The sequence below is a fragment of the Microtus oregoni genome, unplaced genomic scaffold (genome assembly GCF_018167655.1).
Source record: "Microtus oregoni isolate MIOR12 unplaced genomic scaffold, Mior012 000015F_ref0000493, whole genome shotgun sequence".
Classification (NCBI taxonomy): Eukaryota; Metazoa; Chordata; class Mammalia; order Rodentia; family Cricetidae; genus Microtus; species Microtus oregoni.
Window position 1 is genome coordinate 48,296,579 of NW_024543074.1, and position 71,617 is coordinate 48,368,195.

A 71,617-nucleotide genomic window follows, 5' to 3' on the forward strand; every position below is an offset into this window, starting at 1 on the left:
ACAAGCCCCAGGAAGCTCACTAGCCTCTTCCACAGTGAGAAGGTACATGGATGTTCTGGTAGGAAGCAAGAAGCAGACTCTCCCACATACCAAAACAGCTAGTGCCTCAATCTTGGACTTCTCAGCCTCCAGGGCAATGATAAAATCCCAATAAAGATTAAACTTGGACACATTCAACTCGTATCCAAACTGTACCACAAATAATAGGAATGTCCCCACCAGACATGGTTCAGACCCTTCGGTGTAAGGAAAATGAGGTTAACCAAACCCAAACAAACAAGAAGGAAGAAAAGTTGCACTGTCTTTATTGTCATAAAATTGCATAGTACATTGATTGTGCACGCTTTTAAACAGAGCACGACAGCCCCCTCGAAACCACCTCTTGCATGGGGCTTTTCAGGCTGGTTTACTATGAGTAGGAAGCAGGGACCAAAGTGCTGCCTGGGCTTAAAAAAGGAACCATGATCTGATTAAGCAGAAGTCAGAGAGCTGAGGGTTTTGAGCCCACCCGAGAATACTGAAATGTTGAAAGAAGGGAAGACTTTAATTGAGCTCAAAGGAGGCATAGGAAGAGAGTAGAGGGGACTCACTGGTGTCAGGGGACAGGAATCAGGAGCAGCTTAAGGAGGGAAGGAAAGGAAAAAGAAGACAAAGGGCTCATGCCTTGTGCCCGGAACTGAGATGAATGACACTCGCCAGGAGTGAGCCCAGACACAGCATGCTGGGTATCCCAGCTGCACAGCCTGGGCATTTCCATGGCTACAGAAATCCACATACTAGAAAAATAACTTAAAAGCTATACAATCATCATTATAAATATTTCATCTTTCAAAACTAGCTAATGTTGGTTAAAAAAGGTTCACAGTTACTCCGAAGAGAGCGGTATCTCTATTGCACAGTAGTGGAAAGTCGGCTCTGGTCCCCGTGTGTAAACAATTCCTTCTCCTCAGTGACTTCAGGACACACAGAAACAGCATTTGCTGTAAGCAAAGCACTTGGGTACAAGGCACGTCAAAGCTGTCAAGCTCTACAGAGAGCACGAGGGACCCACGGAAGGCCCACTTCTTTTCCCATGTGGCACCTCGGCAGTTGGTTCAGGCCTTGAATCAGACTGCAGGTGATGATGGTCTTGTTGTGGAAGTTCAGTTCTCATTCCACAGTGACAGACTTGGCTAGGTTCCTGGGGAAGTCAACCTAAAAAGAAAGATGGAAAGGCAAAGGATGAAGCTCAGTAGATAGAGTCCTTGTTTAGCATGCGCAAAGGTACGGATTTCATCCCCAGCACCTCATAAATCAGACATGGGGGTACGCAGACTTGGAAGGCAGGAGATTTATAAGTTCAAAGCCAGCACCTATCACAAAGCAATTTGTTCAGTATCTCACGGGTGCCAGTAACATGCCGTTTCTTTCCAGTCACCTCTAACCAGAAGCCTGAACACCTCCATTTTGAAAGTGGATTCCTTACTGCAAGAGGCTTCCTTTAACTGTACAGCATTTACTTCACTTAGTAAACATCGGTCATGACTTGACCTGTGTCCTGTTGTGCTATTCAGATCTTTTACAGCAGCTTGGTGGGTGCTGTGAAAATGTCACTTTTCAGTCACAGGTATGGTGGTGCTCTCTTGTGATCCCAGCACTCAGGAGGCTGAGGGAGACAATCCAAGGCCAGCTTGGCCTACACAGCATAGCCTATTGAAATGCAAGCAGGACTGGAGATAGCCCAATGGGTAACACACTGGTCTCCCAGCACCTACGACAGATGGCTCACAACTGCCTGTATCTCCAGCTACAAGAGATCTGGGGCACCCTGCCATCACATAAGTTTATGTACAGGAAACCACACAAACACAGACACACAGACAAACACACTTAAAAACAAAACTTCAGTAAAAAGCAAATAAAATGAACAAACAAAAAATTTAATTTTTAGGATTATGGGGTATAACTCGGAGAGAGAGTGCACAGTCTATGTAAGACTTGATTGGCGCCGGGCGGTGATGGCGCACACCTTTAATCCCAGCACTTGGGAGGCAGAGGCAGGCGGATCTCTGTGAGTTCGAGACCAGCCTGGTCTACAAGAGCTAGTTCCAGGACAGGAACCAAAAGCTACGGAGAAACCCTGTCTCGAAAAATCAAAAAAAAAAAAAAAAAAAAAAAAAAGACTTGATTGGCCAGGCAATGGCGGCACATGCCTTTAATCCCAGCATTCAGGAGGCAGAGGCTGGTGGATCTCTATGAGTTCACAGCCAGCATGGTCTACAGAACAAGTTCTAGGACAACTAGGACTGCTACACTGAGAAACCCTGTCTCAAACAAACAAAGACTTGGTTTGACCACCAGCACTGGAAAATTTAGTTAATGAAAAAAAAAATCACATTTTTGAAAGGATACACATGGATTTCTCAAGACCTGTTACTTTATAGAGACTGAGAAGGAAATATTAATTGAGGATGGGTAAGAAAGTGAGCTTCCACTTGGTCTGCAAAAAGATATTTTATAAAATGTATAGCTCAATAAAAACAATGAAAAAAGAAAAAAAGGGTATTTTTCTCTTTGCCAAGAAAAGAGAAAAAATATACAACAAACAGTTACCAAGTGTCAATTTGATGATATACATTTAGGTGTCTGAGATACTGTTCTTTGTACTGCTACAGTTTCTAAGTCTCTCAAAACTGTAGCTGGGCGATGGTGGCGCACATCTTTAAACCCAGCACTTGAGAGGCAGAGACAGGAGGATCTCTGAATTTTTAGACAGGCCAGCCTGGTCTATATAGCAAGTTCCAGGATAGCCAGAACCACACAGAGAAACCCTGTCTCAAAAAAAATCAAAAACAAAACAAAACAAACCTGTAATACAGCATCTTTTTTTTTTTTTTTAACACAGTGAATTGTGTTCTCACACATTTGCTGGTGAGATCATAAATTGACTCTTTTCTGGGGCGTAATTTCGATGTCAGCTGTCTCAAAATGTCAAATCATTTTCTCCACAATGATAAACCTTAAATGTGGGGCAAAGATGTGCATACAAACATGTTCACTGCGGTGTTATGGATAAAATGAAAAATTGGAAACAGCAGACTAGTTTAGCAATTGTTCAGAAAATCATGTATACAATGGCAGCCACAGAGATGTGTCAGTGGTTCAGAGTGCCTTGTTCCACCAGAGGCTCTGAGTTAGGCTCCCACATCAGTGGCTCACAAGCCCCTGCATGTTAGCTCCAAGGGGATCTGATGCCCTCTTCGGGCTTCTGAGGGCACTGCAAGCCCTCAGAACACACATAGACATATAAATAAAAATTTCAAACTAAAGATTTCAATACAACTAAATGTTGTACATAACAAATTCATAGAGATGAATAAAACTTAATAGAAATAATACAGGGGAGAAACACAATTTTAACTTTGATAACAATATTAAAGTTTTTGTTGCTTTTTCTTTTTGTATTTCAGTCTCTATGCAGCATAGGCTGCTTCAAGTTTGTAATTTCCCTGCTTTAGCCTCCTGAGTGTTGGCCTTCCAAGTATTCTCCATCAGATATGGCTTGAATTTTTTTTTAAATTTGTTTGTACAGGAGAAAGAATTGAATGAGATATTAACTGGATTGAGCAACACTGCCTCTGGATGATGGTTTATTTTTTTGCCGTTCTTGAGGAATCTAAACAACCTTAAAATGAAAGTTACTTTAAATGACATTATGTCTCTGATTACTATTTAATCCCAAAAAGCATTTGAAAAAGCAACTTCACTGTTACATATGTAAGGTACATATCTATGCATTAAAATGGTACCATGTGCCCCATAAATATGAACAAATGTCAATAAGAAATAAAAATGCATCGATATAAAGGAACTTTGCTTCCTGTTCCTCTTTGCTGTGCTTATGCAAATTTTAGACTTACATCATAGCCTCGGAGGACAGCCAGGTGGAAGGACAGAAGCTGGAGCGGAATCACACTCAGGATGCCCTGGAGACAGTCAACCGTGTGGGGCAGTTCAATGGTTTTATATGCGAACTTGGAACTCTCAGTGTCATCCTTGGAACACAGTATGATCGGGCGGCCCTAAAGCAGAGAGAGAGGTTCAAGGTAATGTGTCTCTGAAAGAAGCAAACCCTCTCTGGCATCCCACAGAGTTTCTGGAACTTTCTGGAGTCAGCATTACTGTTGTGATACTATTAATCCTTTGACTTTGCTAGAATTACCGGTGAGGTGGTGGGCATGCGTGCCACATGGAAAGGACAGTGTGTGGTGCTTCTTGGGGGTGCTTCTTCTCCTTCCCTGGTCAGGTGCCTGCACTTGGTACCATCATTCAGGATTCATTTGTGCCTTTTCCTGACCTACTCCTAACTCTAATGGGCCTCATGATCCAGCGATGGAAATAAAATCACAAAGATGAATTGCGGATAAATGCCACAGGGGCAATAAAACATGAGTGAGAGGTATTAGTAAGTTTTGTTGTGTGTTAGCATTGACTGCCTCCAAGCACATTTGTGAGGAGTTATCTAGGTTATGCTAAGTGAGGTGGGATAACAATCCTGAAAGTGGGTGGCACCATTCCCTGGGCAAGGGTCCTGGCCTGTATAGAGCGTAAACTGAAGGCAGGAAAATGCCGCTTGCCTGCCTGCTTCCTCAACCTTTGCTACCATGACAGACCCTTGAGCCATGAGCCCAAATAACTTCTTAAATTGCTTTCATCAAGGTATTTTATCAGAGCAACCAAGAAGTAACTAGGATGTCTGGAAGGACAAAGCCAGGCCAGCTAGGTCTAAATAGTAAGTTCAAGTCAGCCTTGGCTACACAGAAAGAGCTACGTAGCTCTTCGCATTGGACTATGAAGCTATTTACGTTGAAGCCTTTCCCCTACCCGAAAAACAATAGGAAGAGCCTATTGCCAATGCAAAGGCTCAGAGAAAAGAAGGAGCTTGGCATGAGTGGGAATCAGAGCAGGGAGAAGACCTGGAACTCAGTGGGACGTGGTAAGGGGCCGTGTAATGTAGAATGAGAGAGAGGTCACTTCAGTCTTATGGGAAGCTGTGGTGAGAGGGTTTTCAGCAGAAAAGGACACAATTGTGTTTTTATACTAGTATCCTTTTTCTTTCTTCCAGACAAGGTTTCTCTGTGTAACAGCCCTAGCTGTCCTGGGACTCACTTTATTAACCAGGCTGGCCTTGAATTCAGAGATCTGCCTGCCTCTGCCTCCCAAGTGCCAGGATTAAGAGTGTGTACCACCCCCACCTGGCTTAGTTCACTAGTTTTATACTAACTTTATAGGCTAGTTTTTACACTAACAACTATGCTGAGATACGTGTGGCAGTGGCATCTTACCGGATTTCACCTACCTGTACCTTCATGAGTCTGAGTGCTCTCTACCCTCCTGTCCTCCTGTCCCCGTGAGGCCCGTGAAAAATGTATCTGGCTGCTTAGTTCCTGGGAGGGAGCCAATCTACCTTTGGACTTGGAGCAATTAGAAGTGCTACTGCTCACGGTGGACTCCCTGCGCCATGCTTGAGTTTACTGCAATCACGATTACTCATGATAGACCATAAGAGGTTTCAGGATGGGGACTGACCACGCCAGAAAGGTAAACGATGGTTAGAAAGTTGAAATTTGCATCACTAAGAACAGAAGCAGGGCAGGAGAGCACGTTCCACCTATGTCTGCTTATGAAACCACAAGGAAAGTCTTGAAGTCACAAGGCCAAGGGAGCACGCTGGTGACACCCGTCAATGTACCTGAAGGGGGCCTCACTCTAAGACAACAGGAGCTGCCCATCTGCAACCTTCACACTATGGCTTTTTCTTCTGGGGCAGGTCCTAATTTGAATCCTTTATAATAATACTTTAATAATAAATATTGCCCTTTCCTAGGTTCTTTGAGTTGTTCCAGAGAATTACTGAATATGAGGGATTTGGGGAATCCCCAAATTTGCAGCCAGTCTGAGGTTTGAGTCCCCCATAGCTTGTGGGTTTAGATGGGAGGGCAGTCCTACGAAGGACTGTGTACTTACCCTGTGAAGTCTGACTTAACTCCAAAGTTAGCATCAGAATTGCATTAACAGAAACCCTGGAGGGAAGCTCCACCCCTAGAATGCTGCACCTCCTGTCCCAGTCCTAGGATCCAGAGCAGCTCAGTGACAGTCTGGTCACTGGCCCTCCTTAAGGAGCTGGAGAATATGACCTCAGGCTCTCTGGTTCCCTGCTAAATTTGTGTGGTATTCAAAAGGGCGCCCAAAGGGCCAGTGAGATGGCTTAGTGGATATATGCTTCTGCCAACAAGCCTGAAGACCTGAGTTCCTGCCCAGAGCCCACTTGATGGAAGAAGAGAACCAATTCCTACAAGCTGTCTCTGGTTCCCATACATCTGCCACCGCACGTCCATGCCCCTATTCCACATTAAAAGATAAATGAAAACAAAAGGGGACAGGACAGAGTGTGGTCACACCCGCAGCAGCAGTCAGCGAGATAGGCATGTGTGATACAGAACAGGTAAACAGGGACCCTGGTCCGCAGGAGAGGCCTCACCTGGCGGGCAGTGACCTGCTGCAGGGCATTCTGGCATTTGGTAAAGCAAGGATCCTTCATGATGACCATGATGACCGGCATCTGCTTGTCGACGAGGGCCAGGGGTCCGTGCTTCAGCTCTCCAGCCAGGATACCTTCTGAGTGCATGTAGGTTATCTCTTTGATTTTCTATGGAGACACAAGTTGGGATCAGTGTCACACTGGGGAGACAGGGGGCTGCAACAGAGAAGACAGGGACAGAGGGATGCTGGGAGAGGGAGTTACTCTAGGGTAAGAACTAAGGTCAGCTATGCGAATGGGTGCGTAGATGGGCCAACAGCATCATGGGAGAGAGGATGGGCTGCTGTCCGGAGCTTGAACAAGGTTGCCCAGGTAGCATCTCTCAGCCTCCAGGAAGAACAGTGACACCTCTCTTCAGTTTCATGCACAGTCATGTACCCAGACAGAATGTTGGAGTCAGTCTAGCCTGCCTTCACCCCACCCCCACTCCCTTGACAAGCCGCTTGGCCTTCCCAGTTACCACAGATAATGGTGGCATTGTATTCTTAGATATGCTCTTATTCAATTAGACGGCTAACCATTCTCCCAATTTTAGATCCTTAATCACGTCTGAACAGTTGTTTAGACTGACTTATCAAGTAAATTCCCATACCCCTATTATGTGAATTTCCCCCACTTTGTCCAAGTAGATCCATTTCCATTTGCTGTGAGGTTTTCATCATTGCACCAATGAGAATCTTAAGGGAAAGATTCCTCCACTTATCCAGAACTAGTTATTTGGGTCAGGCAAACCCCGTGAGGAACGAGGCTCCTCCTTGGAGACTACAGACAGCTGGCATGCTGGCCTCCCAGGAACCACACAGGGGCCATTGACTTGTGCCAGCAGCAGCCTAGACATGCCTTTCTTCGCTCGGAGACCAACTTGGCGGCACAACTGAATGCATATCTTTCATCAGCAAGGCTGGGCCACCGCAGCTGACCCCCACCGCCGGAGAGCAGAACTATCAAGGGACTGAAAGTGTACCCCACCCGGGCTTTGCCTCTCCTGTGCCCCTGTTCCTTATGGGAGCCGGACTCTTGTAAGTGACCCGAGTTCACAGTGCAGGGACTGACTGACGCTGGGAAATGCACCAGGGGTTAACCTTCATAGCCAACTTGGTGGGATTGAAAATTTCATAAAAGCAAACTTCTGGGAATGTGCGAGAAAGTGTTTAGGTTGGCTTAACGGAGGTGCGGAGACCCGCCCTAAGTGTGGGTGAAATGGGTCCATGGGCTGGGATCCTGGACAGAATAAAAAGGAAGCTGGACGTCAGCATCTGTCTCTCCCTGCTCCTTGAAGACACAGTGTGACCAGCTACCTTCAGCTACCCCCAAACTGAGAGCCAAAAAAACACAAACCCTTCCTTTCTCAAGTTGCTTTTTGCCGGGCAGTTTATCTCAGCCAGGAGAAAAGCAGCTGACATGTTTGGTCTCTGTTCCTTTTAGCATGTAGTCCCTAATCTTTACAGTGTTCATAGTGAGAGGTGACTTTCCTTGCTAATGAGAGCAACAGGACAGGTCTCTCCTATCTAGAGCAGCGCTGGTGTAGAGAATTGGAATTTCCAGCTTTACGGCAATCCATCCTTGTCGGGTAGACACGGGTTGAAGGCTAAGTTCATCACCAGTGGCCGATGACTAAATCAATTAAACCTATGTAAGGAAACCTCCACAAAAACACAAAAGGACATCTGGGAAAGCTTCTAGATCGCTGAATAAGTGGTTCCAGGAGATTGGCCTGATCAGAGATGATGGTGAAACGCCACATCCCTTCCCGGACACCTTGATCTCTTCCTGCATCTGGGGTTCATCAGTACACTTGGTCGTAGTCTTTACAATGAGGGAGTCATATAAGGAAAGAATTAATCTGCAGAAGATGCATGTGCTGGAAGCTGGCACTCAGAGGTCAGTTTACTCCCAGCTACAAACATCTGCAACACTCCATTGACTGGGTACGCTAAGGAGGGGAGCCAATATATCCTCGGCACTCCTGCCCTGGTTCCCTTTAATCTCGTAAGGCATTCCGGTCGATAGACAGCAAACTGATAGTGAGAGATGCGGAAGCCCAGGAGCCAGCTTTGCCAGCCTTCAGCGGCCCTACACTTCCAGCGCCTTGTCTCAGCCCTCCCAGCTTTCTCTCACATCGCTAATTTATAGTCATGGGGCAAAATAGGTAGTCATCATTTTTTTTTTTTTAAAATTCAGGCTTACTGCTGCGGGAATGCAAGCTCTTCCCCCTTTGGAAGTTTGAGATTTACAAGGAAGATCTATAGAGATCTCGCAATTTCCAACTGCCAAAATCCTTCCCACATAGGTTGCTTCTGGTAGTGGACCCGAATTTGATTTTACTTCCTCTATGCAATCTGTGTGTATAGAGGTGTGTGTGTGTGTGTGTGTGTATAGAGGTGTATGTGTGTGTGTGTGTGTGCATACCTTGATGTCATTCCTCAAGATCCACCCACTTTGGTTTCTGATACATGATCTTTTATTGGAACCTGGTGCTCCCCAAGTCAACTAGACTGGCTGATCAATGAACCGCAGAGATCCTCCTGTCTCTATCTCCCCAGTGCAGGGATTACAAGCACATATCAGCTTTTTTTTTTTTTTTTTAACATATAGAGTCTCAGAGGCCAGGCACTTGAGGAAGCTTCACCCAGTGCCCTTTTCCCCTCTCCCCAGGAGACTGAGAACTCCCTGGAGACAGATAACCTACTTCACTTATTTCTGTGACTCCGAGGTAAGAGGCAGCACTCAATGCAGGCCCATTAGGGTGGCTAGTGGGTTTGTAAACCCTTCCCTTCCAACACTGCGCCCTGCCCTCCTTTCCCACTGGCTTCTTACAGCATCTCCTAAACCTGCCTCCTTGTTGCTCTGGGAAACTGTGTTACTGGAAGTAGAGGCTGGGCAGAGAGGGACTCACCAAGGCTCCTTCCAGGCATGTGGCATAGTTATATCCCCGTCCCATCACCAGGAGTGACCTTTGTGTGTAGAGCTCCAGGGCCAGGTCATGGATCTTCTCATCCAGAGACAATACTTCTTTGATCAGCTCTAAGCAATGCAAAGAGACAAGGGCGAGAGCCTGTCATTCTGACTTCCAAACATCCACAAGGAAAATCATTGGCTCTAACAAGGTTTAGAAACTTATCCTGCTCAGGAGACACTGCTTCCATGCATTATTTACAAGGGCTTTAAACTTAGTTCTGCCATAACTTGGGATACTGGCCAGAACCTTGTCAGCCTGGCAGTTCCTGTTTGTGTGAGTATGCTTGTGAATATCTATCTGTAAGGTAGGCTGTAAGCTCTCATTTCCAGCTCCATGTCAACAGGAAGTAAACCAAGAGCCAGAGTAATGAAATCACCCCCTGGGAAGACACCAGGACTGAAATTCCAAATTAACTCCTCAGTTCCTTGCCCTGGGAGGGGGCCCAAGGCAAAGCCAGGGTAAGCCAGACCTGTTGTGCTCAAACTTCCTGGTCCTGGGACTCTATTTATACTCTTGCTAATTACTGTAACCTCAAGAGCCTTTGTTCTTCTGAGTTATAGCTCTCAACAGTTATTGAATTTGAAGATAACACTAATCAGCTAGGCAAGGTGATTTATGCCTTTAATCCCTGCACTCGGGAGGCAGAGGCAGATGGATCTCTGTGAGTTCCAGGATAGCCTGGTCTACAGAGCGAGTTCCAGGACAGCCAGGGCACCCTGCCTTGAAAAACAAACAAACAAACAAACAAAAACTTTAAAAGTACAGCGTCATTCACTGGAAAAAAATCATTGGAAAGTAGTAACAGTAATAAGCCTATAATGATAAATTTTCAAAAAATGAGTGAGAATGATATTGTTGGGCATCTTTTAAAAAAATTGTTACATGTATTTGTGTGTATGTTCATGCACACACACACAATTGTGTGTAGAAATCAGTTCTTATACCATGTGGGTTTGTGGGATCAAAGTGGGGGGGGGGTCTAACTTGGCAGCAAGAGCCTTTACCTATTGAGTGATCTTAGCAGCCCAACAACTTTATGTGGTGTTAGTGTCTGACTTTTTGATAAGAGAGTTGACACCAATCTGCTTCTGCGTTTGAACTGCTGTGATTTTTGTCACTGTTACTGGAGTACAGGAATGCAACCAGGCCTTACAAAGATTGGTCTTTGGAAAAGGGAAAGGTTTTAAACGCCTTCAACTAATTAGGAGTGTTCTTTGATTCTGCATCAGACAAGAAGGAAGTTTCAAGAAATGATGTCATACAAAGGCTCGGAGATAGGCAAATCTAAAAATGGACGAGTTTAGTTACAAACTTTATTTTACAAATCACCTTGTTAAAAGTTGTCAACTTCTTAGTTGGAAGGAAGGAAGGAAGGAAGGAAGGAAGGAAGAAAGAAAGAAAGAAAGAAAGAAAAGGAAAAACTTCAAATCTGGGAATTGGCTAAGTAGAGACAAGCTTTCCAAATTCTAAATGATGGTTGAAAATTTGACCTTTGTTATTGGCAACAAGTACTGTTGTTTGTTTCACTTGCGAAGCCGGGCTAACTAACTTCCTTCATTTTAAGGTAAACATCCGCAAGAATCGCAGCTTTTGCTATTTACTGACGGGCAGTCAGGAGAGAGGGAGGAGGCCCTGGAGTTCTGCTGACAACTGAGGCTTTAAACCTTGGCCTAGGAGGATTTACTGGGCAGTTTGGGGAGGGGGGGAGGGGGGAAGAGTAGGATGTATCATTGGCTAGAAAGATCTAGAAGGAGAGTCATTTACAGCATCCTTTATATGAGAGTAAAGGAAGAGAGAGACCCAAAGGAGCTCGGTGAATTTGAATTTGAAAATATAGAAAGCCACATTCTGGGACTTACCAGGTAAAGATCTGAGACCCCGGATGATCTCTTTCCTCCTGTTCTGTAGAGAAATTCGGTCTTCAGACATCATCAAACCAAACATCACCAGGGAGATAAACTGGCTGGTGTAAGCCTGAGGACGAAGGAGGGGGACCGTGAAGACTTCAGCTCAGAGGTGCTTAGGAGATAGGACAGCTAAACAGCATGGACAAAGACAGGGAAAAGACAGAATGGCAAATCGGAGATGAGGAGAGGAAGGGAGAGAGCGGAGGGGACAAGAGCCAAGGTACCAAGGTGCAAATTGCAAGGGCACCCATCTCTCCAGCTGACACCACCACCCAGATTCTCCCTGGAGAACACAAACATCTCGTACCTTGGTGCTGGCCACCCCAATCTCCGGCCCTGCATTGATGTGGACACCACAGTCAGTCTCTCGGGAGATGGAGCTGCCCACAGTGTTGGTGATGCCCACAGTCAGCGCCCCGCGGTCCTTACAGTATCTCAGAGCCAGAAGTGTGTCTGCAGTCTCTCCTACAACACGGGGATGTTATCAGCCAGTGTCTGCAAGTGCAGGTGCTGCTAGGCCAGCTAGAACCCTCTCCTCGTCTCCTCCCTGCCTCCTCATTCACCCCTCCTCCTTGCCCTGCTTAGACATTCAAAGCCTGGCCAACACTTGAAATGAAAGTAAGGGTTCAACATCCTTCCCGTTGTCTCTTAGATTGAAGATCTCATTACTCTTTATGCAGCAAGCACGTTCTTATTCCATTTCTTTGAATCCTTATGTCAACACCACGGAGGCCTCGGTCCCCACTTCCCTTCGGGATGAGGAGCCCAGAGAAATGAGACTCGTTATCTCCAACCAGGCCTTGCAATTGGCTTGGAATGCCGTTCTGGGACTCTAGGCTGCCTGGGTCGGATTTGCTGAGGTATAACCATTGAAAAGCAAGACTGGCCACATGGTGCTTCTCAAATAGAACTTGCTTGATGGAAACATTTCTTGCAATTTCCCAGTGTAGACTCAAGTAGTTTTTCTAATTAGGCCACCTCAACAGCATACACCGGTACTGACTCCCGATTTGCCAGTTTTAAACGAAAGCAATAAGAGGCCGATATAAAATCGAACCCAGTGAATTCTCAACCTTCTGATTGTGCCATCCACATGGTCCCTGCTCTTGACTGTGTTCAACTTAGCTCCTGACCTGTCCCCCAAAACTGGTGTCACCAAATGCTTCCAGATGGTCTAACTCCCCTCTTCCTTTTTCTCTTTAGACAGCTGGGTTTCCAGCACAGGACTTGAAGAAGTCAGCATCGGTTAGAAAAGGTGGGAAGAAAAGGAAAAAGATGGAACTACCTGCATTAGTCCCAATCTCGGGTTTTGGTAGCTTGCTGTTTGCTTAAATCTCCTTTAAAAACCGAATACTTCCGTCCATAGACCTATGGGCTGCCCCGTACTGTCTTCATGTGGAATCTACCCACTTTTCTGTTACTTTCCCTACCTAGTCATGAACTGCGTTAAGGCTCTGATGGGAAGGTCAACCCAGAGGCAGTCAGTCAGTCAGTGGGATGATGGATATGCCTGCATTAGTTTTTTCTCAGCTTGTCGCGAAAATGGAAATGGTATTTGGTATTAAAAATTCAAAAGGGAAGCAATACTAAAATCCCCCCTAGGATGTTAGAATAGTATGGCCAGTTTCCAGTAGTGATAATGACATTCTGGGCTTAGGCTCTGTCATCTTTGTCTCACATTCCCAATTATCTGTGGAGACAGCTGTCACATGATGCTCAGGATTGGGAATAACTTCCAGATGGTCCAGAAGAGGAGACGGGTGAGTTGCACACAGGGATGACCCTTCACTGGCTTGGTTGGTAATGTCTAAGGTTAGATGACTCATTATATGAATATTCCTACTTTTATAAAGGTTTGGAATTCACCAAAATCGAAATATTCCACAAAACCTCTTTAAATCTCTAGGTGTGACTCCAAGGCTCTGGCTAAGCTGAAGTACACCTTTACCTGGTGTGAGGAGGACGTCCAGGTAAGTCTCACTCAGCTAAAGGAAAGCATTCCCTACCCCTTAACCAGAACCGTGTCTCTCCATGCGCTCCATGCCTCCCCCTGCTGGACAGTGTGGACACTGCACATAACAGACCTGCAGAGCTTGGACACAGAGCCTACTATGGAGTGAATAAATACAAGGATGGGACTCTCAACCCAGTAGAGTGGAGATTTTTCTTTCTCCTCTAAATTAAGCCCGGGAAACACTTAGGGGCACATTTGCGAGCATTCTTGGAAGACTTAAAATAGCAGGGCACACCAACTTCTCCGAAATCTTGCAGCGAGCTCCATGGAATCTGCTGTCATGGGACATCACCCATGCTGAGGAGGGCGATCCCTTTGAGTCACCCATGGTCCTGTAAGTAACGTCAGTAACCTCACTGGCTCACTAAACTAGCCTTGAGTGGAATCATTTTTGCCTGTCCTGTGGAGCAAAAACATGTTTGGTCACATTTCCCCAGGACAGCTCACACAGCAGGGTACAGTGTTGCTGGTAACAGACGCTTTTAAGGGTTTAAATGACCCAGTGTGTGAGAGCATTGTGGTACACGGCGGAAGAAGAGGGAGGGTGATGTTGTCTAGAGAAGAGAGGTTGGAGATGAGCCAGTGGAAACCTGGCCATGCTGTCTGTCTCCCTTACCTGATTGGCTTATGAAGAAGCAAACATCATCCCTGAACACAGGTGTGTTCCTGTCCAGAAAATCACTGGCAAGTTCAACCATCACAGGGAGCTCGGTCAGTTCCTCTAAAACTTGCCGTGTCTGAAGCCAAAAAGAATAGACCCTGAATGCCAGGCACACCTTTAATCCCAGCGCTCAGGGAGGCAGAGGCAGGTGGATCTCTGTGAGTTCGAGGCCAGCCTGGTCTACAAGAGCTAGTTCCAGGACAGGCTCCAAAGCTACAGAGAAACCCTGTCTCGAACCTCCCCCGACCCCCCAAAAAAAGAATAGACTCTGAAGTCAGAGATGGGCTTTATAGGGACACTGGGCACTGGATTTCAAAGACAGTTTATGACATGGTCCCTTGCTGTCCCAGTGGTACGGGAGCTTCAGCCACTCACAGGCCACCTTGCTGGAAGAAAGGACCCAGTACACTTCTCAAGGTGGCTCACAGGAATGAGTCCAAGGACTTGGTCAAATCCAGAGGCCAGTGTATTATAGCACTGTGATCAGCATCTTGGTCTTGGCTGCTGTTAACCTCCCAGGACTACCTAAGGTCTGGTGGGTTGCACTTACAGCCACAGCAGCGTGGTAGCTGGTTCCACAGCCAATCACAATGAGCCTTCGGCATCGTCGAATCTCCTTCAAATGGTCCTTCAGGCCACCCAGGAGCACTGCAGGACACGAGGCAGGGTATTAATGTCAACTCTACATAGGCCTGCATTCAGCGGAGCAAGACATGGACAGGGACTTCCCACCTGTGTTGGTCTCAAAATTCACCCGACCTCTCATGGTATTAAAGACTGATTCCGGCTGCTCGAAGATCTCCTTCTGCATAAACGCACTGAAGTTACCTGGCCAGGGAGACATCGCCTAGGTAAGTAACTCTAATTTAGATAGATTTTTTTATACCTTAACTGTTAACCAGGAAAGCATAGGAAAAGGCTTAAAATGCTGTTGCTTTGTGATTTTTCTGACAAGATGTCACCATGCCATAGGGCTGGTATTTCCCACAAAGCCCCCCAAAGATTTTAAAGAGTGTCTGCAGGTGTCTTCCTGTCTTATGCTATGGATACAAACCAGATGAAAGCGGGTCAGATACAGTGACCATCCAGTTCACACATTAGACCCTGCAGTTTCGAGGACTTGGGGCCTCTCGATCCTCTGACTGCGGAGTGCCTCCTCTTCAAGGCAGGTGCGCAGGGACTCCTGGAAGATACCTGCCTTTCATTATCTGCTGCAGTTCCATCTGCAAGGTCTGGATGGCTCTGGAGGGGTCATCACTAGCTGAGCGCTTGATTCGGTGAATGGAGAGTTTCCCATCAGCCACTGCGGCGATGTCATCATCTTCCAAGAAGATGACCCGGTTGGTGTGTTCTATGATGGCACTGGAAGGAGGGAGAAAAGACATCAGAGTTCATGTTCCACCTCTCAAAGTTACAAGGCGGCAGCCACTTGCTATTTCTCAGACATGGGATCTTTATCATTTTAGGCATTACAGTAAAAAGATTCACAGGCAAGCCCCCTCCCATACTCTACACGTCTCTCCCCCATTAATTATTTTGAATTCTAACCTTAATGTTTAACCCAGTAGAGAATGTATGGAAACACACCATTTCTTCAGCAAACATTTTACATGTATCTCTTAAATCTTAAGGGCTAAATTTTAACCTATTATAATACCAACATTCTTTTCACACTTAACAATTCATCTCCAAATCATCAAGTATCTAATGTGTTCAAATCCCCCTCTCCCAGAAAATCTAATGGATGTCTTTTTATAATTGGTTTCTTCAAATAAGGTCATGGCACCTTTGGAGGGGTTGGGAAAATGTACACTATTCTGATTATAAAGCAAAAGAAATAAGCGCTTGGACATGTTATAGCATGTGTGTGGAGGCCAGAGGGACTTACAGGAGTCGCCTCCCCCCTTCCAGCACGTGGGTTTGAGGATCATCCTGGCCGCGAGAGCCTGAACCCATGGAACCATCTCTCTCGCTCAGCACTTGAATCTTAAAACTATACCGTTTACAAAGACAAGTTTCTCCTCATATAATAGACTTTGCTAATAAAGAACAACTAATAAAATAGTTCGTGGATTACTAGTTATGAGTGACTCAAGTCAAGGGTCTTGAATGGCTGTTGAAACCAAGAGGTGACAGCTGAGAGGATCTCCAGCCAATGAATAGGACTTGAGCCTCTGATTAAGTACAGAGAGAGAACTGATGGACTGGTATGTGCCTTCTGATGGAAGGACACACTACCACACATGTAATCTCGCCAAAACCTGAGTGACATCTAACTTCTAGACGCTCGCTGCCCCAGCTGGCTTCAACTCTCAACCTGGCCCAGCCTAGAGTCACCTGAGAAGGGAGGGAGCTCTAACGGAGGGATCACCCAGACCAGATGGGGCTGTGGGTGTGTGTCCGAGGGAGGTTGTCACGATTGTTAATTGATGGAGGAGGCTCCTCCCACTATGGGCAGCACCATTCCCTGGGCAGGTAGTCCTGGGCAGTGTAAGAAAGCTAGCTAGGTAGGAATCAGCAAGTGAGCCAATGAGTAGCTTTCCTCCATGGTTTATACTTCAAGTACTGCTGGAGTTCCTGCCCTGCCTTCCGTTGAGGATGGAAAGTGACCAGAAAGGATGAGCTGAAAAACACTTCCCCTCCCCTCCGTTCCTTTGGTTGTCGTGCTTGTTGCAGGCACAGAATGAAACGAGAACGCTTGCCGGTGCTGAGAGGCTTGGTTAAGACTCTACAGTGCTTAATCATAGGAGAAGCTTCTAGAAGGAATGAGGTAGGCCTGGTCCCTGCTGACAGCTCGGTGTGACTGCTGCGAAGTGAGATTCCCACATCTTTATTCTCTGGGAAGCTGCCAGTATTGGTTCTCACAGCTTGTCAGATGGCTTTAAACGGGTGTAATTATTTTGCCTATGAACACTATTTCATCTCCCCCCTCCCCCGGCATCCCTGCCTTTTCTAATTTTAGAAACACCTGTGTCACTGACTATAAGGTAAGAGCTCACTGGTTTGAGCACTTCTACAAAACAAGGACTTCAGCCAGTTACAATGCCCAGATACCACCTACAGGTAACCAAAATCTGTTCCAAGTTGTAGCTCTCTAGTTTTCCCTCACCCCACTCTCTCTTTTCCCCTTTCTCCCCCTACCCCAACTTTTCTTTCCCTGTGCCTGTGTACCTCTAAAATTTAAAATATCTCAGAGTGGTGAGGTAGCTCAGTGGGTAAGGGTGCTTGCCACTTGCCACCAAGTCGGACAACCTCAGTTCAGGCCCGGGGAGAGATTCAACTCCTACCAGCTGATCTCTGACCTACATAGGTCCTCCAAGAGCATGCAGACAGTTAGTCTTTGGGTACACAGTCCCAGGGAAACAGTAAAGATGTTGAGCTACCTTGCATCCGAAGCAAAGAAGAACTCCACAGCTTTGTCGCCCACGGCGTGCAGACAGGTGGAGCTGTCCAGGCGCTTCATCCTGGTCTTACAGATATTCTTCACATTCTCGATATTGCCTAGTAAAGGAAAGAATGGGTTGCGAGTCTCAGCAGGCTGCTTCATTTGCATACCACGTGGCAAGGAACCCATTTTCCTCTTTTGAATGTCGTGTGGGAGAAATCTGCAATTTTTAGCTATGGCTGTGCGAGCCAAATCACGTAAAAGCTCCCCAAATAGCTCAGTAGTGCTGAAAGAGCATTTAAATGGCTGCGGTGGGAGAGAGCAAGGCAAACGAAAACAATCCAAAGAAGCTCGAATCAGGGCACGGTTACCATTCTCCCCAGCTGCCTGCTGCTCCCTCTATTTCTGTGCGGGTCTCAAAATATTCACAATGAAATGCTTTTTTTAAAGGATGGAGCTGAGTCTCCGTCCATTGCATGAGCATCTTTGAAACCCGGAGCCACACAGCAGCTGGGTCCAAGACAGAGTGTTGGGGGTGCTGACGGTATGGCTGCCCCCAGACAGAGCTGGCTGCAAGGGGGTGGCTACCCTGTAGCTGACTGCTGATGACTTCAGGGAACTCACATGTCCGATATAAGATGGGGATCTGCTCTGTGGAGAGTTTGTATTTGCTTCGTACCCCGATGAGCAGTGGGCTGCCTCTCCTGCGGGAAGAAAATATCAAGTGACCCATCACTTTGAGACCCCGGGATAGATGTCTTCCCAGCCTCTCAGTACGCCCTCCTTTCCCTGGACATCTGACCATAAGAGGATGTCTTCCAGGTTTGGAGCACGGACCAACAGACTGGCCATGGAGATGCCAGCTCCCTCATATCCTCTCCCAGGTATCTGACCAATTAGCCTGGTAACATGCTCTCCCCACTTTTATGAGATGTTGAGCTGTCGGGTCTCCAAATCCCCATAAGCAGCTAACCAACCCACATGGCTAGGTCTCAGGGGGTGGACATTTACCATGAGAGGAAAGCCTGGTGTACACAGAACATGGAAAAATTATATGCAAATACTGCACTATGCTATTTTATACAAGGGACCTGATTGTCTAGGGATTTTGGTATCTGGACAGGGTTTATTGCCAGAACTCCCAGAAACACAAAGGGAAAATGGTACTGTAGTCCGTGGGCTGCAAAGGGCGGTTTCCAGGGTAGATGTTGGCTTAAGTGATACCTAAGGGAAACTTAGAATCTTTGACCTGTACAAAGCGAGTTTTGTCACAAAGGGAACAGTGCAGGAATGACAGAAGCTGACATGGGTGAGGCCTTGGTGCCCAATCTGTCACCAACACCAGGTTCTCTGATTATCATGGGATTGAATCTTCAGTGCACACTTCACAGTATCTTTTTCCTGCTTACTACTGCTTTGGTCTAAGCTTGTTGAGGGTATTAAGTCATGATTTTTATTTATTTATTTATTTATTTATTTTGAGACAGGCTTTCTCTGTATAACGTCCCAGGCTGTCCTAAAACTCTCTTTGTAGACCAGGCTGGCCTTGAACTCAGAGAAATCCACCTGCCTCTGCTTCCCACGTGCTGGGATTAATTAAAGACGTGCACCACCACCATCTGGCTTTAGGTCATGATCTTAACGGCATCCTGCCTTCCAAAGGCAATTCTCTACTTTATCTTATAGATTATAGCACTCACATCAAACAAGTAGATCACTTTCATAATTCATACAATTTAGATCGCTGCATCTTAGAACCCAGGCAGGCAAAATTCCAGAACCTCAGTTCTTCACTACCCTCTGTCTCTCCATGCAGGATATGGTAGTACCACCTACAACTGAGTGCTGAGGAGATAGTTCAGCTGACCAAGTGGCTACCGCGAAAACCTCAGTCAGGACCCCCAGAAAGCTACTTAAAAGCGGAACACAATGGGTGGCGTGTACGTCCATAAGCCATGTGGCTCCTTGGAATTCATTAGCCAGCCAGCCTACAGCTGGATGGATGGGTGAGCTCCGGGTCCAATGATATCGTGTCTCAAAACATAGAGTGAAGGGGCTGGGTGGTGACTCAGTACTTAACAGCACGCACTGATCTTGCATAGGACCTAAATTTAGTCGCTAACACCCCCACGATGTCTCATCACTATCCACGAGTCCAGGTCTATTCCTAAGTCCAGATCTGATGCCCTCTTCTGACCTCTGACGGGAGCAGCCACACAAGTGGTACAAATACATCCGTGCAAGCAAAACACTCGCCGTACACGTAAAAGAGAAAACACCTGATGTGGACCTCTGGCTTCCACATACACGTGCACCCTCATGCACACGTGTACACACACACACACACACACACACACACACACACACACACACACCCTCCGGTGTAAGCCTGAAACTACAGACCGTGAACTCAATACACACACGGTCTTCATATGTATTCACATATGATAGTTCAATTTAGGTACAGTAACAGACTAACAACAACAACAAAATAAAAAAATAAGACTGAACCACAACAAAAGTTATTTTAAACTTTGAGTTGTCTGTTTCTGGACCTTGTTTGAGCACTGATAACTGAAACCTTAGCATGTCACACTTTAAATTGAGTGGGGGTGGGGAGGGGCTTCTGTAGCTAGTGTAAACTGGGTGCTTTCTTCTCCAACATGTTAACTGACTGGTAAGAAAACTCTGAATACACTTTGTTAGGACCACCGAAGGGTGTTTCAAGAATTTGACTTCAATAGAGCGGGCTAATATTTTTGTCTTGAACAATTTCTTTCTCATATAGACTGATGTGCTCTGTTAGTCTTTGAAAGTTTTGAAGAACAATTATCCATCTGAAATATATCTCTGTACATCTAAAAAACCTAACTAGCATCACTACAAGCTTAACTATTGTAGATGACTATCTATTAACTTGTATTTCTTAATTATACATTACATTTTTAAGTGAGCTGTACAAACAAACCTTAATCAAGAGCAGAAATATACACATAACAAAATTGAACTTAAATTTGTGTCAATAGACCAGGATCCGTACCCATGCAAAGTATCCATCTCTACAGCAAACCACTGTTTGTTAACAGTCTGGATCCAGCCCATGTGCAGGCATTTGCTGTGTCTGCCTGAATCAGACACACCCCTATTATTTCTTTAGCAATGACAGGCCTGTTTCTCATGAGCACTGACGTACTCAAGACCCCCCTTCTGATTTCTTGAAATAGGGGACAAAGTTCGGAAAGACTGAGGAAAAAGTGCTGAGTACCCTGACTATTATTGTATCATCCTTTGTTGTGTCTAAAACTAATCTGAGACCTTGTTCTGGGTCCAGCGAGGAGCTAGCTCAAATCGCTCGCAAATAATGATAGGGCTCACACACTGATAATAGTTCTTAGGGGTATCTGGGTTTGTGGGTAAGTGGCTCCCTGATCTTATTGTTCAGATCAAGCTCTCCTTTGAGGTGCAGAGACCCCCTGAGATGTCCCAAGGGCCGGCCTGGATGGCCCGGCCATCCATTACAGGCAATTTAGAGAACTCAGGCTTTATTGCTTCCTCGCTTCACATTCATTTGAAACAGTAATATCACGTTATAAGATTTTCAAGGGAGCTTCTAGATTTGATAGGGACCAGCTGGCATTTTATAATTCTATTCTATGATGTGATGAGATTATATTTCAAGTGACATATTAGTCCCTGCCCCAAGGTAAAAAGTAAGACTATGATAGATTCATCTGATTTTCTGGGTAGCTATTGTGACCATCTTCGAGGGACAGTCTCAGTCACTCTGATCAGGTCTCCCAGGGCCACATATATATTCTAAATGGCTCCTTTGTGCTTTTAGAATAAAGCCAGCAGCCCACGGGACACCAAGGTCCCTTAGAGCTGGGCTGCTTCTACCAGACCCTCCACTCACCCTCGCCAGTCAATTTCACGGGGCAATGTGTGTAACTGCTTGATTCACTACTGCCCCCAAGCCTAGCCCGGAGCAGGTATCAGTAAACATACATGGGGATGGGAAGTCCTACCTAGGAACCCTCTATCCTGGGAGGCGGGAGAGCCACACTTTCTGCTTATCCCTCCCTGTGTTGGTCCTGCTCCTGGGGAAGCAGTTACTACTCCCTGGTCGGAGTCAGTCTCAGACCCCTGGTCCAGTGGCCTTCCCAGTCCACCACAAAGCGGCACCACTCCCTGTCCTTCTCTGGCCTCTGGAGTAAACATCCTGAAAAGAGACTGGATGTCCCAAGGTCTCCAGAAACCTGCTCACAGTAAGGGTTCAACAAATATTAGTTGGATCTCTAGGTGAGCAGAGGATCAATCCATCTGAGTATAAAATAAAAGGATGACATTTAATCTAATTCTATGAATCTAATCAGCAATGACGTGCCTGAGACGGGCTCCAACAGAGGAATGTAGGGCCTGACCTGGACTTCTTAGGTGAATCCTGTTATGTCCCCACCACATAGGTGACAAGGAATGAGCTCTGGGCTTTTAAAAACTTTTTTAAAAATTGCATTATTAGTTTATCTATTTATTTGGTTTTTTTAAGACAGGGTTTCTCTGTAGCTTTGGAGTCTGTCCTGGAACTAGCTCTCGTAGACCAGGCTGGCCTCGAACTCACAGAGATCCGCCTGCCTCTGCCTCCCGAGTGCTGGGATTAAAGGCATGCGCCACCACCGCTTATTAGTTTATTTTGTGCATGTGGAGGGAGCTAGGGGTGGGGGTGCATGTGTGCCATGGTGTCTGTATGGGGTTAGAGAATACCCAGCGGGGACGATTCTGTCCTCCCACCACACGGAGTTCAGGGATTGAATTCCTCGGTCTTGGCCGCAAGCACTGGCACTTGCTGAGCCGTCTCACCAACCCTGGAAAGAACTAGATGTTGGATTCGTTTTGATCCATTTCATATTCACAATTGTTCATGCTCTGCTTAAAAGGGGTTCCTACATTAATTAGGATCTGAGCCCCCATACAACTTGGATCTAAACCTTCACACACTTTTATTATTTTCTGTTTTATTTTTATGGGGGGGGCAGTGTATGTGTGTGTGCTTGCGTGTGCATGGCCTTTCTTCTTTCTTTTCTTTCTTTCTTTCTTTCTTTCTTTTTTAGACAGTTTCTCACTGAACCTGAGCACTCCCCAGTTAGGTTCGACTGTGAGCTCCAGGGGTTACTGCCTCTGACTCTACAGTATAAGTGTGCACCACCATGGCCAGTAATAAATTAAAAAAAAAACTATCTTTTTTCATTTTATTATACCAATCCCAGTTCCCACTCCCTCCCCTCCTCCCATTCCTTCTACGTACCTCCCCGCACCCCCTTCCATTCACTCTTCAGAGAGGGTAAGGCACATTGCTTGGGGAAGGTCCGAGGCCCTCCCTACTATATCTAGGCTGAGTAAGGTATCCATCCAAAGAGAATAGGTTCCCCCAAAGCCAGTAGATGCAGTAGGGATAAATCCTGGTGCCACTGCCAGTGGTCCCGCAGTCTTCCTCAGCCATACAACTGCCACCCACATTCAGAGGGCCTAGTCTGGTTCTCTGCTGGTTCCCTCACTGTCAGGCCAGAGTTGGAAGGTTCCCATTAGCTCAGGTAAACTGTTTCGGTGGGTGTCCACATTAGGGTCTTGACCTCTTTGCTCATATTCTCACTCCTCCCGCTCTTCAGCTGCCTGTGTGTGCTGGGGATCAAACTCAAGTCATGCTTGAGCAGCAAGCACTTTAGTGACAGCTACATCCTCACCCCCAATACTTTTAGTTATTATTAAATTTCTACAATAAAATTAATTATTGGCGAGGGAAGCATGGGATAGCACGCACGGAGAAGTCTGTGGAACCAGTTCTTTTTTTTTACCTTTACGTGGATCCCAGGGATGAAACTCAGGTTGGAAGGCTTGCACAGTACCCAAAATATATTTTTAATATTAATTTGTTGTCAACTTCTAAGAATCTGGAGATTTCACATTAAAGATCCAATCTTACATTTTTCCTTTTATTTGTGTTATTTCTCTCTCTCTTTTGAAGCAGGGTTCCTGGCTGTCCTGGAACTCACTCACTCTGTAGATCAGGCTGGACTTGAACTCAGAGAGCAGCCTGCCACTGCCTCCTCAGTGCTGGGATTAAAGGCGTGCGCCATCACCACTTGACCTACGTTTTCCATTTTAAAAGCCAGGAGCTCCTGCACCACTGGCCACTGCAACGCAGTGATGTCCTTTAGACCCAACAAGCACCCCGCAGTTTGCAAGAGCCCCTAAGCTCAAACCAAATGATTTGATCTTATTTATGTCTTTGTTCCTGGAAGCACTAATGCCTTACCTTGTGGCAACAGCTTCTCCCGGGTAGTGGATGCTCTTGAAAACCAATGCAAAGGCGCCTTCCTGAAAACACAGCAGAAGAAGGTGAAGGCCTATGGAGTACCTTTGCTCTGACTGATCAAGCCTCTGCAGACCACTGACCCAGGCAGGGAGACCCCAGATCCTCTCCCTGGCAGATACAGGTTGTGTAACGATCTGAGTACAGAGGTAGCTTACGGAGGATGCAGTTAAAGCTAAAGCCAAACCGATGACCTCAGACTCAAGTCCAGCCTCACAAGGAGCTCCTGTTTCGGATGCCCAGCGGGGAGTGGTGCAGCTAAAGCCGCAGAGAGTGAGTAGGGCTAGAGAAACCCAGCACTGAGCCTCAGGAAGGGGCCTGATCAGGGAGCAGCTGGAAGGTTCAAGGGTTTGATCAGTGTAACTCAACACTGGATCCAACCTGGGATCCAGTTCTGGCTTTATCCCTCCCTTAATTAGGCAATTGCTCCAGCCACCTCCATGCCTCAGTTTCCTTATCTGCTACCCAGAAGACAGCAATTCTATCTGTATGACTTTGAGGCTCAAGGCTAATGCACGAAAGTGCTTAGAATGGTCCCTGGACTTTAGAGCATCCAAGAGAACTGGCCTTGTTAATTCTCTTAATATCATTTCTGTGACTGTGACTGTGTCTCACTTTGCTATTGGCACAAAGCTAGAACTAGATTCCAGTTTTCCTAATTCAGGACTACCAATTTCTTTGCTGAGATTTACTTATTTGATTAATGTGCATGCGTATTTGTCTACATGACTTTATGTGTGATGTGTGTGCAGTGCCCACAGAGGCCACAAGAGGGCGACAGATCCTCTAGAAATGGAGTTACAGGAGTTACAGGGTGGGCCACCCAACATGGGTGCTGGAAACTGAACCTGGGTCCTCTACAAGGTCAGTAAGTATTAACCAATGAGCCTTCTCTCCAGCTTACCCAATGTCTTTTTTTATTTAAATTCTTCATGAAAAATTATCCCAGAGTGAGCATGCCCAGACTTGTTTCTTGCCACTACCCCCTCGAGTACCCAATGTAGTGAAACAAGCATCTACATGATTCCACTATATTATATTATATTATATTTAATATATAAATCTAGAGATAACTTAAAACGCATGGGGTGATGTACACAAGTTATATACAAATACTATGATGGTTTATTTGAAACTTGATTTGGGTATCTAATTAGAGTCTAGGAACCAATTCATACTAGTACCAGGAATGGCACCATAGAATATGCTATAATTTAGAGATAGGTCCTCTAAGTCATGGACCCCCAAAAGAGGGAGGCACAGACCAAAGGGTTGTGGCAGTAGATTCGCTCTAAACACTTTGACTGTAGGATATCCCAAACCTCGGCGTGCTAATCCACAGCACTCTCTGACCCAATGAGGCCTGGATTCCGGGCCTTGAACACCATGTCCAGGCTGCTGTCGTCTTGGACCAGTTCTTGGGTGGCATGGTACCTTAGGAATGGGCTCTGAGATTCCTTGAAGCCCCCTTTCCTGACTCCCATCCCATGCAGGCCCTGCCTACTCTGTTTCCTCTAAGGAAAGTTATCCTCCTTGGACAAGGTCCCAGGCCCCATGTCTGTTCCCCTGGACAAGGCCCCAACCCCCGTGTCTATCTCCCTGGACAAGACCCCAGACCCCTGTCTATTCCCCTGGACAAGGTCCCAGGCCCCATGTCTGTTCCCCTGGACAAGACCCCAGACCCCTGTCTATCCCCCTGGACAAGACCCCAGACCCCTGTCTATCCCCCTGGACAAGACCCCAGGCACCATGTCTATTCCCCTGGACAAGCCTCTAGGTTCCATGTCTGTTCCCCTGGACAAGACCCCAACCCCTGTGTTTGTTTACCTGGACAAGGCCCCAACCCCTGTGTCTAACCCCCACGTCTATCCCCCTGGACAAGCCGCCAGGTCCCTTGTGTATTCCCCTGGACAAGCTCCCAACCCCCATGTCTATCTCCCTGGACAAGCTCATGGCTCCTGTGTCTATTCCCCTTTGGGAGAAGCTGTGGCTCCTGAGTCTGGCTGTCAGCCGCATCCCCAGTTTCTCCTGCTGTCTTTCCTGGGCCACTCCCACTGACTTCAGCATTTTCCCGTGCTCTGATCTCTCCTATCACAAAACCACAATCTTCTTCTGGAACAGCAAACATCTCTCATGCCCTAGCTGTTGCTATGCACCCTTAAACACCAGATAGCTCGGAAACCTATCCCTGTGTGCTCTATGCACGTCCGCCTTCTCCCCTCCTCCCCGCTGCCCTTTCCCATTTTGTACTTAATTGTGGGCATTTCCCCGACTGCCCCACTGACAGGAGGAAAGGCTCCAATGCCAGGTCTCCACCATCAGTCACATTCATCTGATTAGCATCTGACCGTGAGAGATGACAGTGTGAACCATGACAGCTACGTTCGCACATGCTCACAAGCCATGGTTATAAAAGCCACCGATTAGAAGGCCAGCCACCACCTCAGAGGGGCTAAAAGGAAGCAAACATTTCGTTGGATATTCACTCCCCAAACTGGACTTTCTCCAGATTCTGCAGGAATATAACACTGTACGTACATGTTCTGTACGCGAACTCTCTTCCCCCTGAGCACCTTGTGCGGATCTGTACAAGTTACAAATGAAGATGTGCTTAGACAGACGGCCCTTGTAACTCACCAACTGCTGAATGACTCTTTCGACCAGTGTTGAAAAGGTAATATCCTCAGTCTCTCTGTTGTCGAATACATATTTAATCAGCTTGGCGATGGTCTCCGTGTCTGTCTCTGACTCAAACTCGTAGCCCTTGCTTTCCTGGAAGATGGGGTTGTACCGAGGGTGACGGATTTTGGTCATTGTGCAATGCTGACTGGGCCACCTCCCTCTAGTCCCTTATGATATGACTTAAGGCAAGAACAAGCAAAACTGGGAAGGGACGAGAAATGTCTGCCAGAAGCCAGCAGCCAAACACCTCTGAGTCACCCTCTTACTCCCAGAGACTGTCCCTCCTCAGGAGCTTGTCTTCACCCTGAATCTGGACATTGCAAAACAGCGGCAGTGATATAAAATATGTGAGTCAAACCCGCTCACATCCCAGCTCACACGGCACGACCTTTTCACACTGTGGACGTTTACCGGCTGGCTTCCCAGCCCACAGTCTACGTGGCGTCTGGGTGGGTGTGTCACCTAGTACAAGCTACTCTGCTGAAGCCCAGGTCACACTATTTTGATCCTATGAAACCATAGCAGCCTGGAGATAAACACTAAAGCCCTGGTATCTCTCCCCAGACAAAGCCTGAACATGGTTCCCACTCACGGTGGTGACAGGGGCCCAGAGTGGGTCTCGCTCAGTTCCCGTGATTGTTTTGGGAGGGGCACAGGCTCAGTGAAAGTGTCGGGAGGAAGACCAATGCTGACTCAGATTTGATTTAGCCAGGGGAAGCTTCTTACCAGAAATTTCCTCAGATCCTTGTAATTTGTGATGATCCCATTATGGATGACAACAAACTCTGAAAGAAAAGTGCGGGGGAGAGAGAAGTGATATAGCTGGAAACAACGGTCAAGCGAGATGTTAACGGAGATAATTGAACACTGGACACTCTTCCCGAGACGTGTGGCAATCAGGTCTCATTTGCTGTGTCGGCGATGCCTACATCGGTGTCTGCGGCTTACACCCGAAGTAACCTGCCTGTCAGTGGTAAACATCCGGCAGCTGACCCTGTGTGGAACTCTTTCTTTGGATATTATCAAGAAGGCTTCCAGCTTCCGAAATTACTTATGTCAAATGAAGTCGTGCACCACCCGGCACATTAGTTCTTTTTGTTTTGTTTGTTTTTGTTTTTTAAGATGAGGTCTCTCCGTGTAGCCCTGGCTGTCCAAGAACTCATTCTGTAGACCAGGCTGGCCTTGAATTTACAGAGATCCACCTGCCCCTGCTGGGATTAAAGGCGTGTGCCACCACTGCAAGGCTCACAGCGTATTCTGAAGTGAGGAGCTTCTGGGAGAGTTAGCCTTGTCACTAGGCAGGGCAGGAGGCTGTGTGGTTGCAGCCTCTCCCTCCTCCCCTCAAAACCTTAAACTCTTAACTGCTGAGCCCTGACTCTGGGACCTAGGGCTCGGAGAGGTACCTAGACATTAACCATGATTGGCAGTATTGCCCGCCTTCACTCAGGACCACTCTGAGGGGTAGGGAAATGAGGCCAGCTGGATGAAGAAGGAGCTCCAAGCTTTTCTTTAGGATCCTAGCCTTCTAGAACACATTGTTCTTCTCATACTATTCTGCTATGGGTTGAGCATATCCTTCAAGAGCTCACTGCATGTGACCCTGGGTCCCCAGGGTGATCATGTGACAGGTGACAGGTGGTAGGAAACTAATAGAGTGCTCACTGGATCCTCGCCACTTCTGGAGAGTGTGCGTGGTTACGAAGCGAGGCTGCACACTTGGTCCCTACCTCATGCAGTCGGTTTCCTTTTCTGCCTTTTTAGCACGTGGTGTTGAAGTCAAGAGGAGCCTCACCAGAGGTCAGACAGATGCCCTGCCCAATCACAGATTTTCTGTCCCTAAAACTGAGACCTAAATAAATCAGGACCATCTCTGGTGGGTCATTCAGGGAGAGGTAGAGATAGCCTGAACAGGATCCACTTACCATTGTCTTTGTCTGAGCGCTGTGGGTGACTGTTGACAGCATTGGGCACGCCGTGGGTGGCCCAGCGTGTGTGGGCAATGCCGAAGTGTGTCTCAAACTCCACCTTCAAGTCCATGCTATCTTGCTCTAAACAAAAAGAAAGCCAGTTGCTGTATTCATGTATGCTGTACATGAGTGTTTGTCTGTGTGCATATGTGGTGTGTACATGTGTGTTTGCACACATGTATCTACGTGGTATGTGCACGAACGTTTTCATGTGTGTGGAGGCTGAAGGTTGATGCCGGGGTGTTTCCCCTGACTGGTGGCCACCTTATTCATTGATGCAGGGACTTGCATTAAACTCAGGAATTCACCCATTGTGGCTAGCCAGCTTGCTCAGGGGATCCTCTGTCTCTGACCTTTTTTTAAAAAAATACTTTATTTATTTATTATGTATACAATATTCTGTCTGTGTGTATGCCTGCAGGCCAGAAGAGGGCACCAGACCCCATTACAGATGGTTGTGAGCCATCATGTGGTTGCAGGGAATTGAACTCTGAACCTTTGGAAGAGCAAGCAATGCTCTTAACCCCTGAGCCATCTCTCCAGCCCTCTGCCTTTTTGTTTTTTGTTTGTGTGTGTGTTTGTTTTTTGTTTTGCTGAGACAGGGTTTTTCTGTGTAGTCCTGGCTGTCCTGGAACTCACACTGTAGTCCAGGCTGGCCTCGAACTCACAGAAGTCCACCTGCCTCTGCCTCCTGTGTGCTGGGATTAAAGATATTTGCCAACACGGCCCTGCTGTCTCTGCCTTTTGACAGCTGGAATTACTGCCATGCCTACCTGGCATTTAAAGAGGTACTAGGATCTGAACTCTGGTTCTAGGGCTCGTATGGCAAGCAAAGCCAGCTCTTTGGACAACTGTCTGTACTTTAGAAACAAGCATTGCTAGCTGGGCGGTGGTGACTCACCCTTTAATCCCAGCACTTGGAAAGCAGAAGCAGGCAGATCTCTAAATTCAAGGCCAGCCCGGTTTACAGAGTGAGTCCCAAGATAGCCAGGGCTACACAGAGAAACCCTGTCTCAAGAGAGGGGGAAAAAAGAACATTGGCATAGCACCACTAAGACAGGTAGTTTCATTATATTAGACACAGCATCTTGATTGATGACCTACCTTTAAAGTCAGTCACACATGGCAGACACCACAGGGATGTACCACATCTGGGTACCACCTATGTTGTTAAGTTTTATTTAGTGTTTATCAGTAACTAAACTCATTTCCTTTTCCCTTTTGAGGCAGGGCCATGGTAGCCCTGGAACTCACTACATAGACCAAACTGGCCTCAAATTGACAGCTATATTTCTTTCTGCCATAGCCTCCCAGGTGCTAGGAGCACAAACTAGGGCCACGATGTCGTACTTTTCTTTCCTTTTTTTTCCTTTTTGTTGTTGTTGTTTTGTTTCCTAAGACAGGGTTTCTCTGTGTAGCCCTGGCTGTCCTGAAACACACTCTGTAGACCAGGCTGGCTTTGAACTCATCCGCCCATAGTGCTGGGATTAAAGGCGTGTACTGCCACCACCTGACTTGCCCTCAGTTCTTAATCATAATAAGCTGATTTAGTAAGGAAAAGGATACATACATATAAAAGTAAAAAAAGCAGTATTGTGTGCCAGAATAATTCAAATAAATGTGTAAGTATTAAAATAGTTTTTAGAGTCTCCACATAGAGCTGCTTAAAATAAAACACCCTACACTTTGAGGCAGTCTTACAGCACGGCCTTAACCCTTCTGGTAGTCAGCCCAGTGCAGACAAATTTTCAGTCTCAGATGCTGTTGACAATGACGTATTTTCAAGGGACCTGTGGCCAGCCATCCCTCTGACACAGAGCATGTCCTACTTACTGTAAAGTTCTTCATCCAGAGCCTTCACTTTCCCCTTCTTCTTCACCAGGTGGATGTGTCTTTCTTTCACTTCATGGTTATTCCCGTCAATGGCCACACCTAGTCCACAGAAAACACGTAGTTCTGACGCTTGCCTATCGCCAACGTGCCCCATGGAAACACTCAGAAAGAGGCAACCACCGTTCACATATCCGTCACAGTACAGCAGTTTACTTATTTTAGAATATCATAAAATTGAAAACATGAACATTTTTCACATTGGATTTTGGTTCTGTCACCACGAGTTGCAGCTGTTATCTCTGTCCAAGGTGTCACATCCCTTGATCAACCAACAGCTGATCAGAAGTCTTGAAAATAAAATAGGAGCTAAGTTGGACCTGAGTTCAGTCTCCAGAACACACGTAAAAAAGCCAGGCATGAGCTGGACGTTGGCGCACACCCTTTAATCCCAGCACTCTGGAATCAGAGGCAGGCAGATCTCTGTGAGTTCGAAGCCAGCCTGGTCTACAGAGTGAGTTCCAGGACAGTCAGAACTACAGAGAAACCTTGTCTCGAAATAACACAACAAAACACAGGCATGGTGGTGCATGCTTGTAATCTCACGGTTGGGGCAGTAGAGACAGGTGGATGGATCCTGGGAACTCACAAGCCATTCAGCCTAACTAATCTACAAGTTCCAAGTCAACAAAAAACATTGTCTCAGAAAATAAAATGGATCTCTGGCCTCCACACCCACATATATGTGCAGTCATATACACGGGTGTACTCAAACACATGTATACACACCAACAAATGAGTTGCATCTGTACTGAACATTTTTTTCTTATCATTAGCTCAGAGACAAAGCATTGTAAAAAAACTATTCATACAGCATTTATATTGCTTTATATATAAATAATCTAAGGATAGTATCTGGGAGGAGGTGACAATAGATCAAATGTTGCAAATATTGTGCCATTTTATAGAAAGGACGAGAGCATCCCAAGAGTTTGGTATCTTGGGGCCTCCCTGCCCCTTACCAGGAGCTGAGTAAACCACCCAGGATTAGGGCCACAAGGTACCATTGGTTCAGTTGGTGCATCTGGAGACTCTAACCCAGGACCTCGCACACACTAAGCCAGAGCTACACCCTCCCTCAGCCTTTACCGGCCACACTTCTCCCCCAAGCTTTGGGATCAAAGAGAACTGTCTCGTTTTCAATGTTATCTGTTTTGAAAGACAAACCCAGGTCAGTTTCAAAGTAGCGATGCTAGCAGCGTGTGCAGGGATCCTGGCTTGGCTGCCACGCCCGCCTTTAAAGGCAAGAAGCCATTCAAAGGCACTGAGCCTGCTGTGCTCTTTGCGTGGTGACCTCCTAGCTCCCTCTATTTGCACGCCTGTAAACCTAGTCAGGATTGGCCTTTATTAAAAGAATTTACAAGAAAAAAAAAAGAATTTACAAGGGCAGACAAGAAGGTTACCCAGTCTCCAGGATTCGTACTGAATTAAACATTTAGCCAGTGGAAGAGGGAACCCCGAGACAGCCACCTGACGAGGACTGGGAAGTGAGTTAGAAAGGGCTTTGAGTGTGAAGGAGGACTGTAAAACCACAGGGGCTGTGTGGAAGGGCCTGGGTTCCATCTGCTTTGGTTCACTGTTTTGTGGTCAAGCGGCGCTTTCTCTGTGTAGCCTTGTTTGTCCTGGAACTCAGCTCTGTGGACCAGGCTGGCTGTGAACTCAGAGATCGGTCTGCCCCTGCCTCTGCCTCAGATCAAAGATATGCGCCACCACGGCCCCCACCGTACAGCAAAACTAGCTTAATCTTTAACATCCTGACTTATTAAATGTTACAAATTGCATAATGATGGCTGAGGGGGAAAAAAAAGAAAGAAAATTTATTTACAAAAGTCTCTCCATTCTCAACGTAGATGATATCACTGCACAACAGCAGGGGTGCCAAGAAACTGCTAGAAGGGAATTTACTGAGGTGTGATAGGAAGGCAGAACGCTGCATATCTATCTAATGTACCCAGCTCGGTAGACTAAGAGATAGGGATCTACCAGTGGAAAGACCCCCAAATCCATGGCACTGACTTCTCCTTCACCTGGTTTCTTTCCGGACCATCCTCACCATTTCTCTCCTCCATCAACATTAGTGTATGTGTGCGCATTTAACACAAGGTCTCCTCTCTTACGAATGCTAAAGTGCACAGTACCGTGTTGTTAGCCGTGCCCCCGAAGCTGCCCCGGGATCGCCAGGACACATTCATCTCGCACAACTGAAACTTTGTGCCTTTGAGCAATACTGATGAAGCTATGTCTGACCGAGATTTTGTTAGAGATCTTTTTTTTTTTTAACCCTTGGGTTTGCTTTTCTACTGTTAAAAATAAAATGTTTTCTCAATGTTTCTACAGTTTTGAAACATCTTTAATGAGCAAATGTGGTTATTCTCGGTTTATTAAAAGCAGCTGTGGGGAGACTGAAGGGGGAAAGAAAGAGACCAGGTCTGCCATTAGGCAGGGCAATGTTTGTTCCCTGTGTTGGGGCATTTTTACCACCCATGTGTGCAGCTGGCCAAAATGCCTATAAAAGATGGGATGTGGCTCCTTAAAGGGGCAAAAATGACTCCCATAGTCCACAAGGGAAACTGGGAAGTGTAGTCTTTCACCTGGAAACTACCAGTTATTATAATAACAAAGGAATGTTAAGAAGTGTCAGGGAAATTCAAAGGCTAAAAAAGTCCCCGCCACAAAGAACGAGGGTAAGAGAACCAGCCATTGTGGGGTGTCTCAGAGACCTACCTGCCGAGTCGTAGCCCCGGTACTCCAGCCGCTGCAGGCCCCTGATTAGGGTTTCAAAAATCTCTTTCCTTGTCTTGGGAACCCTGTAATTCATATACGCAAAGATTCCTGTCCAAAGAGAAAACAAAATGGTATCTTAAGAAAATACCAGTGTCCTGTTCAGGAATAAATAAATAAATACCCCACACCAGCCAAAGGAGGCATCGCAGAGAGCCCCTAGGCTGCTTGCAAAGGAAAAGCTACCAAGAATGGTTGTCCCTCATGTCCTCTGGAAGGGTTGTATTCTGTCAGCCCTTCTCTCCGTGGCAAAGCTCACATGAACCCTGTGTCATGACCCTTGGCCTTGCAGTTCCACTGCAGAGAATTTCTCTTCCACCGACGGGCAGGTGTGAGGCGCTATTAAATGGGGGACTCAGAGTAGCAAAAGTAAAGCCTTGCAAAGCCGGGCACCACCAACAGAGATTAGAAAGAGACACGGAGGGTGCAAAGAACGGTCTTTATTGCCCTGGTGGCAGGTCCTTCCTCCTCTTTCCTCATTGGCTGAGAACTCAGGAGGGTACAAGCATGCAAGTCACCTGTCTGTTTCTCAGTAAAGACCAGGCAGGGGTTTATATCGTAGTCTAATTTGATAGAGGCATCTTCTCAATTAATATCTGCTCTTCCCGAATGACTCAGTTTAAGTCAAGTCAAATTAACAACAATAAAAAACAAAAAACAAAACCAACCAAACTAACAAAACTAGCCAGCACAGCTTATTTCTTTTCCTTCTGTATCGAGCTGGGGATTGAACTAAGGGCTTCCTCATGAATGCAAGGCTAACTCAGCTCCTGCTCCAAGGATAATTGTAAAAACAGCCTAAGAATAGAGCCATCTCTTGGGAAAACATTTTTAAGGTAAGCTAACAAACCAAAAAGATTCAGTTTGATATTTCATTTTTTTTTATTTATTTTTTATTTTTTTCCCCATAGAGGAAGGTGAAGGTCCCTGCTTTAGGTCTTTTATAACGACCAGAGTTTGGTCCCCAGCAGTCACATCAGGCAGCACACCAGCAACTCCAGTTAGCACCAGCTCCAGGGACATCTGCTGCCCTCTTCTGGTCTCCAAGGGCAACTGCACGTATGTGCATATACACAACGAGGCACAGGCATACACACATACATTTAGTTTTTAGAAACATGTGTAATTTTTGTGCAGTTTCACGTGTTTTTCTTTTTAGAGAAAAGGGCAGTTCTGACCCAAAGCTTCAGAGCAGCAGAGAGAGAAGCGCTGAGATAAGGGCTGTGTGTACAGCTTAGGTCCCTTTCCTAGTGGCTCAGTTTCTGTCCCACCCTTCAAACCAAACACATATGGCTCCTGGGTGTATTTTTGTTACAGTCTTTATTTTTTAAATATAGTTTTCTTTCAATATCAAAATGAAAAGTTTAAAATCTTCTTCAAATATAAATGTACTAAATTTCTCACTTAAAGAGTACATTTCCTCGCCTTTAATCCCAGCACTTGGGAGGCAGAGGCAGGCGGATCTCTGTGAGTTCGAGACCAGCCTGGTCTACAAGAGCTAGTTCTAGGACAGGCTCCAAAGCCAGAGAAACCCTGTCTCGAAAAACCAAAAAAAAAAAAAAAAAAAAAAAAAAAAAACAAGAGTACATTTCCTGACGCTGGTGAGATGGCTCAGAGTATAAGAGCACTGGCTGCTCTTCCAGAGGTCCTGAGTTCAATTCCCAGCAACCACATGATGGCTCATAACCATTTGTAATGAGATCTGGTGCCCTCTTCTGTCCCACAGGGATACATGCAGGCAGAATATTGTATATATAATAAATAAATCTTTTTTAAAAAAGTACATTTCCCAACCTAAATGCCCCTCGACCTGAGGATGGATAAGGAAAATGTGGTACATTTACACAACGAAGTACTACACGGCCGAAAAAAATAATAACATCTTGAAATTTGCAGGCAAATGGATGGATCTAGAAAACATCATATTGAGTGAGGTAACCCAGCTCCAGAAAGACAAATATAATATGTATTCACTCATAAGTGGCTTTTAGAGATAGAGCAAAGAAAACCCAGCATACAATTCACAATCCCAGAGAATCTAGACAACAAAGAGGACCCTAAAAGAGACATACGTAGATCTAATCTACATGGGAAGTAGAAAAAGACTAGATTTCCTAAGTATATTGGGAACATGGGGATCATGGGAGAGGGTAGAAGGGAAGAGAAGAGGAAGGAAGGGGAGCAGAAAAAAAAATATAGCTCAACAAAAACAAATTTTTTAAAAAAAAGTGTATTTCCAAGGTTTTTAGTCATATTCAGTTTGTACAGCCACTGCCACAATCTATGTTTAGGTGAGCCTTAGCTCACATTAATTTTTCAGTGAACAATGAGAAAGTTCCCTGGGTTGTATGCCAAAATTCCATTCAATAATAGGCCATGTAATTATCTGGGACCATCACAGACGATGAAGCTGCTTAATACAGTAGTCTTCCTTATCTAAAAATTTTGATTTTGGGGGTTTCACCCACCAGCCTTGGCCTGAAAGCCATAACTAGAAAATTTTGATAAATAAGTAATTCATAAGTTTGGAATTGCACACCATTCTCACAAGAGGAAATAGGCTCCCAGCTAGTATGTGAACTACCCCGATTGTTCAGGGTATCCACGCTGCATGACCCAACCTCTTAGAATCTGTCTGCATTGTGAGAAAGAGTATCAGAGAATCTCAGTACCAGATGCTATCAAAGCTTCACAGGGTCAGGTGATGAATGAAGTCCCACGGCGTCACATTTGTGTCTAAGTAATGTTTGTTTTATTTAAAAACAGCCCCAAGTGCAAGAGTGGTAACAGCAACAAATGATAGCCCAGAGAGGTGCTCTTACATCCTTCCTCGTAAGGAAAAAGGGAAAAGTTCTTGATTGAATAAGAAGGGAAATCACATGCTGGGGTTGCCAAGATCAACAATGAAAAGGAATCTTCTACCTGGTAACCTGGGAACAAGAAATGTGTGCTCTTTGGTTGCCTCTGCTTGAACTGCACATTTACAACCACAGACCACAGTAAAATTGATGGACAAGACACAGCTTCAGGTTCTGTGTGTGTGTGTGTGGGGTGTGTGTGTGTGTGTGTGTGTGTGTGTGTGTGTGTGTGTGTGATGCTGTGTGAGAGTATACAGAGGCTAGAGCAAGACACTAGATATCTTCCTCTATTTTATTAGCATTGAGACAGAGATTCTAGAAGCTCACCATTTAGGCTAGGCTGTCAGGGAGCTCTGGGGGATCTATGCCCCCACTCCATAATGGTGGGGTCACAGGCACACATAGCCATGCCCAGCTTTTTGTATGAGTGCTAAAGATTCAAACTCAGCTCCTCATGCCTACCACACCATCTTCTCAGACACTGGAGTCTTTTTAAACTGCATTTTCCTAGCACCCTGTGTTCCAGAATTATACCTACACCCTTAAGCAAACTTGATATTCAAGGCAGATAACACAAAGGATTAGAAAGGTGACTATCACCAAGAGTTGAAAATATTTTAAACAGAAGGGTGAGTTCTAGGGGTCCGATTTTTCCACAAGATACTTAGTTAATATTTGGTGGAGTGTAAGATATTATGAATTTTGCTATGTTGAGTCTTGAATATTTCTATATACCTATAAATTTTATATATCTATAAATATAAATAAAGTTTTTAAAAAAGCCTATAAGTCTGGATTATTTGGGGCAGGAAGCATCTGAGTTCTGCTCTCCCATCCTTCCCTGCTGCCTCTCTTCTTCCAGCCACACTCCACTTCTGAACACTCATCTAGCACGTATGTTTTCGCGTGGCACTGAAGATCTGTAAGGGCTTGGGGGAAGGGACACATTAGAGCCCCTGGTGGGATATTAAAATGTCCTTGTCCTCAGGACCACCAGCTGTGTTGACACCCAGCCAGGAGCTTGGCAGGCAGTTGAAGCACAGTTTGGGAGCTGACTGCTGCGGAGCAAGCTGCCAAAGAGGGTTTGCAAGGCCTTTGCACAAGAAACATAGATCCTCTCATTTTCATCATGAAATATCTACTCAGCGACTTCTTTCATTAACGAAGCACCGCCCCTCTCCCTGTACAGCTAATCTTCCCGGCCAGTTGGGTTAGCACAAAACTGAACTGAAATGAATAAAATTGTATACATACTGCTAATTATTAATCACACCACTTTTTTTAAATGATCATAATGTAGAAGAAAAAAAAAGCTGCCTTCCCAGGAATTTCTCTTGTCAGAATTGCCTCTTGAAATCCACCAGCCTATCTGCAAAATAAAGTGACAACGAAAACGCAGCTTTTTTTAAACAGAGAAGATCAGTTTGGCAATGAGTCAAATTAAGTTCACGCCACCTCTTTAGAAGGCAATTTGGTAGTCGTGTGAATTGAAAAGCGAACACGTGTCAGGATAAGAGCTATTTCGGTTCTAGAAACACACCCCACAGACATCTTCGCAGAAGCGTATGTGTACTCAGAAAAGGTTAGCAGCTCGGGCTCATGTGTGACCTCCACAGACTGGAGACAGCATGGGGCTTGGCTGGGTCCAGGTAATGACCACTGCAGGTGCACAGAGCAAGCAGGCTCACAAAGCAGCAAGCACATGGAGCAAGCAGGCACAGGCAGGCAGAGCCTGCTACAGAAAACACGATGGGGTTTGGCACTCTTTCAGAGAACAATCCAATCTCCATGATGTAGGAAAGGAAAAAAGCATCTTGTAGAACATGAATTATGGGGTGTGATGGTAAGCCAAGTAGAGAGGTCTTTCCTCTGTGTTTGTAAGAGGATGGGATCAGGATGTCCCGGGGATACCAAAGTTCAAGCGTTCAAGTCCTTGTTAGATAAAAGGGTGGAACTGTCCATAATCTGCCCATGCACGTCCCTATACCACCCCTCCCTTTCTTTTCCCCCATCCCTCTCATGGGGCCTCAAGCATACTAGGCAAGCACTTCACTCACCACTGAGCTAGAGTCTCAATGCTAGAAAAGATCTAAAACGAAAATCTCAGCTGGGAAGCAGTGGTGCACACCTTTAATCTGCACTCAGGAGGCAGAGGCAGGCAGATCTCTATGAGTTCAAGGCCAGCCTGGTCTACAGAGCAAGTTCTAGGACAGCCGAGGCTCCATAGAGAAACTCTGTCTTGAAAAACCAAAGAGAAAAAAATCTCCAAGGCCAGCAAGATGGTTCAGCTGGTAAAGGTTCTGGCCACCAAGCCTGATGACCTGTGTTGAATCTTAAGAGCTCACATGGCAGAAAGAAAGAACTGGCTTCCACGTGAGCACCGTGGCATAGGCATGCTCGTATACATACACATAAGATGCATATAAAATAAATAAATGCTTAAAATAAGTTACAGTAAGAAAGAAAGAGTATCCCCCATGTCATCATAAGGGGGACATCCTAGCCAAGGACTAAAGGTTGACAAGGATGTTTGGGCAGCGGCGAATGTGTCACAGCCTCAGTTAATCCTGGTTTCCTGTGGGAACTGCTATGCCAGGAAGGAGGGCTGAGACTAGTAAGAGCAGATTCAGTAATGCAGAGACACCTGGAATTTTTGGCCAAAGCCCTGCTCGGCTCCCAGAGATCAGTGCTACTTTGGGTGGCTACAAGCCTCCCCTTGGGTCAGTCATGGCACATCCCTTCCCTTCCAAAGTTTCAGTTGCCAGTCTCCTACTCCCTTCCTGTCTCTCCACCTCCTCCTGAGCTGACCTGACCTCACTGTGGCTTTCATTCCATGATCACCCGGAAGAACAGTAGCCATAAGAAGGTGGAAAGGACCCAAACTCAACTCCCCATCAGATCCATAAAAAACAGCCTTAGGGTCACGACATCCTCTCCCTCCGTTTTCCTGGCTATGTGGCAGCAAGGAACACAGAAGATGAGGGCTGAAGGCCACAGTCAGGGCCAAATAAATGCCCATCTCTCGCCCCATCTCTGCCCTGTGCACTCTAGGTGGCCCTGACAAGCCACCAAACCCCTGCAATTTGACTTCATTGGTGAAGCAGGGGTGATGGCAGCATCTGCTTAGCCGGGAAATGATGACAGTTCAGAATGTCTTTGTCAAGCCATCAGAACCCAGTTCGCCACATAACAAGTGTCCATTTGAATAAGCGAGACAAGGAGCACCCCACTCCAAGGCAGTGAAAATGCAGGGCATTTCTACAGTACACGATCAGTCCTCAAGAGGTGACTGTCAAACAAAGTCAGGGTGTGGGAACCCCGTCACTCTTCCTTCTCGTGACTCTCTGTCTGGGAAAAGGATGGCTAAGCCAAATGTGTGATCTGGCTATGATTTGGGCAACGTTTAATCCAATCCATAAACACATCTCTAGTTTCCTTGGAGTCCTGTCACTGTTAGGACAGATGAGCCTTACAGAGTGGGGTGAAGGAGGTCATAGAGGAACAGGGGTCCCCAGAGCTGTGATTTGTAGGACTAAGGGCAGGTTGAGTGGGGACATGCTTCTTGTTCAACTGGGGGAGACATCTCCAAGGGCTGGCTCTTTACAAAGGTGGCTTCTATCCACTCTGTACCAGCTAGTGGGGTCCCCTGAGGTTCCCCATGAGGTCTACTGAGTTCTATAGGCCATAGAACTATTTGTTTCATATACTTGCTTCCTCGCCCTTACGTTTGTCTCTCCACTACATATAATCTTTTACATTCTACTATATACAATCACATCTACATTAGCATCCCCACCACATAAAACCCATGTTAGGTGCACCATAAACAGTTGCTGAATGAATGGACGCATGAATAAATGGACAGAGATAACCAAAGATAAGTGGCCATGGAGCTAGGCCTGAGACAGCTATACTAAGCCAGGCAAAGGTGGGTCTGTTTATTAGCCACCATCTCCTCTCTGCACAGGTTTGAGAGATCACTCAGAGACTCAGACTCCACAGAAGTAACGCAAACAAGGGCCCCTAAAGTTTAGAGTTCAGCCTCCAAGTGACAGATAATGACAATAACCAGTTCAGGGAAGCAACTTCCTCTGAGCACTGGGCCAGCTCTGAACACTTCGACTTGATCTGCAGTCCCTTGAGTGGTTGGGGTAAGGCGGGAGCCTAAAGAACGAGGGGAAATAGTTTCAAAGATGGGTTAGACCAATTCATTGACGTATAAATGATAATTCCTGCTGCCTCCTTAAAAAGAGGAAAGTAGAAGCAGACACACCATGGAATATGTAGTCCCACTGTGCGTTCTTCCAGAACAGAGAGTGCTTCTGAAGACCTGGCCATGGACTCTGAATGGACCCAGCACTCGCTGCTCTAGCAGAGGATGGAGTTCAGTTCCCAGCACCCACAACAGGCAGCTTCCAATGCCCTGTAACTCTAGCTCAGGGATCTGGTGTCCTCTAGTCTCCACAGGAGCATATACAGACACAGACACACACACACACACACACACACACACACACACACACACACTTACATTCTTGTTGTTCCAGCTCTGGGGGGGTTGCAGGAGGCAGAGGATTAGAAGTTCCAAGTCAGCAGGGTGGTGCTGGTGGTGGTGGTGGTGCTGGCACACGCCTTTAATCCCAGCACTCTGGGAGGCAGAGGTAGGCAGATCTCTGAGTTCAAGGCCAACCTGGTCAATGCGAATTCCAAGACAGCCAGAGCTACACAAAGAAACTCTGTCTCAAAAAACAAAAACAAACAAGGTTCAAGGCCTTCTTTAATTCTATAACAAGTTTAGGCCAGCATGGGCTACTCGAGTGTGTGTGTGTGTGTGTGTGTGTGTGTGTGTAATGTCATGACATACAATTTGCCAAATTTTCTGGATCTGGGAAAGCCTAGGTAAGGAAGACTAACCCACGGAGGAGGAAGGCGCAGAGACGGGGCAGCTAGCATGGAGTGAATCCTGCTCTGTGAACAATGGCTGAGTTAAAATGCTATATCCCAGGGTTGGAGAAATGACTCAGTGGTTAAGGGTGCACATGGCTCTTCCAAAGCCTCAAGCTCAGGTCCCAAATGAGTGCCAACATCAGTCCTAGAGGCATGTGTAGGTGTGTTGTGACTGCCCTAATGGCTTTCAGGAACCAGCTAGCTGTTTTGTTTTCCCAGTTACTCATTCAGGGACTTCCCATGACCCTCACCTGAAACTAGCTGTGGTAGGAGTATGTAAACCATAGAAACCAACAAACCAGGGGCTGAAGAGATGGCTCAGTGGGTAAGAGTGAGTACTGTCTAAAACTCTGGCTCCAGAGAAGTAGACACTCTCTTTTGGTCATCTACACTCACATAAGCATAACCCCAGCACACATATAAATAATTAATTTTTAATGACAAACCAGAAGACAGTATATACCACTATATCGCTGGGTCTCTCTTATGCCCACTTTCACCAGTAAGGCTTGGAGTAAGATTAAGCCAAGCAACTGACACCAGGGTCTGTCTATGTCCTTATCAACTCCAATTCTCAAAAGACATTGCCTTCTTCTGAAGAATCCAGCTATGAACTGAAATTCCACAAGGAAGAAATGAGAGTCAAAGCCGACTCGATTTTGGATGCTGGACGTTTTCTAAACCCCTGGACGGACACCACCCAAGCTACTGACACAGAATATCTGTCCTCCAGCTGAGTGCAGTCCTCATACACTGGACAATTCTCCCCAAGAGCTTTCTATACACAAACAGACACACTCTGTGTGCTTGCATGCATGCACGAGTACAATTCTGGGCAAATATGAAGAAATAAACCTATGGCTGCTTCTCTTAGGGACATGATGAACAGGAAGAGTGTGCACCATGCGGAGGGCCAGAGATGCTGTGAATGCTTCATTTTGTGGCACAGCAATTAACTTCTAAACAAATGCGGAAATCCGTGTGGTCCAACTAGGTATGTGGCACGATGCCCATGAAGCTGGGGGTGTTTAAATGATCCTTCGCCCACCTTCTGACGGTCACAGGTCCAGTCTGAGAGCACTGGACCAGGGTACTCGGGTGTAGGGAGGTTTAGGAAACTTGTTTATGGACCTCTGCATTAGGCTCTCAAGGGCTAGACTTAAACATCCAGGACTCCAAGCACTGGAACAGCTTTGCAGATGGTATGTGGGAAACAATGTATCTACAGCAAGATAGATAATTGCCCTGGAAGGTATCAATCCCTAATCCCTCGAATCTGCTGAGATTGCATTATGTGAAGAAAGTCTCCACAGATGAGAGTAAAAGGATCTCAGACTACCTCAGATAATCTGAGAGGTCCCCAAAGAATCACAAGTCCTTTTAAGAGGGAGGCAGAGGGAGATTGACCATGGAAAGCAAGGAGGCCACGTGACCACGAGACATAGAACAGAGGGCTGCTGTGCCCCTAGCCTGGCACGCCTGCGAGCCCCTCTCTTTGCAGCACTCATATTTGAGTCTGAAAGGACCCCTCTGGCCTCTCCTTCCTCTTTAGCAGTTAGCTCTCTGGACCTCTATGCTGTGCTGGGGCTCTAAGCTGCTGGGGGCCAACAGGTAGCTTCTGGATGCCTGGGTGTCTCAGTGACAGCTCGTGCCCACCATCTAAGAGACCACCAGAGTGCCATATAGAAATATGGACCCAAGGTTGGGTGTAGCCTATGCCTGAGGGTGTCCTCTCTGTGGCATCCTTTGGGTTGTCCTGTTGTGGCCAGGGACTAGACTATAAAAGGATGACGGTTTTCTTCACCTGTCCCTTCTTAGAATGGGGGGGAGGGGCGTGGCATGGCCACAAGACTTTTAGAACCGCAGAGCCTAGAGAACGCAGAACGTCTCCACAAGCAATCTTGCATGAAGAAAGTCCACAGAGCACAAGCAACTCTCCGATGTCAATCAAACCGCTGCATGTGGTACCTGTGATAATTAGGTTTAATAGTGGGATCTTTCTAGAACCATCTGGGAAGGGACTCTCAATGACCATCTGTCTAGATTAAGTTGGCCTGTGGGTGTGCTTATAATAGAGTCTTTTTTTTTTTTTAACTTGGGTTAGTCTAGATGGGAAGACTCACTCTGAATGGAGGTGGGACCGTTTCATGGGCTGGGTGCTGGGAACAAAGTGCATTTGTTCATTCCCCGCTCTCTGCTCATGACTGGGGATTTAATCTCTCTAGCCGCCTCCTGTGCCTGCAACCTGGATTCCTCCACAGTGATGGACGGCAACCTGGAACAAGGCCTTTCAAACAAGTTGCTTCTGTTGGGATATTTTCTCAGAGCGGCCGGAAGGAAGCTAAGACAATATTTAAGGGTCAATTCTGCTAAACTCTCAACACAGAGAAGGTTTTTGAGTGTCTCTGTTCTGTTTATGGGGATAGGATCCTTTTGGGCCCCAGCTTTTTGTCGCCAGGGCTTGGTCATCAGCTGGCTGAGAAGGACAGGCCTTTGTTCTAGACCCAAGAAACCCCCGAGGCTGCTTTGAATAAAACCAACAGGCGTGGCCTAGGGAAGTGAAATGACCTAAAAGTTCTTGTTCCAACTCACTGGGCCTCAGTTTCCTCAAATGTAGAGGAAAACTGACGTAATATTTGTTGTGTCCTTGTGCCGAAAGCACGATGGCTACTATTTGTAAAATTCACTAATTTACAAAAGAAAACAACCATAGAAGGACAAACACACACAGACCACACAGACCAAGAGAACCCAGACCTGTGCGTTCATTTTTGGGCACCTGTGCTGCATGCTCTGAACCTGGGACAAAGAGAGCCTGCTAAGTGACAGAGAGCACTAAAAACACAGTACGTTTTGTCTTTAGTCAGGATGTTACAGGACCCCTGGCGGAAGGCAGGCGGCTGGGATGTAAGCAAGGATGAGGCCTTCTAGCCTAGCACATCCATTTCCCTGGTGTCTGGTTCTGAATTTCTGAATAGAAGCTCAGCTGGGTCAAGGCTTCTCCTCATCCTAGACATCTTTGGTGACCTCAAGATACTTTTCCTACTCAGTCACAAATCAATACCAAAGTCTAGAAAGGTTATAGGTTGGTTATAACCCCAAATCTGATCTCTTCCAAAGAGCTGGAGGAGGCAGTCATCCAGAACTTAGAAAGACACGAGAAAGGCAGATGTTAGGGGAAAGCAATGTGGAAGGCTCAGGTGGTTGGTGGTGGAAACCGGGGCCATCTGAGGATCAGCAAGGAAAGCCAAATAGTTCAAATACTTTGAGGTTCTTACATAAGTTTAACTCTAAGGCCACCCGTGGCTAGAGACCTGCAAGGGGCTCGAACCTGGGGGGCTTTGAATCTGACAAAACTTTCATCTTTGTTTCATTTCTGTGTCCATAAATACCCGAGGCAACCTTACACACATATTGCCAAGGATACCTGGGAGTCCTAAGATTCTGTTTGCTGGTCCAAGAGTTTTTAAACAGACCCGGCTTTCCCTGGACGAGGCTGCATCTCAAGGCCTCCTGCATGCTCCCTGGTCAGTGGTTCCTCATGCCTGATCCCCCTGGCTCCTGAAACAAGGCCTGTATAGACCTTGGCTTTAGACTCACCCACTGGCAAACCCCACCCCGCAAGCCCTCAGCAAAGTCAGAGAGGCGCCTTTCATGGCTTCAAAAGTTCCACCAGGTTCTCCAGCCGCAGGGGGCTGGAGTGGGTAACAGAATCCTACTCAAGGAGGGAAAAAAAGCACAGTGACCTTTTGTCCCAGAAGTTCCCGGCTTTCCCGGCCAGCCAGCCAGCGGAGGCGGCCCAGTCAGCCAGGAGGGTAAGGAATTGCAGATGTGCGCCCAGGGCGGCCGCCCTCCCTTCAACTCCCAAAGCAAAGCCCGGAGGACACCTCGGCGTCGCCCGGGGCTGCGCCTCTATCCGGTCCAGGGCTCCCTCCCGCTCCTAGCTTCGGGTCAAGCTCAGGGGAGTCACAGTCTCTCGCGTCTCCCAGAGCCCTTTCCAGCCAAGCTTCACCACAGGACCCACACTTCTAGGGACAGAAGGAGGTTCATTTAGGGTCACCAGAAAGACGCGCAAACCCTCCCGAGAGCACCAGAACTGCTCCGGGCGCCCCGGGGCGGGTTGCTGACACCGCACAGGTGAAGTCACTTGTCCTCGGTGGGCGCGGCGGACTGAGACTCTTACCACCACTTCGCGCCTAGGATGATGCTTAAGATTGCTCGTGGCGGCTTTTGTGGGTCAAGTGAAAAAGGAGTCCTCTTAACACATGAGGAGGAAACACCTCGGTGTTGCGGGGAACCAGGCTGGGGACCCGCCCCGTTTCTTCTACTCTGTGGTCCTGGCTTGGGTCTTCTCACACCGAGTTTAGACGCTCACCCTCCTCAAGCCCCTCATGTCCCCGAGACGTCATTCCGGGGCCGGACGCAGGGAAGACAGGCCTGGCTAATGAAGGCTCCACGATCGCCCACCCCCAGCAGGACCCTGCGTCTGGCTCTCTGGCCTGCACTCACCGCACATGGTGGCTGCCGATCGCTCCAGACACTCCAGACGACTCCTCCGTGCCTCGCGCTCCCTGGCTCAGGCTCCCGCCGCTCGGCCTCCTGCCCTTATAGCCAGCCACTAGCCCTCTGAGAGGGGTGGGGCTGGGCGGGGCCTCATGCCGCCTGCTTGCCCCTCATTGGTGGTCCCCTGGTTGTCGTGACAACGGCGGCCCCCCTTTCAAGACTCAAGGAAAGGAGTGAGGGGCGGCTCCCAAGGGCCAGTCCCTACTGTATGGTGGGGGAGGAAGGCCAATCGGCGGCAAACACCTTGAGTTCAGACTTTAAGTCAGACATATTAGACGAGAAACCTTAGCCTGGAGTACGGATCGCTCTGTACCTCAGTTTCCTCTTTTGAAAACTATGATAACAATAGAACGTACCTCTCAGTTCCTCCTGAGGTTAAAGACAGTCCGGGTATGCACAAAGCACGATCTCTCTCTCTCTCTCTCTCTCTCTCTCCCTCTCCCTCTCCCTCTCCCTCTCCCACCCACCCACACACTGGGTTCCTGTTCTTGCAATGTGTCCCTCAATGCCAAACTTATATTAAGAAAAATTAGTACACGCTAGGCTTGTGAACTTGTTCCCATCCTGCCAGGCAGCGAATTGGGCTTGCCTGGGAAAGGAGAAAACTGAAACTGAAGCTCCTTGGAGAGACAGAGGATCCTGACCAAGATGTGGCGGGAGTTCAAATCTGGAGCTCCTGGGATGGGGATTCCCCAGGTCCGAAGGAAAGCTGGGCCGCCCCGGAAACCGCCCCCTAATGGAGATGCGCTGGCAGACCCGCCTGGTGAGCAGTGAGCCTGCATCCAAGCCAGGGGCTCCACTGCCACGGTGTGACCTAGAACCTCAAGTTCGACCCTGCGCTGGATGAGTCATGGAAGCTGGCTTCACCCGTCGAAGTTCCCGGCTGTCTCCTCCTCCTCCCCACTGCTCTCCAAGCCCCTCATCTCCTGAGGAAGGTCACGAGAACTGGCCCAACATTTGCTCACTTTGAAGCCATCTGGCGAGTGTATGGTTTAACTTAAAAAAAGAAAAAAAAATCAAGAAATCTAAATCTATGGTATTCCCCAATGATGAGTTTTTAAAAGAAAAACCTAGTTTGAATCTTGTGTGGGGTGGTTTCCCTAGCTTTGCAGCCCCTCGGTAGAGGTGTTTTGTTGTATCCGTTGAGGAGTTTGAAGTTTGATGGCAGCAAGGGAGATTTGGCTGAGTCAGCTGATGGGAAAACGCAAAGCTGACTGGAGAGCTGCCAGCGTTACTCCTTGCCCTTTGCTACACAGAGTGACATTCATTCATTAATTCATCCGTTCTTCATTCATTCCCAAACCCGCACTTTATGTCTATCTGGGTGATAGGGACTTAATGAACCAGGACAGATCCAGCCTCCTGGCTCTAACAAAGCAATGGGCAGGGCAGACACTAAGCTAGGGGGTTGCAAAGGAAACTGGACGTCTCTATGTTGGCAGAACTCAACAGAATAGAGAAGGGGGCAAGGCACAGGCTTTCTACTGGCACCCAGATACCAGGATCCATGTGTCCTGGCACAGTTCAGATCTATCCTTCACTGTTTTTGTGGTTTTATATCTCCGTATGAAGAGCGGCATGGCTGAACGCTATAACCCTATGAAGACATCTATCTACGGCAGCTGCCTGCCTAGCAACCCCTCTGCTTTTGGGACAAGCATCCCTGGCAGCCCTTCGGGAGAGTGATGTCCTGGGTCTGATATATAGCTTGCGTGAGTCACCTGCCTCTAGGATTGGTTCAGAGGTTATATGCGGTCCACGCTGAGGACTTGACAACCTGTTTTCTCTGGCATAGAGGAAACTGGCAGAGAAGAACAGATTCTCTTGGTGCGTCTATATGGGGGATAGTTTGGGGATGCCAGGGACGTAGCCATCACCTTTGGGATGGGATAGAGAGAGGCTGTCTCAGAATGGAGTGAACCAGGGTAAATGGGATTCCTGAGTGGAGAAAGCCACACATTTTCAGAGGGCCTGGCTTTCGCTGAGATCTGCTCCCTTTTTGGTATTGCAGTTCAATGGCTTAAACAGGTCCCCAAAGCAAGTGTTGTGAATACATTCCTCATGCAAAAATGCTAAGGGTAGGATTTCTGAAAGCTGATTGGGCCATGAAGGCTGCACCTTCACCCACAGATCAATGCTAATTAGATGAATACATAAAGCTTTGATCATGCTCTCTCACAGTCTCTGAATCTATGGCATATTCCTGTGGGGAAATGTACCAGGAAGATCCACACGGTCACCAGCCTCAGCTGGGGACTTCCTTGTCTCCAGAACCATGAACCCATAACGACCTGTTCTTTATAAGCCGCCCAGCCGATGGTGTCCTTGGATAGCAAACTCAATAAATTTCCATCTTGAACACATTGAAGTCACTTCTGTCATTGCGACCAGGTGCTTCCCTGACTCCTTCACCCTGCAAATACTCTGATCCAAGATTCAGTAAATGGGTCAGGGGGGGCAACTGACAGCCCATTAGGTCCTCGTTGGAGGCAGCTTCCTTTCTTGTCCTCACCTTAGTCAGGGACCTCCTCTAATGTGGTCTAGAAACCCCAAAGAGTCAAACCACAAAAGAGGATTTAGATGAGGGAGCTCAGGTATGGACCTCTTTGGAATGTTGGCATGGCCCATTCCTACCTTTGAGGGAGAATGAGTCCTCACAGCTACATCCAGAGCCCTGTCTGCCTGTTCAGAGCAGGCTCCTGTGCCTGGCCCTGGTGGGCCCCAGATGTTCAATGCTAAGATGATATCTATGGAGGACTCTAGCCACACTTTCCAGGGACGCTTTGACCCCACTGGCCAAGAAGGTGGCACCATGTGTTGGTGCTGTGGAACAATCTTTTTGTACACTGTGAATATGTATTACTCTCATTGGCTAATAAAGAGTTGCCTGGCCAATAGCTGGGCAGGAAAAGGTTAGGCAGGGTTTGAAGACATAAAGAGAGCTTGGGGTAGAAGAAGGCAGAGTTGCTAGTGAGACGTGGAGAGAAGCAAGATGAATATGCCATGCTGAAAAAGGTACTGCCACGTGGTAGAGCATAGGTAAGAAACATGCATTAATTTAAGTGGAAAGAGCTAGTCAGTAATAAGCCTAAGCTATCAGTCAAGCAGTTATAATTAATATTAAGTCTCTGCGTGGTTATTTGGGGAGCTGCCTGGTGGAACAAAGCTGACTGGTAGGACAGAAAAAACCCACCCACATGTTGGAATTGCAAACTGCAGCCATACGCAAGGCTTCTTCACCTGTGCATGTGTCTCAAAGCTTTTTGTAGTTGAGAAATTTACTCTCTGCCCCTCTCTGACCCCTACTCACCCTAACTAAGCAACTCAGTGAAATTCTATGACTGTCCTAGTGACATCTCCCTCACAGGCTCTACTCAATTGCTTTCCCTAGGACATTATAATAATAGCAATATATATATAATATATAATAATAGCAATCTGACTATAGAATCTCCACCTCTGTTCACGACATAGTGATTCCTTTGGGCTCCTGGCTGGATTTTCACCATTTCTCATGTTATCATGAGGGGCCTCACTGCCAAGTTTCCCTCAGCCTAGGCTATCATATGGGGCAATCTTGATGTGGGAGTCTTCTGTTTTGTGTTGATTTCATTGGTTAAATAAAGAAACTGCCTTGGCCCTTTAATAGGACAGAAAATTAGGTAGGCGGAGTAAACAGAGCAGAATGTTGGGAGAAAGAAGCCGAGTCAGTCAGTCGCCGTGATTCTCCTCTCCGAGGCAGAGGCAGGTTAAGAATCTCCCTGGTAAGCAGCCAGCTTGTGGAGCTACACAGAATATTAGAAATGGGTTAGATCAATATGTAAGAGCTAGCCAATAAGAGGCTAGAACTAATGGGCTAAGCAGTATTTAAAAGAATACAGTTTCCGTGTAATTATTTCCGGTAAAGCTAGCTGGGTGGCGGGAAGCAGCCCGACGCTCTTATTACAACACAATCTGAGATACGTCTGCTCCCTGATATCCTGATATCTCCCAATATAGAAACACCCCATAGATCCAGTTATTGAGACACCCAACCCAGTACAGTGTCAAGGAGCACAGGGCTTCCTGGATTTTGGGAGAGGCCTCAGGGTGGAGGATGCTGAGGCTCACAGCTGAAAACCTCTTGTGAGATCACAAGAAATGGCTTGTGCATAAGGGAGATCCAAGGGTGTTGTTGTACCAAAGAGTTCCACAATAGCCCGAATGGAGTATAACAAAGGTTTATTTATTTGGAGATAAACTCACAATAAGGGTAGTGATCCACAGTCCTCTGTGTGTGCTAGGGACTGGAATCAAATCCAGCAGAGAAGAGAGTCATGCATGCTTTTCATCTGGACTTGTAGTATATGAGACCATGCCCAAGGTGGGCAGGTATCTTAAAGGCTATTGGCTGAAGGAGTTCCCACAGCACCTCCCCCTTTTGTCTAAATAAGAGAGTTCCAAACCCAATACAAAACTATCAAGTATCATCCAGGGAAAAGAAGAGGCAAAAAAATACATAAAAATTAAAATTACAATCAGCATGAACAACATCAAACAAGAAACATTTGTTAAATGTTTCGATTGTTATCCTATCCTAAGGAGTCTAAGTCTTATATTAAAAATGGCTTGGTTAAGTCATGAGAAGAAAGTAACTATGACTATCTAGCCTTCAACCCCATCAAAGACCTGAGAAGGGAAATAATATTACCTGAGTAAATAGGAAGTACAATGTAAGCAACTTCCAAAACTCTAGACACAGATATCTCACTGCCTGGATAGTCACCCAAAGTCTCATTTGCAATGTTGGGGCAACCAATTTTGGCTAAAGCCTAGAGTAACTGACAGACCATTATCAAAGGCAGGAAACTTTGAAAAACCATCTTACCCTGTCTTGGCAAGCTTTGGTAGTCTTTTTGCTTGTATCTTGCTTGTCCAGTCTGAACATTGCATTTTGTCAGTAGTCGAGGGAGGGGCAGTTCTTTGCCCAAAGACCAGTTTTGCCAAGAAGAAAACAAGCTCCAAGTGGAGTGTCTTCGGTGCCCAACATTCTCTTAGGACTAGATCAGTGCAGCCAGGAGCAATTGTGTCTCACGTCAACAGAACCTAAGTTATTTAAATATCATCTTCTACAGCTCTTTAAAGTCTTTGAAGATTACCTATCTATGAGGAATACAATCTCTATGCATCTAAAGAACCTGATTAGTCTAACTATAAGTATGACAAACATGGATGATTGTTGACCTGTAATTCCTAATATCTATGTAGCTTAAAGAATAAGGCTTCATATTAAAAAAATTAAACAATCTTTAAACAAATGTGCAGCAAATGAGGACAATGACCTCAAAATGTAGACATATATAAGTATCTTGATCAGAGGTAAAAATGTATAGTGCAATATGATAAATATATCCTAAAATTGTATCAATATACAAAATATCTTAAGGTAGGAGTACAAACATTGTAAACAGAAATAGGAACATATTCAATATAACAAATATAATTTGAACTTGTATCAATATACAAGAATCTATACCAATAAAAATTATATATAAATAATAGCTCACAAGTAATTTCACTATTACTCACTATATTATTAGTGTAAGCTCACACTAATCTACCTTTATCCCATCCCATCCATTCCCTTTTTATTTTTCAAGAGAGATCCCTGAGCCTACTACATTTCTATCCCCAACCCTACACCACTTATAACCAAACCCTAATAGATGTTCCTAACACTGAAGACAAACTCAGTTCCTACAACACAAGGGAGACCTTGAGTAGTGCTCAGAGCAGGCAAAAAGTTGGGTTTGGGGTGTCTAGCCAAATATCCCATGTGCGGTGACTTGGATGGGGTTCTCCACCTTAGGACATCTAGCCCTCAGCTAGATATAAGGTAGAAGCATCAGAAGTAGACAGTCTTGGGGGTGGACTTGGCCAGTCTCTCAATCTCTCCTGTTGTGAACAGATTTCTCTATAGGCTCACGTGTTTAATGCTTGGTCTCCGGCTATTGGTACTGTTTGGGAAGGTTATGGAAACTTTAGAAGTTGGACCTCCTCATTTTTTCTGTTGTTTCTTGGCTTCTAAAATATAAGCTGCTTTGCTCCACCACATCTTCCCCACTGTGCACTGAAGCCAAGAATCCAAATGCAAACGTCTCTGGGCAGTGGTAGTGCACACCTTTAATCCTATCATGCAGGAGGCAGAGGCAGGTGGATTCTCTGTGAGTTTGAGACCAGCCTGGTCTACAGGACAAGATCCAGAAGGGCCTAGGCTACACAAAGAAATCCTGTCTCAAAAAACCAAAAGAGCAAGAAAGGAAGGAAGGAAGGAAGGAAGGGAGAAAGAAAGAAAGAAAGAAAGAGGGAGGGAGGAGGAAGGAAGGAAGGAAGGAAGGAAAGAGAAAAATGTCTTCTGCTAAGTTTTTTCATCCAGTCAAATTTTGCAGCAATAAAAAGTCTCAGCAATGTAGAAATTGGTGGCAGTGAAGTGGAGTTGTTGCTACATTACCACATGGTTCCCAGGCTTGTAGAACTGGTTTTCAGGAAGAATCAGAGAAGTTTAGGGATACTGTAAGCAGAGCTTGCTGGGACATTCTGATGGGTGCTCAGAATAGAGTGATGGGAGTAGTTATGGACAAAAAGATAGCATTCATGAGGCGTCAGACTCTCCTGGAAACTGGACAAGAGGCTACTCATGCCATGTCCTGAGACTTTGTGTTTAAAGGCTAATCAATCCGTTGAAATTTCACAGCAGTCCAGCACTCAGGCTATGGCAAAGCTAGCTGCTTTCAGCTAAGTTTACAGTGGGTTTTTGGAGCAAAATGCAGAGCACAAAGTTAAAAACAAACAACCAAGAAACCGCAGTTTACTTAGAAAGGCTTCATAAAGTTAAGACTATACAAGACCTAATTTCTGAAGAGATTAACATCAGTAAACAAAAGACAATAGAGGATGAGGGTATCCTAGGAATCACTCAGACCTCACTCAGCACAGGCTCAAGGGCGTAAAAGCTCCTGCAAACTCATTTGAAGAATTTCCCTTGAGCCGAGAGGGCCTTGGGGTTCTCTGATCACACAAGGCTACCCACAAAGCTGTTTCCCAAGGTTTTCTCACTGTGTTCATATGCCTGGGAATCAAAGGCTGTGGTAGTTATGGTTCAAAATTTTCTGCTCAAGCTAATGGAAGACCTCGGTTTTGTAGGTATTTAATTCAACAGATACAGGATCACAGAAGCTGCCACATAAACTTCAAAAAATTCCCAAGAGGTCAGGAAATGTGTGGTGGAGTCAAGATCCCTGGTTGTAGTCCCTGTGGGAACAATGCATAAAGCCATGAAGGTGAAGCCTGAGTTCCATAGAGACCCAAGAAAGGCAGAGAAGTCAGAAGAAATACCTATATATCTGTAGAGGTAAGCTGTGGGACCAGTAGGATCAGCCCAAGAGAGAGAGGTCATGTGAATTAAAACTGATCATGCATAGGACTGCCAAGTCCATTGGAGCCCACATCACAATACTATGTACCCCACATGCCAGACATGGATCTATAGAGTTTAATATTTGTCCTGCTAAGCTAGATTGATCCTCCTTTGGTGTTGTACTTCTTTCTTTACTGGCTGACATGTTTATTCTGTGCCACTGTATCTTGGATGGATATGACTTTTTTTTTTTTAATTTTGTAGGGGTTCATAGCTAAGAGTTTTCCTTGAGTCTCAGAAGACTTTGGTCCCAAATATTGAAACTATGTTATGGTGGTTTGCATGAGAATGGCCCCACCACGGATTTTATGTTTGAATCCTGATTCCCCCAGATAATAGAACTGTTTGGGAAGGATTAGGAGGTGTGGCCTTGGAGAAAGTGTGTCACAGGAGCAGGCTTTAAGGCTTCCAAAGCCTCCCTCCATTCTCAGTGTACTCTCTTTCCTGATGATGTCCTGAGGGCTGAGCTCTCAGCTGTGCCTGCCTCCAGTCCTTCCCTCTGTCATCTGCCTCTAACCCTCTGGAACTGTAAACACAGAGACTTTCTTTCTTTTTTTCTTTTTTCTTTTTTTTTTTTTTTTTGATTTTCGAGACAGGGTTTCTCCGTAGCTTTTGGTTCCTGTCCTGGAACTAGTAGACCAGGCTGGCCTCGAACTCACAGAGATCCACCTGCCTCTGCCGCCCGAGTGCTGGGATTAAAGGCGTGTGCCACCACCACCCGGCTCAGAGACTTTCTTTTTATAAGTTGCTTTGGTCACAATGGTTTATCAAAACAATAGAAAAGTAACTTGAAGGTGGAGTTTTCCCATCCCAGATTACCACACAGAGGCTTACATTAATTGTAAATGCTCGGCCAATAGCTCAGGCTTATTACTAACTAGTGCTTACCTTCTTTTCTTTTCTTTCTTTCTTTCTTTTTTTTTTTCGAGACAGGGTTTCTCTGTAGCTTTTGGAGCCTGTTCTTTTTTTTTTTTTTTTTTGAAAGAAAAGCAATTTTATTAAAAAGAAAAATAACAAAAGGAAACCAGGAACAGGGCGCAGGGTTAGTCCATCCGGGCCTTCAGTGTCCTGGTGGTGATCTTGTCCTTTTTGATGATGTGGACAATGACGCCCATGCCCGAGACAGCATCCCGGTCCACGGCATTCAGCATGGCTTGGGAAATGGTCTCAAACAGGTGTTCTGGATCCATGTTGGGCTCCCAGAGAGACTTGCACATCCCATACATCTGTTCGGAGCAGGTACCACTGGCCAATGAGGTCTAGAGAGCAAATGAAGGGCTTAAAGGTCTTCGGGTCCAACACAACAATGACAGGCTCTGTGCAGTAGGAACCAAACCGTTTCTCATACAAGAGGTTGGCCACCATGCTCATGAGGGTGTAGGGCTTGATCTGCCGACCTTCCTTCAGCTCATACAGGTTCAGCCGGAACTTGAGGCGCTGAGCAACTGTCTGGACGTTGGTGGCCAGCCCGGCCAAGCCTATGTACAGCCTGTCACCCATGGGAAAGATCTTCTGGAAGTCTGTGGTCACCATCTGGGCCTGGATCCCGAAACGCCTGTCCGCGGCGATGGCCACACAGTTCTTTCCCTTCATGGCCATGACGGCCCCTCCGTTATAGGATATAATAGACATGATTGCGCTTTAGTAAGACTCCGATCGCCACTGCGATTCTTGTAAACCCGCTCTGGCTTTCTCTGGCTGGAGCCTGTTCTTGAACTAGCTCTTATAGACCAGGCTGGCCTCGAATTTACAGAGATCCGCCCTCCTCTGCCTCCCGAGTGCTGGGATTAAAGGTGTGTGCCACCATCACCTGGCTTTTTTTTTTTTTGATTTTTCAAGACAGTTCTATGTAACAGTCCTAGCTATCTTGAAACTTGCTTTGTAGACCAGGCTGGCCCCTAACTCACAGAGATTCACTTGCTTCTGCCTCCCAAGTGCTGGGATTAAAGGTATGCACCACCATTGCCCAGCTAGCTTTTACATTTCAAGTTGACCTGTATTCTTTCTGCCACATGGCAGGACCTTAATTCGCAGGACACATTCCTCTCCTGCTCCCTCTGCATCTGGCTGGCGACTCCAGACTCCACCCTGCTTCCCAGCAGACACAATTTGACTTTCCCACCTAACTTTATCCTGTTCAGCTCTTGGCCAGTCAGCTTCTTTATTAAATGGGTCACAGTGACAAATCTTCACAGTGTACAAAAGGATTATTCCACAGTTGTAACCAGTGTATCTAGTAAGACTTTTTGGCTTCTAAGACTCTTTGGAAGGGAATAAATGCATTTCACCTCACGAACCAGCAGTGAGCCCTTGGAGGCTCACAGAGAGATGGTGTGTTATGAATGTGAAATTTCCTCACAGGCTTAAGCATTGGATACCTTGTCCACAGAAGATGGTACTATTTGGAATGTTCTGGAACCTTTGGAAGGTGGAGCCTAGATAGAGGAAACAGGTCACTGGAGTCATGCCCTTGAAGGTTATTCACGGTCCCTCCCGTCTCTGCTCTGCTTCCTGGCAACCACGATCTGAGCTTCTCTGTTCTTCCACAGCACTCCACTGTGATGGGCTTAGATCTCTAAACCTGGAGTCTAAAATAAGTCTTAACTCCCTTAAATTGGTTTTATCTAGTATTTTATCAACACAGGTTGTCTTGGAGTGAACAGGGTAGAAAAAGTCCTTGATGAAGACACTGGGTGGAAACAGTGGCCAGAATCTCTTTAAGAGTAAGATAAGAACCTTAGTGCAGAGGCAGGGGCTTAGCAGTGAAGAGCATTCACTGTCCTCCTAGAGGATCTGGGTTTGATTCCTAGCCCTCACGTGGTGTCTCACAACATCTTAGTGTCTATTTCAGGGAACCCCACACCCTCTTCAGGTCTCCACAGGCAATGCATGCACATACTGCACAGACCTACATGTAGGCAAAACACTTCTACAAATAAAACGAAAAAACAAATTGAGGCAGCGTCTTATTGTATGGCTTTTTCTGACTGGATGTTCTGGAACTCATTCTGTATGTCAGGCTGACCTCAAATTCATCGATATGCCTGCATCTACCTCCCAAGTGCAGGGACTAAGATCGGGCACCACCACACCCAGCAAAAATAAGTCTTAAGAAAAAAAAAAAAGCAAGAGAATATGGGGAAGAACATTGGTTGACCTGCAGCCTCTCAGAAGCTTAACTGGGGCCTGGACGGAAGAAACAATGTAGCTTCAGGTTTGGCTACATTGTTTCCCACTGGCTGCCCACTGCACCCCAGAGCGGAAGCTGGGAGGCTCTCCCACCTCTACTTCTTCTACGGAAGCTGAGGATCCGCAGTATTCTTGGCAGACTTTGACTTGTTCGCGCTCTCTCTGTAACCTCGGAAGATGCCTGGCACAAACCTGAACTCACGTTCTCTGATGACTGTGAGTTAATTTTTTAAAAAGATAGTTCTCTTCATGGTCACTATGAATGGCTTTAGGAGACATCTGCATAAGTGAAGAGAGAAGACCGATCCTGAACACGGATGTCACATGTCATGGCAGTCAAGGTAGGCACTGACTGTCTTCCTCAAATACTCTCCCCCTCACTTTTTTGTTTTTTTGAGACAAGGCACCCTAGTTTTTGTCGCTTTGACTCAAATCTAGGCACCTGGCAAAAGGGAATCTCAATTTAGGAACTGCCTCCATCAGTTTGGCCTATGGGCAGGGCTGAGGCATTTTCTTGATTACTGATTGATGTGGGAGGTCCAGCCCACCATGGGCAGTGCCGTCCCTGGGGATGCGATCCTGGTTAATATAAGAAAGCAAGCTGAGCAAACCAGTAAGCAATACTTCTCTGTGAATGCCATTTCAGTTCCTGTGCTGGTTTACCTCAATGATCAACTGTAAACTATAAGATGAAATAAACACTTCTCATTGCTTTTAGTTGGTGTTTTATAGCAACAAGAAGCACACTCAGAAGCAAGGGCTCCCATTGAATCTGGACCTCACCAGTTCAGCTAGGTTGGCTGGCCAGCAAGCCCTCAGCAATCCTCCTGACTCTGTTTCCCCAATCTTGGGATTTAAAAAAAATGAAAAAGAATGGGAAGGCCATGACTGCTCTTAGGCATGGTGGAGGAGAAAGTTTATCGAAGATAAAAGGGAGACAGAGTCAGAGGCAGGGTGAGCTGGGCAGGGGGTGGATGGGGTGGGGACCAGATTCAACAGCCAAGAGGTCAAGGATACAAAGGGCCAGTAACCAAAATGTCTGGATTATATAGGGAAGAGCCTTTGGGGAAAGGGCAGTCCGGCCTCTGGGCTGGAGAGTTCAGGGCAGAGGGCAGGATATGTGAGCCACACCCTGTAACTGAAAGGAACTGAGGGATGCTGGGAGAACCTGGCAGCCAGGCCAGTTTTGATGTGTTAAATAGCACCTTAGCTGTTTGTTAGTTAACAGGTATCATAACTTTGTTCTGCTATATCAGGCTTTTTAAACCGTGGGCAGACTGGGGGCCTGAACACCGTCCTTATGTTTGTATAAGTGCTTTAGAGATTGAGCCATCTCCCCAGTTCTAGCATACAGAATTTTTTCAAAAGGGTTTACCTTTGTCAACTTTTTGCACCCCTAAGATGCTGTCCTAGCTACGTACTGCCTTGTTTAAACCGTGCAGTCTGGCTGCACTGGGATTTCAGCAGTGCTGCAAAGCTGGGATCTGACACAGGAACCTTGAGGCATCGCATATGCTTCCAATGCCACTGCTCTCTGGACGAGATGGTCTTGCTCTGCCTGGCTGAGACCAGCAGGGAGCCTGTGTGAGGTGGGCAGAGCTTGGAGGCCGCACCAAGCAGAGCTGAGAAACAGGTGATCCAAGAGTAGCCCGTGCTCCCAGGTTGTATAGTTCTTCTCAGCTTGTGGTCAAGACAAGGGGACTGCTACAGTCTGAATGTCTCCTAATATAGGCGGTGGTGATATGTTGAAGAATATTTGTTTAGATATCTAAAGATGTGTTGCATTTGTTTAACTATGTAAAGATGTGTTGCTGTTTCACCTTGCCGGCCTAAGGCACTTGATTGGTCTAATAAAAATCTGAATGACCAATAGCAAGGGAGAAAGGATAGGTAGGACTTCTGGGCAGGGAGAGTAAGTAGAAGAAGGAAATTAAGATTGTGGGGGAGTGGGTAAGAAAGAAAAAAAAAGAAAGAAAAAGAAAAGGAGATGCCAGGGGCCAGACAGCCAGACATTGAGGAAGCAGGAAAGTAGGAGATACAGAATGAAAGATAAGAAGCCCCAAGACAAAACGTAGATGGATAGAAACAGGTTGTTAAAAGAGCTAGTGGGAAAAGCCTAAGCTAAGGCTAAGGATTCATAATTACTAAAAAGTCTCTGTGTCTTTATTTGGGAGCTGGTTGGTAGCCCAAAGAAAATGCCAGCAACAGTGATAGGAGGTTCGTGGTCAGGTGAGAGGGCAGATTATAAAGGGGTAGTGTCCATATAAAAGAGATCCCAAGGCTGGGCATGATGGCACATTCCTTTAATCCCAGCACTCAGAGACAGAGGCGTGTGGATCTCTGTGAGTTCAAGGACAATCTGGTCTATATAGTGAGTTCTAGCCAGCCAGAGCCACAAAGCAAGACTCTGTCTTAAAAAAATAAGTAGATAAATAATACATTTTATTTATCTATTTATTTTTATATCTATCTATCTATCTATTTTTTATTTATTTTACAGCCTAACCAGTTTCCCCTCGCTCGCTCCTCTCCTCCCAATAGGTAATATATATATATACATATGAGAGAGAGAGAGAGAGAGAGAGAGAGAGAGACAGAGACAGGGTTTCTCTGTATAACTTTGACTGTTCTGGAACTCACTCTGTAGATCAGGCTGGCTTCGAACTTGCAGTGATCTGCCTGCCTCTCCCGCTCCAATGCTGGGATTGAAGGTGTGCAACACCACTACCCAGCTTAAATCGTAATTTTTTAAAAAGTTAAAAAAGAGCCAGATGGTGGTGGTCAACAGAGCAAGTTCCAGGACAGGCTCCAAAGCTACAGAGAAACCCTGTCTCGAAAGAAACAAAAAACAAAGCAAAAACAAACAAAAGTTTTAAAAGAGATCCCAGAAGCTGTCATTCCACTTCTATCATGTGAAGACCTCCATAGAGAGCACCAAATGAACCAGACACCCAATCTGACAGTGCCTTGATTTTAGACTTTCCAGTCTCCAGAACCGTGAGAAATGGTATTTTGCCATAGCAATTTGTAAGTTTTTCCCCCTTCCCTCTATTATCTGGCACTGCCTGAGCTTATCTTACCTACCCCAAATAGCTTCATGGTGCAGGAGATTGTCTGTATTCTGTCAATCATGTTTTAAATAAGTGCTGATTAGCCAGGCAGGAAGTATAGGTGGGTCAACCAGACAGGAAGTAGAGGCAGGGCGATGAGAACAGGAGAATTCTGGGAAGGAGGAAGCCCATTTCTCCCACTCCTGCCCAGACTCTGAAGAAACAAAATGTGAGCTGCCCTACTGAGAAAGGTACTGAACCATGTGGCTAACATAGATAAGAATGGGTTAATATAGACTACAAGAGCTAATATGTAGCCTGAGCTAATGGGCCAATCAGTTTTTATAACTTATGGAGATCTCTGTGTGATTTTCTTTGGGGCTTGCTGGCTATGGGGTATTGGGCGGGACAGAAACCCCAACAAACAGACCCCTCATGTTACAGCTTCAGTTATCTCAAACAAGCAAGCGAGCAAACAAATGAAAAATCCCAACAGAAACCCCTGCAGGAGCAGCGGTGGAGGTCTCACAAATGTTTTCAGCGTTCCTGTCTGCCCTGAGTGAGGCCAAAGGGAAAAGAGAGACAATCAACCCATTTTCCATGCTGGGAAGTTCTATAGAAGCACATACAGAAATGTATAAACAGGAGAGGAAGGAAGGGAGGGAAGAAGGGAGAGACAGAAAGGGAGAAGTAAGAAGGAACAGAGAAAGGAGGGGAGAGGAGAGATGGGGATAAATAGAATAAATCTGAGTTTACCTTCTAACTGAAGTTTCTAATCTGAGAAGGAATTTAACTAACGAATGGGATGAGGAAGAACACCCTAAGTGGAAAGGTCCTCACAGTCAAAGGCTTGGTGTGTGTGTGTGTGTGTGTGTGTGTGTGTGTATGGTGTGCGTGCCATAGGAAGCGAGTGTTGTCTGATTGGTGCTCTCCCACACCTTATTTAGAACCAAATGCCCTTGGAGCACAAATAAATGCTGTAAACAAAAAAGGCAAAGAGGAAGCCATAGAGAGTAGTAGGGACAGTGGAGGTAGGGATCACATTCCCCATCCCCATTTAAGACCCTTTTAGGTACCAAAAAATTAGGACATGATGTTGATGCTGACTAGTGAGCAAAGAGGGAGTAGGGACCCAGGGGACCCATGTTTAATATTTCAAGGTAGGTAGGTATTTCATGTTCCATTAAATTGTTTGTTCTGTAAACAGGGTTTTCCTAAAAGCATAGCAGGGGCTCCTGGGAGTACTTCTCTGTTTGCTGAACAGATTCAGGAAGCCAGAGGGAAACCCAGAGGTGTCTGTGCTCTGAGGAGCTGGAAGGGAACAGTTGTAGCTGCATAGTCAGTGGTCCACCTGCTCCAATAGGGCTTCCTTTGTCTGGATCCCAGAAAGGAGGCAGCCTCAATAGCCTAGACGATGGTGAGGGGTTCTCCCCGAGGCTTCAAGTGTGGGCCAGTGACCCAACAGAACCAGACAAGGGAGGACGCATTAGATAAACAACTGGCTGCTGTAGACTTTGCACATTATTTTAAAATAGAAAAACCCCAGAGAGTCCAGTACCCAGGAGGCAGAGGCAAGTAGATCTGAGTTGATGAGGATGAGTGACCAGGTCTCTTCCTCAAGGAACAGGTTCCACCGAGATATGAACTTGGATTGCTGGATTCAGAGTCCAGAGCGTTAACCATCACTCCATGGGAGCTAGTGCTTAGGTATGTAGGCCTGGTGCCTAATTTGCTCTCTAGGGATCTGGTCCTTGCATACCTAGGATTGCTGGCTTCCCAACTGGACAGGCACCCCTGCTCCTTTCTTTTTTTCCACTATCTAGGATTGAGCCCAGGGCCTCATGCAAGGTAGAGAAGCACTCTACCACTGAGGTCCATCCCCAACCCCCTGCTGAGATCCCCCTAACCTTACACACTCCCTTCAATTGCCAAGGTAGTTATCGAGGTGAATGCGTTATCTGACTTTGTCCAGGGCTTTCCTGGTTTTAGCACCTGGGCAACCTCTTAGCCCTGAGCAAACAGGAACTTTATCACTGTAGCTGCTACCTGAGTCCTAGCCAGCTGGGTGTTAACAGGATTAAGGGACTTTAGAGCTGGGACTGGAGTTTCAAGACTCTAATTATTACTAGTCACACATCAGATCTCTAGCCCTGGGAGGAGATGTGACATCTGGAACTGCCTGGAATGTCATTAATTGGTAACTATCTAAACCTGGACCCAGGAGCCCCAAAGCTTGAAGATGACTGTACAGTAGATTTCCTGATGAAGAATGAAGACATACCACCCTCACCCCTCACCCTGTAGAAGTCTAGCCATACAGGCTTGTCTACCAGACCAAACAAGACTCCCAGTAAAAGGTGCTTTCTAGAGACGAGAGATAATGTAAAACCTGCCCTAGGATAACGCTAAGTAGCTATTCCTTCTAACCAGTACACCTCCAACCCCTCAACAAGATGGCTTCAGGACATTCTGTGTGTGTGTGTGTGTGTGTGTGTGTGTGTGTGCGCGCGTGCTACTGGAAATTAAATTTACCACTTCAGACAGGCTGGTCAAATGCTCTGCCATTGAGCTACACTGCCAACAATTAGCTATTTTCTCTGAATTGAAACATTTCCTCTTGATAGAGGAAGGTAGCTCGTGAGACTCAGGAATTCCATGTAACTTCAGAAGTTCTGGACACTCTGAAAGAAATGCAGGAGGCCCGTCCCCAGGGTGATGCAAGCCACAAGCAACCGAGGAGAGGAGACACTCCGGTGCAACTGTCTGCAAGCTGTGCAAGGAGCGCAGCAGCCGCCTTTGTAGGGTTCACTCATCTGCTTTTCAGTGATACAGCAGCTTCTGAGGCATCCATGGTCCTGTAAGTAACCCCAAAAACCTCACGGCTAGGCCAGGCTAGACAGGGCAGATCCGGTAAGCCAAGCCAGATGAGGGCAGAACCGTGTCTTTGGTCTGCTGCTGCTGCTCTATCTGGGGCGAGGGGACATTTGTTTGTGTCTCCGCCCCCCCCCCCCCCCCCCCCAGGAAAAGTCCCACAAGAACTGTAGATAAGATAAAGCTCTCTTTGGCTATTGTCCGCTCTCATCCCTTGAGTGAGTACCAAGCTCTGCAATAAACACCTCCTATCTTCTGTGCTAAAAGCTCTGTGTATCTCGTCTGAATTCTTTAGATAGCGATCAGGAGGACCCTGGAGCCAAGTGAGATCCTGGCAATGTTACTGCACGCCTGATACCTTGCCTTTTTTTTAGACTTTGAATTCCTGATCCTCCTGCTGTACCACTTTAGTGCTGGGGTGACAGGTATGTGCCATAACAAGGCTCTTCCTTACATCCTGTTTGACTAAGCTCAGAATAAGAAAATCCTAAGGCTGTGCCCTGAACTTTTAGTCTGTCATGACCACCGAAAAGAACTGATAATCCTGGCCCCACCGCAAGGGTGACAGTTGTCTGGCAATAAATCTGGCCATGTCCTTAGAGAGGCTTGTGCTCCAGGTATTCTTGTCCCCTCCAGAACGTGCTGCTGGATGCCCTTACCATCCCTGTTTCTCGCCCGTCCCCACAGGTAGCTGAACCTGAGACTCCTATATATTCTTGAGAATGATGTAGGGGTGGGTTAGGGGGATGGGCGTAGGGAGGGAGGGGGAGGTGCCTCTGAATCTGAAGGTGAATGTCTATGTCAGTCCATTTTCTGTTGCTAAAACAAGAGTGGGGGTTGACTAATGTATACAGAAAACAAGCTCATGAAACTTATAGTCAAATCACTTACAGCATGGCCCCGGTTCTGGTGAGGTCTTGTAGACTGCATCTTATCATGGTAGACGCTTGCACAATGGGATGGATGTGATCAAGAGGGAGAGACTCTCCTGTAGAACAAGATACCAAGAGACCAGGAAGGAGACCAGGTAACTACTGTAACCACCGTCTTCTGAAGTACTTCCAATGACCTAATTAATTACTGCCCACTGGGCTCTCCCTGTGATGGATCCTCTGTTATCTCTCTCCCATCATTAGGTATGTAAAAAACAATCACACGAAGAACTTCTTTTACCCACTGCCCAGCTCACCAGCTCTTACACCACCACACTGAGAACCAAACTTCCAACACCCTAACCTTTAGCAGAAAAGCACACAGAAACTATAGCAATGTCTTCTCACATTATCCAGTTTCTTAGTGGCAGGGAGCTGTAAATCTTAGAGCCTGAGTCAGGGACAGGAGGTAAGGTTTGGGGCTCAAACAGAACCCTTTGCTCTATCAGACAGAAGAAAGGGGTTGACACTCCGTGCAGACAGGGCCATAGAAGGCATCGCAAGCAAAGGTCAGCCTAGTCCAAGAGCATGACCTCGGCTCCAGAGCCTGCCTGCGGTCCTTCTCTGCCTCTCTCGTGGTCCCATTTCTGTTTTGATTGACATGGTTGGTTAAGGGACCCTCTTAGACCTGGCTGGTGCCTAGAAGGGCCTGCCTGTGTTTATCAGGCGTGTAGGAATGGTATCTTCCGCTGTGGCCATAGCCAGGGGGTACATCTGTACCTGTTTTTCTGGAGATAGCATCCTGGATTTCCTCTGTGAAGTCAGGCCTCTAACTTTCAGCCTTAAGTCACATGAGCAATCAACACAGCGGCCCTGTTCTGCTGACTTATCAAGTTCTGCTTACATACGGAAATAACTTTACCCCTCAAAACCTCTTCTTAAAAATAGAAACCCAGTGTGCATACAACCCCCTTTCCTCAACAATATTATCTTTAGAACATCTTTCCGGATGATAGCAGATATGTGCGCATCTATTTTTTGTTAGGAAAAATTTCAAATAGGCACCAGAACAGGTTGAATTACCCCCATCTACTCCCCTCCTGTAGTCAGCCATTATCAGTATTTAATCCATTTGTTTTACTGCTCCCTCTGTCATTTATTTATTTATTTGTTTGTTTGTTTATTTATTTATCTTTTCTGGAACAAATTCTGAGATGATCTGGCTTGTTAATAATTCACTGTGTGGACATACAAAAGAAGGTTCTTGTGAACATAAACGTTTTTAATATTATCAAACACTTCCAACTTCCTCTATTGTCTCAAAATATCGTTCTGTTTTCTTTTATTCTGGTCCTAGAGATCAAATCTATCTTACACATGTTAGCTGGGTGTGGTGGCTCATATCTATAATCCTAGCTCTCAGAAGGCAGAGGCAGCGGAGTACCAGGAGTTTAATGCTAGCCTGAGCTACACAGAAGCTCTATGACAACCTTGGCTATATGATAAGACCCTTCCTTAGAAAACAAAAACAAAAAAGTAAAACAAGTCAGGTAGTGGTGATGTACCTATTTCCTAGCACTCGGGAGGCAGAGGCAGGTGGATCTCTGTGAGTTGAAGGCCAGCCTGGTTTACAGAGCAAGTATCAGACAGCCAGGGCTACACAGACAAACGCTGTCTTAAAAAGCCAAAAAAAAAAAATGAAAAAGAATAAACAAAACAAACAAAGGAACCCTTCCACTGAGGTCCATCACCAGCCACTCAAAGCATATGCTTATAGCCTATTTGTTCAAATCAGGATACAAAAAGTATCTGTCCGTTGCAATGGCAAGCATATCTCTGAGATTTAAGAAAATAAGTAATCCACACAGACGCACAAAAACATTTATAATTTCCCTCATGTCATTCACTTTCCGTGACTTGGGACAGACTGATGGTAACAAGTGTTTTTCCACCCTGCAAGCCTGTAGACATCTGTTTCCTGCCTGGCTCACTCTCTGGCAAGAAGACTGTGAGGACCACATGCTGCTAGAAAAGCAGAAGCTCTGGAGCCCAGAGCCAGCAATCTGAAGACGAGGCAGGGTTGGAAAAGTCAGCATACTCCAGAGGCAGCTACCAGTTCATGAAGAGAACCGGCCCTGGAGTTGGCTGGCCAACAGCAAGCTTTGTCTGCCCTGCAGCATCAAGCAAGCTTCATCTTCTGCTAGAAAAGGGAACTGGTAGGCCCTTTCACACAGTGTTTCAGGAAGCATCAATGGGCACAACCTTCTGGAGAGAAGTTTGGCACTATGTAGCAAAAAAAAATCTTAAAATATGCTGGGGATGGTGGCACATGGCTTTAATCTCAGCACTTTGGAGGGCAGAGACAGGTGGGTGTCTGTGAGTTCAAGGCCAACCTGGTCTACAGAGTGAATTCCAGGACAGGCTCCAAAGCTACAGAGAAACCCTGTCTTGGGAGAAAAAAAGAAAAGAAAAACAAAAGAAAAAAAAAGGGGGGGGGGAATAACATTTAAATATATATGTTTTGGTGCAACATTATTCCAATAAAATAATGAACAACTAGGCAAATACAGTCTATCTGTTGACCTAGTGCCTACACCATTAAGAAATGTTGGTTGCATGAAGAACGGCCCTCATAGGGGTGGGAGAGATGGCTCAGAGGTTAAGAGCACTGCCTGCTCTTCCTGAGGACCTGGGTTCAATTCCCAGCACCTACATGGCAGCTCCCAGCTATCTGTGACTCCAGTTTCAGAGGACCTGACACTCAGGCACATAAGGTAAAAATAAGTAAATTTTAACAAAAAGGAGCCGGGCAGTGGTGGCGTTTGCCTTAATCCCAGTGCTCAAGAGGCAGAGGCAGGCAGATATCTATCAGTTTGAGGTCAGCATGGTCTACAGAGCAAGTTCCAGGACAGCTAGGTGCTGTTCCAGAGGAAACCCTGTCTCAATAAACAAAGACAAACAAAGAACAACAAAAAGAATGGGTCTCACAAGGAAATTCTCTGTGGCATCGGAGATGCCAGGTGATTGTACTGGCTACTGTGTTAAGTAGAAGAAGAGGGTGCCAAAGATGCTATTGAGTTACATAATCAATATTATGTTTGTGGGCTTTTTCTTTGTTTTTTTCTGGTTTTTCAAGATAGGGTTTCTCTGTGTAACAGCACTGGCTGTCCTGGAACTCACTCTGTAGACCAGGCTGGCCTCAAACTCACAGAGATCCGCCTGTCTCTGCCTCCCAGGTGCTGGGATTAAAGGCGTGTGCCACCACCGCCCAGCATTTTTGTTTTATACTTAATGGCTTTACATAGATATCATCCACTGAAAACGTGTGAAATAGGAAGTATTGGCTATAGGACACAAAGCCCCATTGAGACAGAAGAAATAAATTCTGCAGAGCAAGCATACCAGTACAGCAACTACAGTCACACTTGAAATATGCAACTTTTTTTTATGAATATGTCTTTAAAAACCCAAAACTGGTTGACTACCTTGGTAATGAAGGCAGAGCAGGAAAAAAGGAACTCTGCCCACTGAGAGCACAGATTTTCCACTGCCGTGACCTCAGCCTGTGGACTCAGATGCTCTGGACCCTTTCGTGGGTCTGTGGTTCAGCAAGCATAACTGACAGTTGATCACCATCCAGACACCCTGGTCTGCAGCTGGGGACACCCACGTACATGGATGGGATTGTCGCAGGCAGCCACGTTGCTGACAGGGATGCATAGACAGGACATGGCGACCACACATCCCGGACATGCAGGAGCTCAGCTATCGTGTGACTTTATGCCAGGTGCTTGCAGTCCTGGGATGCCTGAAGATGGCTTGGGATGTGACACTTTGTTCTCTAACTCCTCCACGTGTGCGTCCTGCCCTAGGCTTTCATGAAACATGAGGCTCTTTCTGGCTCTTTCCTTCTCCACCCCTGCCCCAGCTTCTGTGCTCACACTGTAGTCTCAGGCAGCACTGGTGTTGGCCTCTGCTCAGGTGATGGACGGGAACTCACTTCCAATTAGCTTGAGCAAAAAGGAAAGGAAATGCATATTCCCCAGGCCTGAGCGCTATCTTCCTGATGCTAATCTCCTCACGTGCCCTAGCTTTTGCTAAGTCTGCCTTTGGGCATTTGAGCAAGTGCCCTCTCTAGAAGGCAAGGAGGTCTAAGTACAGTGAGCTGTGTCGTGGGTTTGCTCTAGAGGCTGGGATCCAGAGTTCATGCTGAAACTGCCTAGAATAAGAGGGGAAAGGGGAAGGGGCTGGTGGTCCCCCCCGTGCACAGGGCGCTGGAAATTCACCCACTGTCCGAGGATCTCAGGCAGTTCAGGTCAGGACAAGCTGCAGGGGAGGTGGGGCGGGATCGTCCCGTCCTCCCTTCCTCCTACCTCCTAGTTCCTCCACAGTGAGTGCCTGGGGGGAAGCAAAGACAAGTGGTAGTAAAGCCAAAACAAGAGTGAGGCCTTGTTGGGGAAGCCTCTCCCAGCCAGGGAGAGGACTCATCCATCCCTGGAGCAGATCCTGGGCTTATCTTGCACCACGACTTGAGCTGGTGCTGAGAGGCCTCCACGATAGTTGACCTCCATGCTTGACCTTGAGAGTTCATGGTCAAGCTGGAAGGCACGTACCAAACTTACTACGACACAAAATACAGTAGATAATGAGGAGTAAGTGGAAGGATCCACTCACTGTGCCTACAAACAGAGTCCCTTGTGGTTATCCACATAGCATGCAATCTGAAGAAAACTCTAATGGTTGAAGTGGAAACAACACCTGTTCACACACCTGAAATCCAGAGCTCTGGTGAAGGCACAGCTGTATCTAGGTGTTCGGACTCCTAGGCGACTCCTCTTCCAGTCTCTAGGCTCTGTTTCCCCACCCTGCCCCCACTTGTGGACTCCAGGTCAGCTTTCTTTAGCCTCTGGCAGTTCCAGGCTCACATCCCCCTGGCTGAGTCACCCTAGGGAACTGAGGAGCATCCTTCCCTGGGATTTCTTAGGCTCGTTCAGGGAATCATGCTTCAAGCCTATCACAGCACACGACGTAATAGGTATGTGTTCTAGACCTGCTGTTGGGGTGGTAGTGAGGTGGAGAATTCTTAAACAAGAGGTGCTTTTGCCAGGCCAAGGATATGTAAAAGCATCTTCCTCATCACAACTGGGTAGATGTCTTCTCATTAATTGGGGGTGGTGGGAGTATGTGACCAGGCAGAGAGAGGCAGAAGAAAGACATGGGATCTGGGCCTTCTAGAATTAGAACTTTGGTTTCAGAGAGGAGTTCCAGCACAGGAGCCTGGGGGTGCGGGCTGGGAACAGGGCAGGCCTGGCTAAACTCCCTACTCTCTCTATTTTAAGAGACTTGGTAGAAGTCTTTTTTTTTTTTAGATTTATTTTTATTTTTAATTATTTGTGGGGGCAGGGAGAGGAAAAGGGAGAGAGAAGAGAGTGCGTGTGTGCATGTGTATGTGTTTTTTTTTGTGTGTGTGTATGTATGTGTGTGTGCGCGCACACGCATGTGCTGGTTCCCGTAGAGCCAGAAGGAGCTCCAGATCTCCTGGAGACAGAGTTATAGGCTGCTATGAGCAGCTGACATGGCCACTAGGATCCAAATTAGAGTCCTCTGGAAGAGCAGTGCTTACTTTTAACCTCATTAGTGGAAGTATTTAAACAGAAGTGACCAGGTGAGAATATCATTTTAGAAGAATTTCAGGATTTCAGGGTTGGGTAGGTAAGTTTCTGTGCAAACTGGGGTGGGAGGAAGGTGAGTTGGGTAGCCCTAGGAAGTAGCCCAAACAGTACTCCAGAGCAGCAAGGTGGAGGCTGGCGGGGGGGGGGGGGGGGTAAGACAAGCATAAACTGAACCCCATGATTTCAGCTCTAGGGGCCAACAGGAAAGCCGTTTGCTGAACTTCAACATATAAGATGGTCACAGGTTGCACTTTGGTTAGGAGGGGTTGTCTTGTTAGGTTTCTGTTGGCTATGATAAAGACCATGATCAAAAGTAACTTGAGAGGAAGGAGTAAGGTGAGGTAAACCTTTTCTTTCCATTCCTTCTTCCAGGTTCCTGCCTACCTTCCCTCAGTGATGGAGGCCATGTGCGAATGCTGCTTACTGGCTTGCTCATCATTTCTTGCTCACCTGCCTTCTTATAGCACCCAGGACCACCTGCTTAGGGCTGGCACCACATACAGTGAGCAGGGTCCTTTCACGTCAATCACTAATCAAGAAAACACACCACAGTCTTTCCTCAGACCAATCTGATAAAGGCATTTTCTCAACTGAAGTACCAATGGATACCCAACCCCTGATTGAGGTCTTCAGTCTATCAGCTATGGTTCGGAAGCTCAGAAAAGGACCTACCAGAGACAAAGCCAAGCCAGAAGACAGAGGTTTGAAGTGGTCAGTGATGAGTGGAGGAAGGGAGAGGGCTGAGAAACCACAGCAGGAGGCCAGATCTGATGTCAGGTGTCCAGGTTTGCAAATAACAAAGCAGGGAACCATTTAAGGAAGATACCTGGTCTTGACCTCTGTCCTCCACACATGACCCCCCCCCCCAAACACACACACACCCATGCAAACACGCACAGAATACTAACTATGTAGACCCTTGCAGGCAGAGCTTCCTCCTCCTCTCTTACACCCATTCAAGCTCTAGTTACTAGAACTGAGGAGGTTAAAAGCAGTTGATAGGGCAGAGTGAAGAAGGCTTTGTGGTCAGGAGAAGAGAGGAGGAGGGGGAAGAGGTGGGGAGGAGGAGAAGGAGGACGAAGAGAAGGAATGCTGCAGAGACTCTGAGGATTGCAATCTTAGGGCCAAATCAAACAAGTTTCAGTGTGGCTGAGGCCAGCTGGGAAGTACGAACAAAGAGCATGTATGTTCTTCCCAGACCAACCTAGCACCTTCTAAAAGACTTCTAAGAGGGAGGCAGGGCATTCTACCTATGCCAAGACGGCAAATGTAAATTGGGGGCTAGTCGCACAAATCTGTGGTGTGGTCATTCTACTCACATATGGCTCCAGAGGAAGCCTAGGCATGAACCCACACACACAACCGTGTATGTGTGTGTGTGTGTGTGCACATGTGTACATGCATACGTGTGTTTTTAACTCTGAATTTATAGAGATTCCAAGAAATCTACTAAAATAAAACCCAGTCCTGGTGGAATTGGGCTTGTGTTCCAAGGTAAATTTAGCCATAGAGGAAAAAATAAGCAAACTTATTTTTTTTGCATTGGTCAAAGCCCCCTCAGGACACAGATGTCACCTGGAAATATGAGCAGTTTAACGATTTTCATTAAAATTTCCATTCCCTTCGTACAGATGTGGAAGTCATAGAGAAAGCACAGCTCATCCTCTGGTGCCCCAAGTGTCTGAAACTGTGAGGTTGAAAAGGCAGCATGGAGGTTGGACACATCTCTCTTCTAACAGTTGTTGATGGATTTTTAATATGGGCCACCAGTTCCCCAGTAGCGACACAGAGACTTATTATTAATTAGGAAAGCTTGGCTGATAGCTTAGACTTATTTCTAACTAGCTCTTACAACTGAAATTAACCCATCTTTATTCATCCAGGTGTTGTCATGTGACCTGTGGCTTTTACCTCTCCTCCCGCATCTCTTGCTTCCTCTGCGTCTGGCGTCTCTGTCCTTCTTCTTCCCAGTGTCCTCTGTGTCTGGAAATCCTGCCTAGTTATTGGCCATTTAGCTTTTTATTAAACCAGTAACAACAGTGCATCTTCACTGTGCACAAAAATATTGTTCCACAACAAATAATCACACTTGAGTCTCTCAGAGTGTTGCCTCAACTTTCTGTCTAATCAGTGATTTAACTAATTTTGCTTCACTCTGAAACACTCTGAAATTTTTTTCTGTGTTGAATGTAGGTACCAGGGTATACCTGAATAGAGAGTTTCCTGTGGCTCCAAGCGGGGTGGGGGTTCCCTAGCTGCACTTCCTGGTACCAGTGATGAAACCATCTTCCAGGTTCGCATGGAGTTCTTGGATGCTATACTTACACTCAAGACATTACCACTGTTCCTTTCTTCTTGTTACCAAGGAGATTTTAGTGTAGTTCTTAAACTGCTGAAGTGTAAGCCTGATAAACCTTTTCCTCCACAACTTACTTTTTGGTCATGGTGTTTTATTGAAGAAATAGAAACCCTAAGACAGTGTGCATATGTGTGTGCAGAAGGGTATGTGTACCTGAGTCCATGTGACTGCAAAGGTCCATGTGGAGCTGGGCAGTTGTGAGCCCCTAAATATTGGTACTGGGAATTGAACTCAGCATTCTTCAAGAGCATTCCACATCCTTAACCACTCCAGTTCCAGGCCAGGATTTTTTTTTTGTTTACTTGGTTTTGTTTTAAAATATTTTTCTCCATTGTTGGTTGAGCCCATGGATGCAGAACCCATGTACTCTAGGACACCTTATGATACGGTTATGTCAGGTGAAAAGTGGAAGTCAGGATCACCTGCACTTGGATTGAAATTATGTAGAACAAAACTCAGATTGTAACCAAGTATTTGTGCACTTCACTGTTGTAGGAGGCCCAGACTCGAAATAACCACTCAGAATCTATATTATTTAAATCACTGCTTGGCCAATCACTTAAGTGTACTGCTAGCTAGCTCTTATA

At 46.4% G+C, this 71,617-nt stretch overlaps 1 protein-coding gene and 1 pseudogene across 1 annotated transcript; both read right to left on the minus strand.

The window, feature by feature from the left end:
• Positions 1-306: 306 nt before the first annotated feature.
• Positions 307-45,727, minus strand: Gfpt2 (glutamine-fructose-6-phosphate transaminase 2). The gene is made up of 19 exons (XM_041664868.1): positions 45,508-45,727; positions 33,137-33,244; positions 30,356-30,454; positions 28,478-28,603; positions 27,282-27,340; positions 26,511-26,645; positions 23,817-23,878; positions 18,131-18,210; positions 17,505-17,622; positions 15,320-15,483; positions 14,854-14,949; positions 14,672-14,769; positions 14,077-14,197; positions 11,754-11,911; positions 11,399-11,513; positions 9,477-9,604; positions 6,521-6,688; positions 3,900-4,061; positions 307-1,194 (listed from the first exon to the last, which is right to left on the minus strand). The coding sequence occupies exons 1-19, from the start codon at positions 45,512-45,514 to the stop codon at positions 1,150-1,152; spliced, it is 2,049 nt and encodes a 682-aa protein (XP_041520802.1). The 5' UTR covers positions 45,515-45,727; the 3' UTR covers positions 307-1,149.
• Positions 45,728-54,060: 8,333 nt separating this feature from the next.
• On the minus strand, positions 54,061-54,685 carry LOC121457159 (annotated as a pseudogene).
• Positions 54,686-71,617: the final 16,932 nt, after the last annotated feature.

What these genes read in the sequence shown, in the direction of transcription:
- Gfpt2 (XM_041664868.1), bottom strand. An exon ending in CCGGGGCTACGACTCGGCAG is followed by an intron (nt 30,455 to 33,136) that starts GTAGGTCTCTGA and finishes TCTGTGGACTAG; the next exon opens with GTGTGGCCATTGACGGGAAT. An exon ending in GGGTCTCAGATCTTTACCTG is followed by an intron (nt 9,605 to 11,398) that starts GTAAGTCCCAGA and finishes TGCATTGCTTAG; the next exon opens with AGCTGATCAAAGAAGTATTG.